The sequence below is a fragment of the Ipomoea nil genome, unplaced genomic scaffold, assembly GCF_001879475.1.
Source record: "Ipomoea nil cultivar Tokyo-kokei standard unplaced genomic scaffold, Asagao_1.1 scaffold3030, whole genome shotgun sequence".
NCBI classification, from domain to species: Eukaryota; Viridiplantae; Streptophyta; class Magnoliopsida; order Solanales; family Convolvulaceae; genus Ipomoea; species Ipomoea nil.
In genome coordinates, this window is record NW_017619458.1 from 648,093 (window position 1) to 720,181 (window position 72,089).

At 39.6% G+C, this 72,089-nt stretch overlaps 3 protein-coding genes and 1 pseudogene across 3 annotated transcripts; 1 reads left to right on the forward strand and 3 right to left on the reverse strand.

Annotated features, from left to right (window-relative positions):
* Positions 1-17,440: 17,440 nt before the first annotated feature.
* LOC109163602 (ethylene-responsive transcription factor ERF018-like) lies at positions 17,441-18,521 on the reverse strand. Its single transcript, XM_019312350.1, has one exon. It carries the CDS (start codon positions 18,227-18,229, stop codon positions 17,618-17,620), a length of 612 nt encoding a protein of 203 aa, XP_019167895.1. The 5' UTR covers positions 18,230-18,521; the 3' UTR covers positions 17,441-17,617.
* Positions 18,522-24,613: 6,092 nt separating this feature from the next.
* Positions 24,614-25,468, reverse strand: LOC109163508. The gene has a single exon (XM_019312259.1). It carries the CDS (start codon positions 25,466-25,468, stop codon positions 24,614-24,616), a length of 855 nt encoding a protein of 284 aa, XP_019167804.1.
* Positions 25,469-36,206: 10,738 nt separating this feature from the next.
* On the reverse strand, positions 36,207-36,678 carry LOC109163510 (annotated as a pseudogene).
* Positions 36,679-53,911: 17,233 nt separating this feature from the next.
* Positions 53,912-61,308, forward strand: LOC109163511. Its single transcript, XM_019312260.1, has 2 exons — positions 53,912-53,968; positions 60,433-61,308. The coding sequence occupies exons 1-2, from the start codon at positions 53,912-53,914 to the stop codon at positions 61,306-61,308; spliced, it is 933 nt and encodes a 310-aa protein (XP_019167805.1).
* Positions 61,309-72,089: the final 10,781 nt, after the last annotated feature.

Here is a 72,089-nt window from a genome sequence, read left to right on the forward strand (position 1 = left end):
ACAACCTAGGGTTCTAATTACTTTTATATCAACAAGAATACGATTCATCTTCTAATTGCAAGATTCGGTAAGAATAACACACAACATCAAGGATGCCAATTAATCATCAAGAACATCATAATCATCAAGAACAACACATAATCATCAAGGATCCCGAATTAATCATCAAGAATATCATCATTATCAAGAAACTCCCAATTATCAAGATTATCAAGATTCCCCATGGAATCATCAAATCAACATCAATAATAATCATCATAATTTCGCCATTCACAATAATATGGGGGAAAACCCTAAGGGGAAATCATAGCTATGAAAATAGGTTTTGTTGAGACATGGGTTACCTCTTAGCCTTAATTAATTCCTTGGCTATGAAGGGTCTTTCTTTAAGCTTTCTTGCTTTCTTGATTTCTTCTAAGGGGATTCTTGGAGCACTTTGGGGTGGTGGAACATTTATTATGGTGGGGGGTTCTAGGTGCCTCTTAAGTCCCCTATTTATATATTTAAGAGTCCTGGTTAGGAACTAATATTATAGGCTTGCTAATTCTATTCCTTTTGGAACTAAGGATTGGGTTTAGGGATAAGGGTCCATGGTCCATAGTGGACCATATTAATTAATTAAAGGGAATCCTAATCGTAGTCTGAATAGTAAAAGGCCTACTTCCTTTATTCCTAATAGGCTTAGGACTCTAATTTAGGCAAGGGTCCACGGTTCATGGTGGACCTTTATTAATTAATTAAAGGAAACCTAACCGAATTAAATCATATTTAATTATTATTAACGGGATTAATTTAATAATTAATCCGGGATTGAAGGCCGTAACACGGGGTGTTACAAGAAGTTTGGCCTTGATGGAAAATCATCGATCAAAATCCCAATGAGCACATCAATAAGGCTAGACAAAGATGAAGATGGAAAAGATGTCGATCAAACAAAATATAGAGGAATGATTGGTTCACTTCTATATCTTACTGCAAGCAGGCCAGACATTTCTTATGATGTGGGAGTGTGTGCAAGATTCCAAGCAAATCCAAAAGAAAGCCACCTCATCGCAACAAAGAAGATCATACGATATCTGAAAGGCACAATCAATGTTGGATTGTGGTATCCAAAAGGTACAGATTTTACTCTAACGGGTTTTTCAGATGCGGATTTTGCAGGTTGCAAAATAGACAGAAAAAGCACTTCCGGGACATGCCAGTTCTTGGGGGAAGGCTTGTTTCTTGGTTCAGCAAAAAGCAAAATTCTATCGCAACTAGTACCGCCGAGGCCGAATATATTGCTGCAGGAAGTTGTTGTGCGCAAATTTTGTGGATGAAGCAACAATTGAAGGATTATGGAGTTAATTATGATGACGTTAGTATTTATTGTGATAATACTAGTGCAATCGCTATCACTCACAATCCGGTGCTTCACTCAAGAACCAAACACATCGACATTCGACATCATTTTATAAGGGATCACGTTGAAAAGAAAAATCTGAAGATCGAATATATCCCTACGGAAAACCAAGTTGCTGATATTCTCACGAAGCCTTTATGCGAAACGAGATTTTCTACCTTAAGGCACGAGTTGGGAATGATCGAAATGAGCTAAGTATCACTGAACTTAAACTCTCTATTTAAATTGATACTTGTGCTCAAAATTAATTGTTTTACGTGGATAAATTGTTTTAAGTGTTTCTATGCATGTTTTTATTCGAAATATTTATGTGATAAAATTGCAATATGTGTTTGGAATTTATTTGTGTATTTGCATGTATTATTTAACGTGAGATCATATGCCATGCAAATTAATTTGATAAAATGTGCAATTCGTGATTTATTTGATAATTTGTATAAAATTGCATGTTTTAATGTGTTAATCAGGTTTTGAGTATGTGCTCATGTTTCTGTAAATTAACTAACTTGTTTGCATGAACAATTTGCTCTAAAAATGATTTACCATGTTTATTTGTTAATATATATGTGCTATGTGCAAAATGTGATTTAATATGTTATTTGTATGGTGTTTCGTATATATGCAGTATAGGTGATATAAATTGCCATAAAATGTTTTAGAAATCTAGAAATTAGTATTTTTGTTAGTTTCTAAAATATTTTGGAATCTGATTAATATGTTTTATATAAAGTTGTTTCTAATTATAAATTAGGAATATGTGTGTTAATTGTGTTAATTTCCAAATTATATGTATTTTAATTAGGAATGCCGTGTATATGTGTTTTGGTATGTGTGATTAATTATTTGTGGAATAATTTTTGCTACTAACGAGATGTTTGAGTGATATTATGTTTGTGGTACACGAATTTGAGAAGGAAATCAGGAGATAAAGGAGGAAATTTAGAGTTTAATTAGGCATCAAACCTCCCCCTATAAACTCCCACCCTTTCGAAACCTCCACTCAACCTAAACCTCCCCCCATAATCCTCTCCTAAATCAAATCTTTCCAAACAGATTTACCCTCTCTTTCTCAAATCGACACCCTCATCTCGCCTGTCAGAAATCTACTCTCTTAATCGATCCCCACAAACAAATCTCAAGAAGATCAGAACCCAAATCCTTCCTAAGTGTCTCTTCAAATCTCCACCCTCTACACCTTACGTGCATTGGGTATTTCTAAAGAGGTGTGAGCATTAAATGCTCTTGTCTGCTCATGATGACATTTTCTCTTTCCTCGTAACACTCTCTATCAGATGACTCATCTACCCTAAACTCACCCAATCGACACACCTCAACCAAAGGGTACAATTGAGAAGTCTCATCTCTTTCTCTTAAATTCGAAAAATCCCTTCGAGTCATCTTCCTCATATAAACCCCTCACTTTTATCTCAAAAACTCTTTCAAGACCTTCAGAATATCAGAAAACTCTCTCTCAAATTATCTCTCCTCGATCAATCGATCTGATCATCATGGCCCAATCTGGAAGAAAGCAAATTGATCCTATTTTTGCCCTCTCGCAACAAGTGACGAATGGGATGGTTCTCAATCCTGAGTTTTTCAGACTAGGTTCTACCAACAAGGACACGGCCGAGAAAATTCTTCAAGCTTTAAAAGACTGTGGACTGTTTGATTTCTTCACCTACAACTACTTTGGAACCTTTGAAGAAGATGTAGCCGAATTTTATCTACATGCAGCCGTTGAAAAGGACTCGATAAAATCTAAAGTTGGAGGATCAGAAGTTTCGATCACTGAAGATGACATACACAAGTGCTTCAACTTTCCTGAATCTCAGATAATGCCAGAATCTCACAGCTATGTTGTTCAAAATTTTTGGAATGAGATTCGCGGTCCTACGGCTCCAATTTTCTCTGATGTATCCGCTCATAAGAATGTATTGAAGTTTGAATATGAGATGTTGGTGGACATGATTTACAAGATTCTTGAACACAAACTGGGAAGTACTGAAGATTTGACCGCGTCAACAGTGTGCCTGATGGACGGAATCATGAAAGGAATAAAATTCAAATGGGCAAAATTTATCTACAGGAAGATGGTTATTTTTGTTCATGCTGCCAAACCAATGAAGAAACCCGTTGTAGTAGATCGATTCTATCAAAATGTTGGATATGGTCTCATCATTGGAGAACTGCTAAGGAAGAAGACAATTCCAATGAGAAAACACAAAAATATTGGAATTTACAGAGCTCTCTTCAGAAAATTCAGTCCTAATTTTGGAAAAAGGTCAAGCCAGAGAAGAGGACAAGAAGGTGGGAGTTCTACAAGTTCAAAAACACCTCAGAGTTCCAGACCGAGAAACAGCAAAGCAATCTCAACCTCAAGCAATCAAATGGGATCAAGCAATAGATCAGGAAGAGATCAAGAAGCCATCAGTACGGCTATGGCAGTTGTTCCGATCAAATATGTCGAACCAAACGTGTTGGCCGAAGGAGTTGATGATACTACAAGAATGGAATTTGCAGGAGTTGATGTGCAAATTTCGAATGATCTACAAAGAAGACTCTCAAGTCAATCTGCAGCCGAAGGAAGTGCAGGACCTTTAGTTTTTGACTCAGCGCTCATTCAAGATGATCCGGAGCTGTTGAAAGAATTGATAATGGTGCAAACTTGGAGAGAATGGAAACTTGAAAGATATCATTCTTTCATGTCAAAAATCACCCCAGATTTGATACGGAGTGAAGATTTTTCCTTGGAATGGTGTGGAACGAACGTGATGCTAGATGCACTCAACATGGATTTAAATCAAGTGTATCACATGAAGCTACACGAAAAGGCAGCCAGACAAAAAGGAAAAGCACCAATAAAAGGAGGCAATACGGCTCAAGGTCGTTTAGCCGAACAAGAGAGACAGAATGAAATATCACTTCAGTTAGCTCTACAAAGATCAGTGTATGACACACATCATTACCCAGGTAACACATCTCTTGTGGATAATGAAATTTTTGATGAAAGAACTGAAGGGACGGCACTCATTGATGTACCAATCATAAGCACTGAAAATCATATGGACATACCTGTGAAAGTCCATGATGCTTCTTTATTGATATCTGATTTGACCCCCACACCAATTAATGTGAATCTGGAGTGCAATGAACAACTTGTGGGAGCCAATGAAAAACAAGTGTCAGAAGAAAGAAGAAGAGATATACCAGTGGAAGTTGCAGTAGAAGTTGCTACTGAGAGTAGACTGCAAATCACAGAGGATTTATCCAGTGTACTGCCAGTACACAATACCGAGTCTACCATGCACATCATGAACCCTGTTCTAGAAAATGAAGATTTATTTACAGAGAACTACACGAGAACAGAGGTCTTAGAAGAAGAAATTGGTGATCTCAATCAAGAAGCCGAATCACCTGAAGAATAAGGGATGCAACTTATTGATACAGTTGTTCTTGCTGATCCGAATAGAAGTCCATTTGGATCCCCTCAAAACTTTGTGCAGATGAATGATCAAGATGATGGCATATTTTCATCCTTATGTGCCAAAGTGGCCGAATCCAGTGATGTTGTTTGTCAAACTATCGGAGAAAAATTGGTTGAACAAAACCAAATGCTAGAACAACAACACACGGATACCCGAGTCAATCTGAAAGAATTAATGGAGCATCAAAATTCTTTGAAGACTCAGATTGACAAAGTAGAAAGAATCTTGAAAGGAGAAGTGACGAAAGGCTTACTTGAAGTCATTCAGCTCATGAAGAAGGAGCGTGAAGCAGCTAAAAAGATTCACAATGAACGTCACTTGCGACAAATCAAGGCGATTCAAGATCAAGAAAGCCGAATCAACAAACTTGAAGCTGAACTCGCAGTTACAACAAATAAGCTTGACAACGTGCAAACCGTTTCCATTGAAACACACAATAGTGTTGAAACTGTGAAGGCAAATCAAGACCGAGATTTTAAGACCCTTGCATTTTTGGTTGATAACGCCAAAAGGGGGGAAGAAATTCTCAGTCACATGGCTTTGCAACAACAAGAATTTATTCTTGGAAGTCAACAACAGCCAGTAATGTCTACTCAAGGTAGAGGCCGAAGCCGCGGACAATCCTCACAAGGACCATCTCAGATTGGTTTTGCTCAGTTCGCGAATCCTAGTCTTGGTACGAGTACATCAAAGGTTGCTGAACAGCGTGGCTGGTTCGAATGCTCTAAGGGTACCGCCACTCAAACAACAATATGGACTAAGGAAAATCTACCAAGCATGATCAAGAAATGGCCTGCAGCCGATCAAGCCCAATGGATCTCGGAAAAGAATAAAGAAGAAGAAGGCAAAAGGAAAAGAACCGAGATGTGGTATGAACTAAGAGATTTCACCGGAAATATGGGCATGAATCTTGGAGAAGAAAGAAGCTTCGAAGAATGTGTCTTATGGTGGGAAAACGGAGTTCTTCCGGGCAACAATATCAAAGAAGCTTTTGGACATTACATGGCCGGACAGCTTACAAAGAAATTTCAGAATGCAAAGTTCAAAGATGATTTCTTCAAGCTCAGAGAACATGTCAAAGAAATTTTGAAGAAAGACTTTGGTGTGAAGAAACCCAGAAGGTAATCTGAAAATTCTCTTAAGCTGATATTCTCTATTTTCGAACCTCTGTTGCATTTTTTCTCTATAAATTCGAAATATATCAATAATAATTTCCCATGATCTATTTTGAGTCTTTAATTTTATTTGTTTAATGTAATTAGATTTTTGTGAATTAAAAGACAAGAAATATGTCAAACGCACGACAAAATTAAAATTGATGATGATCAAAATAAAAAGTAATTCAAGATGCGTTTAGGAGCTTGTCTAAAAATTAATTCACAATTTTTCTTTCGATTGTGTCTAGAAAACCATTTGTTAAACTCATCTTGGCTTTGTCAAATAAAATTGAGCAAAAAGATTATTTTTCAAAGACTTAAAGCCAATGACTGAGTATAGGTTTTGGCATTATCAAAAGGGGGGAAATTGTTAGGAATAAAGTGTAATGGTTTTGATATGCCAAATTTGTATTTGTAGATCCCCCAATTTTATTTCATAGGTCTAGTAGAGTCTTAGACCATGATCGGGAAATTATTTAATTATCAAAAGAGAAAAACAGAGGAAAATGGATGAAAATAGAAGAAGAAGATATAAAGCCGAAAATCAAGAATTTGTCTGGAGAAAATGACAAATTGAAGAAGAAGTTGAATGATATGAATTTACATCGCTACTACTCAAAGAAGATAACCCAGAAGAATTTTCGTGAAGAAAATTAATATTGGAAGAATGCATGAAGTTGACTTGGAGATCAAGCATCTATGGAAAGAAAGAAGTACATCAAATATGATTGGGGATTTAATCAAAAGTTGTACGGACGAAGTAGATGATGCTTGATATATTATCCGAAATGGCTTAAGTTCGAAACTCACCATCAATAATTTTACAAGGTAAAATTTGAGAAGTCAAATTAAATTAATCTGATGGAGTTGGGCGCTTAACCGATTACAAGTGGAAATTGGGAAGCAATTTCACTTGGGTGGCAATTGAGATGCAATTGCACTTGGGAGCCAATTCAAAGGAATTGGGAGCCGATTTCATAGAAATTGAAATTGGGAGCTAGTTTCGAAGCAATTGAAATTGGGAGCCAGTTTCAGAGAAATTGAGATTAATTGAAATTCCAATTCAAAGGAATTGGGAGCCGATTTCATAGAAATTGAAATTGGGAGCTAGTTTCGAAGCAATTGAAATTGGGAGCCAGTTTCAGAGAAATTGAGATTAATTGAAATTGGGAGCTAGTTCAGAGAAATTGAAATTGGGAGCAAGTTTCAAATGGAATCAATTCAAGTTGGGAGCCAATGTAGAATTGAAATTGGGAGCCAATTCAAGTTGTAGTATGGGATGCAATTCAGATTGGGGACAATTTAAAAGAAGACATTGAGGAGCAATTGAATTGAAAGCACCGAATTGAAAGCACCAGGAGCAGTTGGGAGCCAATTGCAAGTCAAAGTCAATTGGGAGCCAATTGCAAGTCAAAGTCAATTGGGAGCCAATTACAATGGAGAAATTCAAATTGGGTGCCAATTACAAGCCAATTGAAATTGGGTGTCAATTACAAAGGAGAAATTCAAATTGGGTGGAAGTTCAAAGCCAGTTTGAAGTCTGAGAACACCCAGACGTGAGAATGAAGAAGATGAAGCAGAACTCACAGTGAAAAATATTCTCACAAGGAAAATACTAGTCTAACTAGTATGGGATTAAAATAAAGATTATTTTTGAATCCCAGAGATACAAGGACCACTTCAGAGCTAATCAGAGAAGCCATTCTACACCAAAACTGAGACCCAGATATTTCCACTCAACGTAAAACCAGAGGAATATCAGATGAAGTTTGGGAGCTCATTTACATGGAGATGAAGATCTTTCAAACGGCTAGCTTATCTCTTTCTGACATTTTTGCAGAAGATAAGATAAGATCTCTGACATGGGAGCGTCTCTTTCCAACGGACGAATTCTCATCACCAGCTATAAAATGATGAAGATGTGAAGACTTGAAGAAGGACAAAGCAGTAAATAAGAGCAGAAGAGCATACAACAAACTCAAAAATAAGAGAGCAGAAAATTCGAATCCATCAAAGGATCGAATAGAGCAATTAAGCTTAAAAGAGCTAAAATCTTCAAGTGTGAGAAAAAGAACTCAGAGAGCTTCAAGAGAAAAATATTTAGAGAGTTCTTAAGCAGAGCAAAAATATCAAGTGCTTTACTTGATATATTCAAAGAGAGAAAACACTCAGAGCTGTCAAGAGAAATCATTCCAGAGTGTTTATCTTCATCAAAGAGACCTGCGCATCATTGAAGATCATCTACAGAGTCTCAGAAGTTGGAAGCAAGACAACACTTGTTTTGGAGCAAAACAAGATAAGGGAGGAAAGTAGCACGGAGCTGTGAAATCCTGGATTGTCACACGGAGCTGTGAGATCCGAAGCAGCAGTGTCGGAGGCACTGGGCGTGATTGGTGTGGGCTTGGTGATCAAAGCACCAGATCACGGGATACGTTTCTACCGGAGTGTGGAAGACGGGGGGAAAGTAACGCGGAGTCGTGAAATCCTGGGATAGTAGCGCGGCGACGTGAAACCCGAAGCAGCAGTGTGGTGTCACTGGCGTGATTAGTGCGGGCTTTGTGATCAAAGCACTATATCACGGAAATTCATTGTATCTTGGAACCAAGGAGTGGTAGATATAGTGAATTGGCTCTTGGAGAAAAGAGCAAGTGGAGTAGGAGGATTACACCACCTCGCGAACCACTATAATTGTCTTGTGTTCTTTACTGCTTTCTTTACATACCGCTCTTTACATATACGCTCTCACAAAGATATACTGCTCACACAATCTCACACACACTTTATGTTTATTTATTTCCACTGTGCACCATACTCTAACAATCTAGTTAAGAGTTTTGGTTTATCTCTGTCTTAGCAATTATTGTGCTGTGCGAAAAAGTTTGAAAGTCTATTCACCCCCCCCCCCCCTCTAGACTTTCACCCTACCTCTTTTGGGACCAACACTGCGGTACATCAAGGGGACTCAGGACTACGGGCTTTATCTATCTCCATCGCCTTCCGCTGATCTACATGTTTACACGAATTCGGATTGGGCCGGATGTCCAGTAGACCGCAAGTCCACTAGTGGTTACGCCGTGTTTCTCGGGGAAAATCTTGTTTCATGGGTCTCTCGCAAGCAACGCACCGTGGCTAGGTCCTCCATAGAGGCCGAGTACAAAGGGCTTGCCGATATTACAGCAGAGGTTACATGGGTTATCTCTTTACTGCGTGAGTTAGGGTTACACTCTGGCACCCCGGCCACGTTATGGTGTGATAATTTGGGTGCCACTTACCTAGCGGCAAATCCTATGTTTCATGCTCGCACAAAACATGTTGAAATCGATTACCACTTCATCCGGGACAAGGTCGCATCTGGAGATTTCATTGTTAACTTTGTCTCAACCAAAGATCAGCTGGCAGACATCTTCACCAAACCACTTTCGGCTCCGCGTTTTCAGACTCTACGAGACAAGCTCAATGTTGTCGCCCTCCAACCTTGTGCTTGAGGGGGTGTGTTAGTAATAATATATAATTATGTTATTATGTTATTATGTATAGTTTAGACATCTGTGTTTGTTATTTGATTGACTAGTCTAGTCTATTGTATAGGAGCGTTTAGTGGTAGCTTTCCTATAGGACTCTAGATTGTAATCTCTTTCTTGATTGAATGAAATTCAGTTTGTTTATCCGCTCATCATAAGTTTACTAGATTTTAAATTATTTATTTATTTTTATAAACTATAATATTATTTATTTATAAAGGCACTTATACAATTATTTATTATTTTGCATTAAGGAAAGCACCTAGAAATTTTTTCATGATTATTGTTGTGTATGTAAAATTGTTAAAAACTTGTTAATCTTATTTAAAGTTATTGATATTAATAATTTTTTTCTGTATTTAATTTAAATTTTAGACATGAAATATATATTAACCGGGGCCCATTTTTTTATCCTGCCCTGGACCTATAAAATGATAGGACCGGTCCTGTTTATGTATTTATATATATTCAAAGTTAAATAGGTATATATACATATTGCAACTTAAGATTTTTTTCTTTTTTTTTTTGAAAGTAAATTGCTGGATATATTAATCAATCAAAGCCGAAATAAAGGAAGGGGGAATACCCTCCCATAACATCGAGTTCGCCTGCGTAAAGGCTGACTGAGCTAATGAATGAGCTAAAATATTTAAAGTACGAGGAATACAAACAACTGAGCAGGAAATTAAATGATTCATCAAATCCCGACATGCTGAAACAGCTAAACCATCATAAGTGCGAAACTCAGTCGCTGAATTGCCAAGTGCATGGCATAGGTTCGAACAATCTTACCGTAGCTCGACCTCCATGACTCCACGATCCTTAAGCCAGGATAGGGCCTCCTTACATGCATATGCCTCTGCCATGAAGGGACCCTGACAATACGGCAAGGGTTCATTTTTGGCTGCCATGAAATCCCCATCCGCATCCCGTAATAATATGCCGTACGCCCCGTGATGCGTTGTGGCCGAGTAGGACGCATCAAAGTAGCAACACAGCTGCGTCCGTGACTGCTCGGCGTGGGCACCATTCTGCCGTGAGTGGGACTGCCCGGCAGCGGTAGTAGCAGCGCCAGGCTGCTGCCGTGAGCCCGTGCGTTCCGTCGCGGTGCACCATGCTGCCAACGTAGCCATTGCCCGTTCATACACAAGCCGTGGTCTACCCACCTTATACTCCCAAACCGCCGTATTCCGTTGCATCCAAATATTGTACATAATAGCCACCATAGAAATAAATTGTTTGTCATCAATATTTTGGAGCAGTAATTCAAGCCACACACCAAAGTCATCATCCACCGTACTCTGCACAATAAATCCCGAAATATTCCACACACATTTAGAAAATTCACATTGTACTAATGAGTGCAAAATATTTTCAGAGGTTAGAGCACACAAAGGGCATGCTAAAGGTACATCTACCCTCATATTATATAAGTTCATGGTGGTGGGTAATACTCCTCTTACAGCTCTCCATAAGAAAACTTTCCACTTGGGAGGTACTTTCAGGTTCCAAATTTTATTCCAAGATGTGAATCCGTTTTGGGGTGTAGTAATGGTCCCCATTAAACTTCGATAAGCCGCTTTTACCGTATAAACTCCTCTGGGGTCCTCATGCCAATACCACATATCTTCATATGCAGGACTAATTGGGATGGCCAAAATTTTGTCCACTTCCTCCGTACAAAATAATTCATTAAGCAAAGGTACATCCCAGGTACCCGTCGTCGGATCAATTAACCCTGAAACTGTTACTTCCCCCAGATGTGGAGGCTTCTCAGTAATAATTCTTGGCTCAGGATCATACGCCAACCATGGATCACCCCAAACCAATGTGGAATTTCCATTTCCTATTCTCCGCCTGATATTCCCTTTAATGAGTCCCTGGGCAGCCATTATACTTCTCCACGGAAAACTTGGATTATTCCCAACTGAGGCATTCAAAAAATCCGTATTTGGGTAGTACCTGGCCTTGTAAATTTTCGCCACTAGAGACTGGGGCTCTGTCAAAAATCTCCATCCCTGCTTACCCAACATAGCCATATTAAAAGCTCTCAAATCCTTGAAACCCAGGCCCCCAAATTTCTTTGGTACACTCATTTTATCCCAGGCTAGCCAGTGGATTCCTCCTCCATCCCTTCCGTTCCGCCACCAGAATCTATTCATCATACGCTCCAGGTTCGTACATAGTGAGTCAGGCAACAAAAAAACACTCATAGTAAACGTGGGCATTGCCTGCGCCACTGATTTGAGTAAAACTTCTTTACCTGCTCTGGACAAAAGTTTCTTATTCCAGGAGCCTATTCTCTGTCTCACCTTATCCTCCACATAAGCAAACACCGCCCGTTTATTTCTCCCTACAAACGCTGGCAGTCCCAAATACTTTCCAAAATTCTGTGCCTGGTGAACACCAAATTCTGCTGCCACTAAATTTATATCCGCTTGCTGGGTGTTCCTGCTAAAACAAATATTCGACTTATTATAATTAATCGTCTGGCCAGATAATTTCTCATAATCAGTTAGACACCGTTTTACTGCCTGGGCCTCATCAACATTTGCCTTAAAGAACAAGAGGCTATCGTCCGCAAACAAAAGATGTGAGAGGGCAGGTGCTCCTCTTGCCACCCTCAGACCGTGGACATCACCCCTATCTTGAGCCTGCTGTAACAACAATGATAACCCCTCCGCACAGATGAGGAACAGATATGGTGACAAAGGATCCCCCTGCCGGAGTCCGCGAGATGGGGTCAATTGTCCTCCAGACACCCCATTAATCATAATATTGTACGAAACAGTGGTGACACACTCCATAATGAGATTAGCCCAACTTCCCTGGAAACCCAGCGCCAGCAACATATTCCTCAGAAATGCCCACTCCATCTTATCATATGCTTTTGCCATATCTAACTTCAGAGCTCCCCACCCCACCTTCCCCAATTGCTTCCTATTCAGAAAATGTCCAACCTCGGCAGCTATTAGGATATTGTCTGTAATCAACCTGCCAGGAATAAATGCACTCTGCGATACTGAAATAATATCGCCTAACAGGGGCTTCATACGGTTAGCAACTACCTTGGCAATAATCTTATAGACAACATTACTCAAAGCAATCGGGCGCAAATCCGTGACCATCTCGGGAGATTGCGTTTTCGGGATAAGCACAATATTCGACTCATTAAGCCCGATAGGCAAGGACCCTGTATTCAAGCACTGCAGCACACAACTAGTCACATCCGGCCCACAATGTCCCAGAATTTCTGATAAAAACCCGGATTCATTCCATCCGGTCCTGGAGCTTTGTCTAGAAACATAGCAAACAACGCATCTTTGACCTCCCCCGGGTCATACGGCCGATTTAGCCATTCATTATGGGTTTGAGTAACACGAGTAGGGATAGAGGCGAAAAAGTCCACTCCATTACTCACATCAGGGTTAGCAGTAAAAATATCATCAAAATAATTCATTATAACTGCCTTCATAGCATCACCATCTACCCACCCTCCCAACTCATCCTTAAGGCGTAATATAGTATTTTTCCGTTTTCGGGCAGAAGCATACCTGTGATAGAAACGAGTGTTTGCATCCGCCCCACGAAGCCAATGCTGCTTCGCCCTCTGCCTCCAAAACACATCCTCTTGCTTCTCCAGTCGCACTAACTCAGTTTCCAGGCGGCGGAAATCTGCCAACGCCTCGGGACTCACACGACCACGACAGCTGAACTGCTGTTTCTTGAGACTAGCAATCCGTTTCCCAAATTTATGGAAACGGTCACCACCCCACCTCTGGAGCTTTATACCACACCTTTCTATCCTAGCCTGTAAATCGTCCACCCCATGTCCCCATGCCTCCTCCACCACCTCCCTACATCCCTCATCCAACAACCAGGCCATCTCAAAGCGGAAATGTCGCGGACCCACACGGAATCCCCCCCCCCCCCCCCCCCCGGCCGTATGTCCAGGAAGAGAGCCGAATGATCCGATCTCCTAGTCAGAACATTATAGACCCGGGCTCCTTCAACCACCCCTCGCCACTCATCTGTTGCTACCACTCTATCCAACTTCTCCTCAATCCAATCCTCCGTCCCCTCCCCCTTCTCCCAAGTAAACTGATAACCAATCATAGGGATCTGTATCAAACCACAATCATCTAGTGTTTCACCAAAACCCCTCAACAATGATTCCGGGTGTCTGCAACGTCCCCTTTTCTCATACTGGTAAAGCAGATCATTGAAATCCCCTAAGACCACCCGAGGCAGCGTAGACCGAGAACTCAAGTGTCTCAAAAGATTCCAAGACTCCACTCTATCACCTCGATCCGGGAAACCGTAAAAACCAGTCATTCTCCAGGGCGCATAACCGTCCATTCGTATCTCCACATCCACATGGTTACGAGAGTAACCTATTAGACTCACTGTATCATTCGTTTTCCATAACAGCGCCAACCCTCCACTACGTCCCCTATTATCCACATAGAATAACCCCTGAAACCCTAACTTCACTCGCAACCGCTCAGCATGATCTCTAGCCACTTTCGTTTCCATAAGAAAAATAAAATCAGGTTTCTTCCTGGATGCCATATCCAGCACTTCTCGAACTGTTCGTGGATCACCCAAGCCACGACAGTTCCAGCTCAAAGTACTCATTGGGATGGGCGGGTCTGGGAACCAGAACCCGCCGAGAACATGTTTTTTGAAATGTCTGCCATGGCCACATCCTCCCCAACTCTCTCCACCACTCCCTCACCCTCCCTCCCCATAAGATCCACGCTCACCCCCTCCTCCCTACGTCTTTTCGGTCCACACACTACCCCTTCCCCATCCCTCGGCCGCCCCTCCACCGTAGAACCCGCCCCAAACACCCCACCCGTAGGACCCCGCCCACTCCCCTCCTCGGCCACCTCCTCCCTCTTACCCCCAACCGGAACTAGCCACGAACTACCCACCGGCCTAGGACCGCGAGGTAATCCTGCCTTCATCTCCACCCCAAAAGGATACTGATCTAAGGTGAGAGTCGAATTCCGAGCCTGCAAACAGAACTTATATGAATGGCCAAGCAAGCCACAAAAGAAGCAAAAAGTGTGTAATCTTTCATACTTGAAAGTCACCCAACACCAAGACTTATCCCGTTTCGCAAACTTCATCCTTCGGCGCAAGGGTTTATCTACCGGAATACTAACACGGATTCGATAAAAAGTTTTCCACGGGCGATCATCAAATCTCTCATCACCCTTCAGGAAACCCCCCAAAAAATTACCAACCTGCTCCTGTATGGCCATGGATGTATAGCCCATCGGGAGCCCGTAGACCTGGACCCACATATCAACCGAATCAAGCAACACATCGTTCGGCATCATCCCATCTTCCACTGGCCGGCAGACCAATGTATGGTTATCAAACGACCATGGTCCCTCATTTATCACTCGCTGCAAATCCGTCTGGTGATAGAAAACAAACATAAACAAATTCAGTTGCAACTCAGAAATCTGCACACCACACACGGGCTGCCACACAGACGCCAACACCTCTCGCATAAACTCAAGCTTCACCATCTTACGCGTCAGGAACCTTCCAACCAAAACCCACGTGCGGCCCTGCATCTCCGTCACCGGCGCAACATTCTCCCCCACCGGTACCAACATCTCTTCCTCATCGAGCAAGGAGATACCCGCATACCCCTCCACCAATTCCTCCTCAATTCCCGACTGCATCTGGTGCCCCACAGCCCCATCCCGCCGAGCAACTCCCCCCTCCTCCACCGTCGCATATACACGACGCTCCAAGCTTCCCTCTCGCGCAGCAGTTCCGCACCCATGCATACCCGCATGAACCTGTCGTTCCATACTCCCCTCACATCGAACACTGCCCCGTACATCAGTTTCCGACCCCCGCTGCCGTTCCATAGCTTCCCACCGTCGGCGTTCGCTAGAGACGAGAACAAGATCGCCGGATAAATGCTGTTGTTTCCGAAAAAAAACCCTAGGCAAACCCTAGTAGGAAAAGAGAGAGAACTCTAGAATGAAACCCTAGAGAGAGATAGTTAAGTAGTGCAACTTAAGATTTTAAAATAACATTATTGCATAAAAGTGTGTTCTTGCAAATATATTTATACAATGCGGATGTAGCTATTAACATAACAGTGAGAAATTGTTTAAGAATGATCGGAGGGAAAATAAGAGCGTTAACTGTATATTACTCCCTAATTGTTTACCTGTATTATTATTATAGGGAAAATAAGAGTAACTGCAGAGATTTAGGAAAAAAAAAAAAAAGCCAAGGCCACTCACTTTGATTTATATGAAAACCATATATCATTAGTATTTTGAATATGAGTTTTAAGTGAAGCTAACCTTGTGACCTTAGTTAATAAAGAATCACAAGAAAGTACATTAACTTAAATTGCTTATAACTAATCGGCTCAAATCATGAAGATTAATGAGTAGTTATCACATAGAGTCGAACTTGGCATTGTTCTTCATCTCCCAAAAGGTTAAACCTCCGGGAAAATGACTATAATTGGACAAAAATTGCATGCAAGGACAAAAATATGATGTTTCTAAAAGTGGGACAAAATTAGAAAAAAAAGACAATTTTGAAAATGAGTTTTATGTCGGTCTCGGTCAAACACAATCGTATCTTGAGATACGCAAGCCCCACTTACATTTGATCGGTACTAACATAAAATGCATTTCCAAATGTCTAATATCTTTTTCTTAATTTTGTCTCACCTTTAGAAACGTCTTGTTTTTGTCATTGAATGCAATTTTTGTCCTATTACAGTCATTTATCCCAAGGGACCTCACACTGCGACATGATAGAACAATTGGGAGGATATAAATCATAGTGACTCATTAGCGCAGTAAGCAAGGCCAAATATTTATGCATACAAAAGATCTGTCCACTTTTGCTGCGGAGGTTCAACTTGGCACCGTTGGCAGTGCCCATACCTAATAAGGGCATTAACTGTATGTCGAAAATATGCAAGTTTTGTATTTAAAGAAAAACACCATTTTGTAGTGAATTTATTGACGGCCAACGTCACCGTTAGATATGGGAGTAAAGAACAATTTGGAGAACCCATTAGTTACAAGGTTGAAAACAGTATATATGTTCCAAAGTGCTGCAGACTGCAGTTCGCTTTTTAAAGAACAGCATATAATCCATATATATGCATGCAAAATTGGCGACAAAAAAGGCATCACATCACCATACACATAACTGTACTATATATATATATATATATATATATATATATATATATATATATACACCACGTGACACTAAAAAAGGCTCATTAGTTTCTCTCCAATTCTAATCACTTTTAATACTTAAATATAAAAAAATTTAAATAATAGTTGGAGGCAAAATCTGATCAATTTTAAATTCAAGACACAGAACAGTAAAAGCACAATAATTGAGATATCAAAATTAATATTAAACATGATAATATAAGCATATAACCAAACATGTTGTTTCATTATATAATATATATAAGAGCGAGGCTAGGTACCAACATAATGGAGAACATGCAGAGTTTTAAAAGAAATTTATAAAGAGAGAATGGATAATCTATCCCATAAAATTTCATATATTGATATATAAACCTTTCCAGGCAAAAACATAACTTTACTACAAAAAAGAAACCGAAAACATCAGCCGCGAACAGAATAGAATATCCTGCGGGCGTTGTACCATACAACTTAAAAAGTATATACGTGCAGACGCGCGCGCACACACACAAACACACACACACACACACATATATATATATATATATATATATATATATATATATATATATATATATATATATATATATATTTCTCTTCAAACTTTTTCCTCAGAGTGCCAATGAATTAGTTGACCTAGTGTAACTACTAGTGATATAATGTCACCTCAAAGAGGGAAGTTTTTAGGTAAAATACAGAAAATATTTATAGCATCACTTATATATATATATATATGTTTGTTTGTTTGTGTGTATGTGTTATTCGGCATTATATTATATTATATTGTTGATAGCAGCGAGGTGAGTGAGCTAGTATATATATATATATGACGCTAGAAGTTCCATAAGAAAGATGAGTGAGAAAAATGGGTTTCATTATCGTGATCAGTGGCTGGCGGTGGTGGCGGCGGCGGTGAAGGATGTGGTTGTGGTGGCATGTAGATATCACCTGAGAATAGACCAAAATCGTTACAAGTAGTAGCCCCATCCAGAGCGTCAAAAAACGACCAATCAATATCTCCCATTTGTATCGCACCTTCGGAGGTCGAGGAGGGTGACGTGTCATCCAAATCCATCACGTGCGTTATTTCTTCTTCGTTATTTCCCTGTTCCTGCCCGACAGCAGCAATATTCGCAGGTGGCGGTCGGGCGTAGTCGCTGCCGTACTGGGCGGCGACGTCTTGTATCTCCGGCGGGGTGAACGTCTGCCAGCCGGGAACGTCAGGGGGGTCGTCGGGAAAGTTGAGCTGAGCGGTGGGGCCGCGCAGGCAAAACTGGGCGACGTCGAAAGCCCTGGCCGCTTTCTCCGCCGTGTTGTAAGACCCCAACCATATCCTCTCCCGGCTGTTGGGTAGCCGTATCTCCGACACCCATTTCCCCCATTTCCTCTTCCTCACTCCCTTGTACTTCACCGCCGGCGCCGGCGCCTCCTCGTTGCGCTCCATCGGAGAATCAAGAAATAGTGTCGTGAGATTTCAATTTGGTGATTGTGAAAGTGGGTTAGTTGGCACTTTTTGGGGTTGCATGGAATATAATTGGGTATATATTTTCAATGAAATTAGGGCAAGTTGGAGTATATATATATACAAGTGAGAGTGGAGCAGAGGATGTCTGAGAATTCCAACGTCAACGGGGATGGTCGTCTAACGTTAAAGCGTGTTCCGATTTCACTTCAAATGAGCGTGGAGATAGCGTACACGTACAGGATAATTTTGGCCGGACGGATTATGGTGATATCATACAGTACGTAAGCAGTTTTTTTAATTTTTTTTTACTTTCTTTTTTTATTTATTTATTTTTTTTTTTTGGTTTTGGCTCTACGCGGTGTTTTTCTTTCCTTTTTTTTTTTAATGGTTTTAGTTGTGGATAAATTATAAACTATGTGCCAGTTCTGACTCTATTTTATTTGTTTTTTCGGATTATTTTATTTTTATTTTTTAAAAAAAATTAAAACTTTTTGTTGACTAATTGACAATGATAGTATGAATGTATATACATGATCGCTACTCATGTGATGCACAACGGTTACCATTTAATTAATCCAGCATTTGTACTTGAATCTTTTCTTTGGTCAATTCCATATAATTTCTAGAGGACACAGAATGAAGATTTCTTGATTGTTGAATTTTTGTTTTAGATGTGGCCGTTATTTTTCAAATGGATCACATTTAGCTCTAAATTATTGAAAATTAATTTGTCAAATTTAGTATTCCGATACCAGTTCTGTTTGTTGGTGGTATGTTAAATTCGAAGGCAAATTTGTAATTTCAATATGTTGAAACCATTGTCATTTAATCTAAAGTAATAGAAAATTATTCAAATTGAAAGTGTAGAGTATATATGTATATAATTTTGATTGTTTTCGATTAATTCGTGAAAGTTTCAAGTCACCAACATAAAAAAATTTCAACTTTATTTTTTAATTTGGTAATTAGCCAACTAATTGATTACAATTGGCTTAATCTTACAGATTCTCAATATAACCAAGGACTAAGCGTGACCAAATGTTAAAGAAACTCAATAGTCAAGCGACTTTTAATTTGGTGGAATGAACTCTTTCTATAATCATGACCATATATTGTTGGTCATTTGGTTCTAGACCATCATAGAACTAGGGCTGTGTTTGGTTCTCATATGGGAATCGAAATCGGAATGAAAATTAAATACTTAGAAATGATAATAGGTTTTGGTGAAAGTATTTTGTATGTGCCACTACAACATACAAAACTTCATCAGACATAGACGAGATGAGCATGGACAAAATAAAATAATCTTGATGGACCAAATTTTCGGCCGCAAAATCGGCTACAATGGAACACTCATCCGGAGCCTTAATAAATGAAGCCAAACACGGTAACATGTCATCAACGCATCCACTGAAATTTAGACCACGGAGAAATAAAACAAGTTGACTCTTCCAAAACAAATAGTTTGAAAAGGTAAGTTTAATGGATATAAAGTGATGGACAGTCTGTAGAGTATTTCCGGCGGCGGCACGGTGCAGCTTCCTTGGTGGCGGCGTTGGTGGTAGGGTTGGCAGGCATGGATTCGTTAGGTCTGCTAATACCATATTAGAATAATAATTCTGGGAAGACTTTTATCATTGAATAATCCATTATATTTAAAATACTGGAAGATATGTTTTTATAAGGATATAAAGAGTTCCACTAATGAAAGAAATGGTAAATAATATAATATATTCTCAATAAAACTGAGAGAAGGAAAAAGAATTTTAGTGTGCCCTTGACATGAAGTCCTAATAATACGAGCAATGTATGAAACCAAAGCGCTGGGTAGGAGTTGCATTGCACTACCCATCATGTCAAACACCGAAGTCCTTATCTGCAACATCATGAAAATTACCCCATCTATATATAGAAAAATATATGAAAGATAATATAATCTTGTGCTTTTATATACACACATACACAATCAATTACATTATATTTTTTTGGGAAAACAGGGGGGGTTACCCAGCTAACGCTAGTTGCTAATGTTAGCGGACACAACAGTCCCAGTGTTCGCACATAGAATGTCGCGAACTTCCTTCGGAGGGTGGTGGAAATCCATCAAGTCGCAGTGCCATCGAGGAGCTTCTCCGGCTAGCCAGTCCGCCGATGCATTTTCTTCCCGGGAGATCTGTTCCACGATAATTGACCAATCTTTCTTTATCCAATCCTTGCACCATTTGATTAAGGTACCGCAGTCACCAAGAATGACATGTTGCTCATTTAGCCATTCAACCGCCTGTTTTGAATAGCTTAAAATGTGGACCTTCCTGTTGCCTTGATTCCAAGCCCATTTTAGCCCCAAGTAGATCGCCCACAGTTCTGCCTCTGTTGCATTATCAGTCCTCATCATGCAACTAAAGCCCTTCATCTAGTTACCCCACAACCGTTCATACGGCTTGAAGGGGAGAAGGAAGCATCCGTATTCAAGATATTCCAGCCTGGCTCAATATTACGTTTCTGCGCATCCGTTCCTTTGGGTATCTTCTGCCGAGCAAAGGCGGTAGTTACGGCTTCCACTTGCTCCTTGATCCAGCTGAATCTCCTTTCTAAGCTCCAGCTAACATTATTGAAAGTTTTATTGCATCGCCACTTCCAGTTCCACCATGCAATTATCGCAAATTGCATTGGCCAATCACATTTTCTCCCGCCATTGGATTTACCTGTAACATTTCGTATAAGCCAAGAATCAAAATTCAAACAATAAAACCACTTTTTAGCCCCAGAGGGTAGAAAGACTTCCCATATATCCTTTGCAGCGTTGCAATCCCGTAGGCAGTGTAGGATATCCTCCTCTTGTGAGTGACAACTCCCACAACGTGCATCAGCCGTGAAACCCCTCCTTTTGCGCTCCACATTCGTCATTAATTTGTTGTGCTTTAGGAGCCAGACAAAGGTGTTGATTTTCCTGGGTAACTTTAGTTTCCAAATTTTTCCCCACACGAGGTCACTAGCTCCGGTATTTGACTTGAGAGCAACATTGTACGCAGTGGCGACCGAGCAACAACCACTCGGTTCTAGCCTCCAATATATATTGTTGCTATTGTGGTTCCTGTTTACTCCTTCGGAAAGAATAGGGTAGGCATCACAAACCCCTCTCCAAAGGTTTGAGCTTTCAGTTTTCTTTATAAAAATGTTATCCTATGATTTGTTATGCATGTATTTACCCAAAATGACTTTTACCCATAGATGTTGACTCTCCGTGCGAATTCTCCACCCCACTTTTGTTAGGAAAGCAAGATTCATTTCCTTTAGTCTTCTAAGGCCTATGCCTCCTTGGTCCTTTGGTTTCGTGACGGCGTCCCAGTTTACTAGATGCACGCCACCCCTCCAGATGAACTGACGTATTTTCTTCTCAATAGCATCACAAACCCCTTTAGGGAGAAGCATAGATTGCATCATATAGTAAGGTGTGGTGTTTAGGACACTTTGGGCCAGAGTAATACGACCTGCCAGCGTCAAGTTTTTCCCTTTCCAGCCCTCCAATCTCCCATCGATCTTTTCAAGAAAGGGTGCAAAAATGCTTCGTGTCACTCTTCTGTGGATCGAAGGTACACCCAGGTACCGCCCCAGGTCTTCTGTGGAGTAAAGCCTGCTTCATGCGTGATGGCTTGTGCCAGGCTAGGAGCAACATTTTTCCCAAAGTAAATTTGGGACTTCTGGACACTGACTTTTTGGCCCGAAACATCCTCAAACTTCTGGAGGCAATTTTTGATTACCTTCATTTACTCTAAGGAGGCTTCTGCAATTAAAATCATATCGTCAGCGAAAAAAAGATGAGTAAGCTCAGGACCATACCTTGAGAGTTTAATGCACTTCCAGTTTTTGTCCTTTACTTCTTGTTTTATCATCCGGCTCAGACGTTCCATACAAAGCACAAACAGGTAGGGGGAGATTGGATCTCCTTGTCTGATGCCTCATGTGGGTGTGTCCAATCCAGTTGTGAGCCCTTCCAGAGGATAGCGAGCTTTGGAGTCCGAACACACTCCATGACAATGTCAATCCAATGTTTCTCTAATCCTAAACCTTGGAGCGTGTCCTGCAAGAAGTCCCAAGAGAGCCTATCATAAGCTTTCTCTAGATCAATCTTAAGGGCCATCGCCTTTGTTCCCCCTCTTTTTATCCTCATGGTATGGAGGAGTTCCTGGTACACCACAATATTATATGTGATCTGGCGATGTGGTACAAAGCTGTTTTGCTCCTCTCCCACTACTTGATTCATAATATCCTTCATTCTATTCGTGATAATCTTGGTAACAATTTTGTACTTGACATTACAGAGACTAATAGGTCTGAACTGGTGACAAACTCAGGGTATTGCACTTTTGGAATCAAAGCTAAAAGAGTGTCGTTCCAATCTCTTGGCAGCTTCGCCGTATGGAATATTTCCAAGACAGTATCGGTTAAATCTCCTTCAATCTCCTTCCAAGTTTTTTGGTAGAAGCCAGCATGGAATCCGTCTGGACCTGGTGCTTTGTAAGGGGCCATTTCGAAAACAGCTGCTTTTATTTCCTCCTTCGTGACATTCCTGCACAAAATAGAGACATCAGTATGTTCAATCATTGTTAAGTTTGGGCATTCATACCTTGCATTTGCCGTTGATGATTCCCTCATGAAAAGGGCCCGAAAGTGTTCCTGTAACATTTTCATAATGTGCTCCTCGTCGGATGTCCAGTTTCCACTGCTATCCTTTAAGCTTGACACAAGGTTTTTTGCTTTTTTGACCTTCGTTATAGCATGATAGTATTTAGTGTTGCGGTCCCCGGATGCAATCCACTCTTCTCGTGATCTTTGAAACCATATAAGCTCCTCTTTATAAAGGATGTCATCCAACTCCGTCTTCAACTTGGCTTCTAGTTTTATTAAGCCTCCTTTCTTACCATAGTTTCTGGCTCTTTGGATACCATCAATCCTGGCAATGGTCTGTTTCCTTTTTTTTCTCTAAGTGTCCAATCGCCACCTTACTCCACGTCTTTAAGTTTTCTTTCATAAGGTTTAGTTTTGAATCAAAATCAAGTCCAGTGTTGGTTGAACTCCTCCAAGTATTAGTAACAATCTTACCAAAATCTTCATGCAAACCCCAAGCTGCTTGATACTAGAATCTCTTCGGCCTATTATTATTGGCCCGATTTTCCAGGTTTAGGAGGACAGAGTTGTGATCCGAGGTTAAGTTCGGTAAATGCGATATGGCCGCGTTCAGGAACTTGTCAATCCAGGCTTCCGTACACAGGCATCTATCCAGACGAGAAGCTTTAAAAGTTCCGATGGTGGTTCCATGTCTCCAGGTGAACTACGAACCGCTGAAGCCTAGATCAATGAGATTCTCTCCGCTTATCCATTCTATAAACTCTCTACTTCGTCTTTCATTGAAACTCTCAGGGCAATTGACTTCTTCAGAGTTTGTAATTGAGTTGAAGTCTCCAATAGCAATCCAAGCTTCATCCAAACCACGCTGATTTCTTCCTAAATCCGCCCATAAGTGGCGTCGTAGATTATGGAAGGGGCTTGCATACACAACCGCAATGGACCACACCATATTCCTACTGTTCGTGATTTCAAAAGTAACGAACTGGGGGTTGGTGCTTAGAACATCCAGCTTAAGAGAGTTGTTCTAGAGGATCCATATGCCTCCAGTCTTCCCCACAGCTTCTACGCAAAGCCATTGATCAAAGCCAAGTTTAATACACGTCTCGTCCGCCCCTATACCTGATGACTTGGGTTCAAGGACACAAAAACAATTAGGCTTGTATTGCCTAACGATTGTTAGGGCAACTCTAATAAATCTCTTAGAAGCTGCACCTTGACAATTCCAAGTTATAATCTTCCTAGGAAGACACAACAAGGGCAACAAACACACAAAAACTCAAAACAAACAAACAAGCACGAGACAAAAAGACCTAGGCAGCGACCTCTTCCGAGGTGCCACCACGGCCATTGTCCTCTGCACACTCATGCAATGGTTTTTCCTCCATTAGCTCATCATTGAGGTCGGGAGGATCACCATGGTGTTCCAGAATATCCTCCTCCATACTTGTCAGTTGAGGGGGGATATCGGCATTGTTTAAGTAAGTGGTACTAACCGACGTTTTCTCCAATAAGTTACCCCTTGCTACTGTATGTCTGTCTCCCGCAGCTGCTTGGTTGGTCTTGCTAGGCCTCTTGGAAGTACTAGCTTTAGTTGAAGCAGCTGCATGGTTTTTGCGCGTAACTTGCATGGCCCATGGACGCACATTTTTTCGCTTGTTATTTGTTTTTCAGAGATTTGCACATTGGGTCTTCTCGCTTTTTCCTTATTTTTCCCTACTGATTTCCCGACTTTCCTTACTTGATTTTCGACTTGATTCCCCTCATTAGATTCCTCAGTCGTTCAATTGTTTCTTCCACATTATCCTCACTCAAAGCCGTAAACATAGATGTTATACCAATTCCTTGATCTACTGCTTCTTTCCCTTTATTCTTTCCATATTGCGACCCCTTCTCTCCACTCATAGAGCCGTTACGACCTTTAGCTCCATCCCAATCCTTTCCTTTCTGATCTTTATTCTTTCCATTATTTGCGCGATTTTGCCTGTAAGTTTTTTTGGGCGCAATCATCCACGTACCATATCTCTCCACGATTTCCAGTCTAATGCTCACCGGTTGATCGCTTTCCTTATTTGGTTGTCGTCTGTCGTTTCCCTGAGCACCACCTGTTTCCGCCGTCGTGTGTCCTTCCTCCGCCGATTTCCAGGGACAGGCTTCTGCCGCATGGCCATAGACACCACAGTGGAAGCAAATTTGATACATTCCTTCATATTCTATCCTTTGAACCTTCATCTTGGCTGTGAACTTGGAGAGGAGCGGTTTAGTGAGGTCAACTTCCACACACATTCTCGCGAAACGCCCCTTTGATCCTACACTTGTGGCTTCATCAACATATTTCGGTTCACCGATTTTCCTTCCCAGTTTCATAAGGTAAGGGTAGTCATAGTACTCCATCGGGGGATCGGGAAACCTCACCCAAACTAGAACACGTTCCGTCTTGGCCGACTTAGGGTCGAAATTTGGCTTCCAATCCTGGACGTTTAAGTAGTGTTCCATTACCGACCATGGCCCTCCGTATTTAGCAAATTCATAGTCATCAGCAGACCAGAATCGAACCACATAGTAGATATGGTCCAGTGCCACCACCTCCATCCTCGATTTTGGCTTCCATATTGCATTGAGTCTTCTGGTTAGGTAGGTGTAGCCCACTTTTCTACCTAAAACCTTGACTATTAAGGATTGGCGCTAATGTTTTCTCATTCTGATCTTGTCTTCTCTCGTTAGGGGAATCTCTGGGCATTCCGGATCTTCATCTAGGTCGACTTCATCATCATCTGAGTCCAGATATTCTGGTTCCTTCTCAATGGGTGTACCTCCTGCCAGCATGTCTCTGAAGGATACGGCCTTTGGTTTCTGCATGGATGGATCTGCCTGGTTGTTTTCCGAATCAAGACCTGCAGTTGGATCTCTTCTTTCATTTGTCTCAGTCCCAGGGACTTGATGCATCTCCGCTTCATTGAGTCCTGGTGTTGCATTCAAATGGTGGCTTTCGGGAGATGGCACTTGATCGTTTCCACCACTTGATTGCTCGATCCCTTCCATCACGACTTGTTCCTCTTCTGGCGTCCGGGATTTACCGTTAGTTTTTGGTTTCTTTGTGCTTCTTTCCAGGAGATCCTGGACCTCCGCCGATCATGTTGCCGTCGACACGGCTCTTCCTCGATTTTCCGGCGAGTTCAAACTAGAGAGCATTTTCTAACTTTTTAGTATTTAAACCATGAACCATTCATTTTAAGAAATAATACTAAAAGGATGGGCGTGTCGTCTTTTATCCGTATCAATTACATTATATTTAAAATTATTATACATTGGTTTGCTCTCTCTCTCTCTCTCTCTCTCTATATATATATATATATATATATATATATATATATATATATATATATATATTGAAACGGACAAAAGTTATTGGCACAAAAGAAAGATAATCATTGTCACAACATGCGAGTACCTTTTTTTTTTTTTTTTTGAAAACAACATGCGAGTACTTAATTACGCATTGTTAGAACTTGAATCTAAGCCTAAAGATTTATTTATTTTTAAAAGGAAACCTAAGCCCTAAGCTATTATTTGAATATTTGTTGACTGTAGGCCGGCCAGGACATAAGAGAATTAATTAATTATTGAATTTCAAATAATAAAACTTGTAAAGTGCATGATCCACGTCTTAATTGAAAGTTGACCTATGATTTTCCTAGTCAACAAAATGCTTTTGCTAGACCAAACCATAATGAATGATAAATAAGTAAATAAATAAATAAAATAAGAAACTATAGGAAACGCTAACTAATAAATTCATTATGAATAATCATGACCTATTTTGATATCAATTACCATAATTAAATATTTATTACTATACCAAAAATTATATCTAGTAACAAATGCACAAATTTATTTCTTATATTTTTATAGTTGTTAGCGTTACATTTTGATAACAACAGGATGCTAGATTTGATCTTCTAAATTCTATCCAACAAAGATTTTGTTGTGGTGGAGTTTGAAATTCTACATATTTAATTATATTTATATATAATTAGTCACACTATCTCATGTAGTCATGTTCCAAAAAAAAAAAAAAAAAAAAAAAAGTCACAGTATCTCACTCACATAAACTTTTAGGGGGTGTATTCAATAATGACTTTCATAGACTTTTAACGACTTTTATGAACTTTAAAAGTTTGGAGGTATTCAATTTAAACTTTTAGGGAGTCTTTAAAAGTCAGGCGGTATTCAATCAAGATTTTAAAATAGTCTTTAAAAGTCGAGTGGTATTCGATTAAGACTTTTAAAGAGTTTTTAAAAGTCATGCGGTATTTAAAAAGTTATAAACTTTTGTAGACTTTTTAATTTTAGGACTTTTCTAGACTTTTCCTTCTCAAATATAAATAGTTGAAATCCAACCATCAACTCCAATATTTCAAAATTTTCTTTCTACCAACTCTGAATGTTTTCTCTCTATTTCAACTCTATTTTCTGTTGTCAAACTTTATAAACCTTATGCTTAAATTCAATAAATTATTTTTTCTTCATTATCCTATATATTCTTCATACCTAAACTATACCCATTTTGTCTCTCTCTCCTAAACTTTACAATCTTCCTCTAAAAATTTGAAATAATTTTTAATCTTACTTCATTATTGCTTGTTTATTTTGTTTTTTTTTTTTTGTTTTTTTTTTTTTACGATTTTTTAATCCCTAACTTCTAAACTTTCTCTACGAATTTTTCTCCATAACTTCTAAACTTTCTCTAATTCTCCCTAAATATATTAACAAAACAAATTTTTCATCTATTACCGTCAACTTTTACTATATGTTTTATAATATTCATATAAATACTTATATATTTTGATTTTTATAGTTATATTCGTAATATTTTTTTAACAACAGGTTACTACGAATAGCGAACTACTGTTCGCAACAAATATAAATTTTAGTTTTCAACATTGTTATGAATTTATTATGAAATAATATTTTCTTTTTTTGTTGATGCTTATTAATAATATATAAGTAATTAGCATATAATAAGTCTCACCATACTATGGATAAAAATAATATTGTTGAGAATGTTGATGTGGGTGAAGAACTATATAATAAAAATAATTTTATGATATATATATTATAACATGTTTTGTAAGAAAATTATAAATGATAAGAATCAAATCATTGAATGTTTGTAAGGATTTATGTAATTTACAATTTCAATGACTTTTGTAGACTTTTTAAAATAAAAAAGTTGATAAAACTTTATGAATGTTTTTTATAGACTTTTTAGAGTCTTACAAAGTTTAATTTTAAATGGTTTTGAATGATTCTATGAAAGTCAATCAAAGTTTATTAAAATCTATTATTTTAAAAGTCTTTAAAAGTTGATCTACAAAAGTCATGATTAGATACACCCCTTAAAGAGTTATAGGCAATTAATATATTATAATTATCAATTCACTATTCATATATAAGCATTAATAAATAAAGATATTAGTTAAAGTTTGTCAAAAACTTATATTAACTAATTTCTAGTTTAAATTCCTTTTTGGTAGCTTTCCCTTCCCATGGGATTGTTTTCAGTTTTCTCCAACCTTTCATTGAAAACTCGTCCAAAATGTTTCAGAATAAATTTTTAATTTAAAATAAAAAAATAAAAAATAAAAAAAAATGGTTTCTTGTTTGAAGGGTTCAAATTATTAAAAAAATTCACTTTTAAAATTTTAGACTTTTGTTAATCTACATTGATGATTTGAAGGGTTGTGAGTTTTAGAGAACTTAAGGTCTCTTTTCTATTTTGGATTTTTTGAGTTTTTTTTTTTTTTTTTTAATTGGACGTATTAATATAGGTGTTTTATTTGTGCTTATGAATTTGGGTTAAATTATTGAATTTTTTTTAATTGGACGTATTAATATAGGTGTTTTATTTGTGCTTATGAATTTGGGTTAAATTATTGAATTATATTACTAACAGAACTCTTTTATACAATTTTGAGAGAGCCAAATCAATATTTTTTAATCTATATAATAATATTGTGTGTAGGTTTAGGATTAGATGAGAACAGTACCTCCTGTACAAATTGGTAACTAATAATCTTGGATGATCAATGTCTCTAAAGTAAAGGAAAATTACGGTGATAATTTGAGAAATATTACAACTTTTTCCACAATAAGTGTAGCATGCAAAAATTATATTGCAAAATGCACCGGATTAAACTATAAGTAGTGCATTTAATGACACGTAGATGTGCACTCCACGTCAGTGACTCTACAAGTATATTCAACAATATGTAAAAATAACCCAACAGGGTAGCTCAAGTGGCAAATGAGTTCTCTTTGTGGGGGAAAATTTTGGGATAATCCGGGTTCGATTCCCACAAGTGACGATTCCCTTTGGGCCAGCTTCTGTGCCTTCCGAAGTGAACCGGGTGGACTTGGACCGTTAAACGAACAGAGAAAGACCCGGACCACAATGTGTGGCTATCACCAAAAAACAATATGTAAAAATACACTCAAAATAATTACACTTTTATATATTATATTATTGGGTGCCCATTATAGTAATACTAGATACACTTTGTCGTCAGCACTTTTACCTTTGAAAAAAAAAAGTTTAAAATATTAACCAAAATACATACTACTATATTTTTTTTTTCTTTAGAGTCGTTAATAATTTCAAATCAACGATTAACATTAGTCCGCATTTTTCATAAGAGGCATTGTTCTCATGTGAACTCAGCCCTATATACACACACACACACACAAATTAGATAAAAATAAACAATAAAACTCTACCAAAAGAGAAAACTAAGAACCACTCAGAGTCGTTAATCTAGGTAGATTTAACTGCTCTAAAGCAAGACGGAAAAATAATGTGGTTAAATTTTAGTAAATAACTTAAACTTTAAAGTGTAATTAATAAATAATAAATAAATAAAACTATAGAGTGCAACCCGAATATGTATAAGTGCATTGAATAGATCCATAATGTAGTTTTACTTAGTTGCATTCTACAATGTTGAAAGTTGCACTTTATGGTGTAATTAGTTACACTTTAAAGTTTAAGTTATCTTTTAGGTTGTTCTCAAGGTTTCCACTATCGGACACAATGACTAATCCAATAGTTGAATTGTCTGCACCTCTAAAGAAAGGTTGAGTTATTTATAAAAATATCATTGCATTATTCTTTAATAGATGCATTTTGTAGCTTTTTTTGTTGCACTTTAAAATTTGAGTTACTTACAAAAATGTCATTGCATTGTTTTCTCTAACTAATCGCTTCAGATCTGTTAGATCTTTCTAGATTGACAACTTTGATTGATGCATAATTCTCTCCAGTGAGTGGCTTATACAGAAGTGTGCCCACACACACACATACACACATATAGGGGGGTTAAAATGAGATCAACCCCGTCATGTAAAAAGTGAGGACTGACCTAAGCCACTCATAACGGTTTATGAATAGTTGATGGTTTTAGTCAAAAATCACAAGGGTCGATCAATTTTATGATTATAACAAACTTTTCAAATCTGTTCTCACTTGAATCCTCCCATCCCCCCAAGGATGGGTTCAAATAAAATCAACCCCTTAGGTAAAAAAGTGATAACTGATCTAAGCCGCTCATCACGGATCATCAATGGTTGAAGTTTTTAGTAAAAAAAAAAAAAAAACATGAGATCAATTTTATAATTATGATAAACTTTGAAATGGATGTATAAGATCAATTTTCACTTTTCACGTAGAAGTTTGTTCTCACTTGAAATAAATAAATAAATAAATAAATAAATAAATAAATAAATATATATATATATATATATATATATATATATATATATATATATATATAGTAGGTTTTAGGTTAGAACCTTTTGTTTGGGTGTGAATTTATAAACTATTATCTATCGTTTAGATGAGAGATCAGACAACTTAGATGTTTGGAGTGGTGTAGTGGTGCATTCGATGCATTGGCCCAGTGATGTAGATTTACTGGGTCAAATACATTACAAACCACAAGATCAACGGTGGACAATGTTACACAAGTTCACATGTTAACAAGGTTCTCATTTGAATCTAAACATACATATACATACATATATATATATATATATATATATATATATATATATATATATATATATATATATATATATATATATATATATATATACACATAGACAACATCTTCCATGAGACTATAAGACTACATGAATGCACACAGTCTACTTTACGAATACAGACACACTAAACTATGTGCACTCATGTAAGTCATGTTGGGCTAAGTGCACACATTCTATACTATGTGCATTCAGGTAGTAGACTGTGTGCATTCACGTTGTGTCTCACAGTCTCACGGAAAGATGTTGTCTCATTTTATTGTATCGCAACTACTACAAGATTGCTCTTTACTGGATACGATTGCATTGCAAGGGTCCTCGATCCAGATATGTCTGGGAGTCGTTGGATGCAATCATGTAGTAGTTGCGATGCAATCCTTCAATAGTTCACTGGTTTGTAGGTTAAGGTTAGTTTGCACCTGATTATATATATGTGATGGTATGATCAAATGAGAACATAGTCCCGGTAAAAAGTGAGGGTTCATCTCAATAAGCCATCAAGATTAATCAATGGTTGAGATTTTACTTTTAAAAAAAAAACATTTGGTTAATTTTATAATTATTGTAAATTTTGAAGTTTACAATAATTAAAAAATTAACCACACCCTCTTTTTCTTATCTTCCAACAACTATCAATCGTTGATCTACCAAACTTGATGGATGAAATCAATTTTCACTATTTACTAGGAACCAATTTTTAGTTCCCATGTATACATGTGTGTATGTGTATTAGTGTGTGTGTTTGTACATTATATCAGCAATGGTTGTGAATTTTATTAAAAAAAAATTGATACGTTTTATAATTACTATAAACCTTTAAATTTCTAATATTTATAAAATTGAGACCGTCTCTTTTTCCCTTATTATTTAACAACATTTAATTGTTGATCAATCAAAATAAATGGATTATATTAATCCTTAGTCCTTACTCTTTACCCGTGAGGCTGTGAGCCTGTTTTTTCACTTAAATTCTCCAATATATAAAAGAAAAAATTGTGAGGCCAGGTCTAGGCTTCTACGGGCTAACATTTCTAGCTCTGTCATTTTAAATATGTTTGTTCAATTTCATTTGATTTAATTATAAAAAATGGATTAATTTATGAATAATATAATGAATATAAAACAATTGTAAAATCATATAATATGTGTGAACAACGAAGTTGTGTATTACTTTATCCAACATATATATTTGATTCAAACAGTAATATTTATTCACGTACATTATGTAAAATTGATATCAAATGTCACAAGTTTGACCATTAAAGTCAAATGCGAATTAAACGTGAATATACCTTTTCTTGATAAACAATTAATAAACTTAGTTGTAGTTGAATAGAATATAATATACCTTCATTACACGTGGAGATGACAGAAATCATGTGTTGTACTTTGGCTGGATGTAGGGGGGCGGAAGTAAATATTATATATATTTTTAAGGGAAAATGACAATTTTTCCCCCCTTGAGTTATATACCTATAGTATTTTTTCCCCCTAAATTATTGAAGTGGCTGTTTTTCCCCCTGAAATGTTAAATGGACATATTTACCCTTAAACTAAATATTTAATTTATTTTTTTTTCCAACAAATTATGACCATAGTTTAGTTCAAACTAAACAAACACTATAGCAACCAAACCGAAATATTCCAATTACAATTTAGAATCGAAATTTGATATTTAGAGTTTATTAAAATCGTGAACCGGAACGGACGGTTCATGTTCTGAACTGAAAAAATAAAATACATTTATTGTTGAATTTAGACTATTTTAAAATAAACAATAAAATTTTAAAATAAAGACGGTTCAAAATCGCGAATCAGATCCGGAACCGCCGGTTCACGGTTCAAGATTCAATTTTTTTGATACATAATTTTAATAAATTGACATTTAAATATTGGGTTCTAGATCTGAATTATAACCGTAAACTATTAATTCGATTGCTTTAGTATCCGGTTCAATTCAAACCGAACCGTGGTCATCCCTACGTATACGTAATAATTTGTTGGAGTAATAAAATAAATAAAATGTTTACTTTAAGGGTATAAATGTCAATTTAATATATCAGGGGAAAAGGCACCACTTTTAGAATAATTGAGGGGGCTAATGTGCTTACCTAAATAATTGAGGGGGAAAAAGTGCTATAAGTATATAACTCAGGGGTAAAAAGTGCCATTTTTCCTATTTTTAAATGTTACGGAGTATTTAGTTTTTATTTTATTTTTTATTTTATTTCTTTCTTTCTTTATTTATTTTTTGAGAATCGGAGTATTTAGTTTTAAAATTAAAGAGATGAATTTTATTAAATAGAAGGCATGAGTAAGAAGTTTTATATACTAAATATATATAATATAATCTACATCTACATACCATACATATACAAACATAATAAGAGCCAATAAAGTTAGACCCTGACGGGAACTAAAAAATTTTATTGTAATTGTTTGTTGAAATGAATGATTCATATTATTTTGATTTTAATATATTTTTTAATTACTTTTCCTACTTTACCCTCTATTTTATCATTTATTTTTCTTAAATACCCCTGCATTCTGTCAACGTAAACGTTAGTAACGGAATATTTCGTTAACTATTTATTATTTTTAACTTACTCATTGATTTTACAATACAATACAAACCTAATAAGTGCTCATAAAGTTAGCCCCTAACGGGAACTTAAAAATGTTGATTTACTTGTTTATTAAAATGAATGATTCATATTATTTTCATTTTAGTATTTTTTTTTCTACTTTACCCTCTATTATATCATTTATCTTAAATACCCCTACATTCCATTCCATCAGTGTAAACTTTAGTAGCGAAATATTCCGTTAACTATTTATTATTCTTAACTTACTCATTGATTTTCAAAAGGAAGGTCTTAGGTTCGAATCTCATCCTAATTAAAATTGACATAATTCTTAAACATATTATATTAATATGTTAGACTGTATTAGAAAAATATAATATAAAATTCTACATGAACTTTGATCAATTAATTAGAATCACGCATTGGCATTGATGAAACGGTACGGTACACCTAATTTACATTATATATTCAAGACAGTTGAGAAACTATCATTGTCTTTTGGGGGAAGGAGGATTTGGTTATGTTTTTGAAGGTGCACTGCTCCAAGGCACTAAAATGGCAGTGAAGTACACCAGCGAACTAGATTAAATCAAGAATTCTTTTTTTTTTTTTTTTTTTTTTTTTTTTTTTTTTTTTTTTTTTTTTTTTGCGTAAATGACAACAAGAGGAAGCATTGATCATGCCAATTAATAGGGTTTTGTGTTGGAAAAATTATGCTTTGGTACTATCCAGTTAGAGTGTTTCCCTCTAAAATTGTTATTGCACCAATTAATTTTATGAAAAATTATGCCACAAGTCATAGTTATGTATTCTTGAAATATTAACTTTTATGAAAAATTTGATAATCTTACATTGATATACGCAAGGATACTGAATGATACTTTGATAAATTCTGAAACACTAATTTTAAAATACATACAAATTGGGCATTGAAATATTCGCGCAATGTCCCTGTGGTAACTAGTATAATAAATATAAATATAAATATAATAAGAGTTTTTTCCCCAAATGGTCCCTCGACTAACACTAACACTAACACTTATTTTTTCATCACTAACACTTATTTTTTCAATTTTTTTTTAGATAAACGCTACAAGTTTAATTTCAAGTGATTTTTAGACCTTATATTTAAATATTTTAAAATACATTTGGTTTAAATAAAATAAAGCTAAGACCTTGTGGTCTAGTGGCACCAAGATTGCATCCCCATATGGGAGATCATGGATTCAAGCCTCAGTAGAGGCGGCATTGACTCTTTGTGCTCCAGTAGGTTGAGTCAGTAGCTTTCAAAAATAGAATAAATATAGTTTTTACTTTTAAGCCCAATATATGTACGGTTTTTACATTTGATATCCGAACCAAATTTATATTTGTATATAACTTAACTAAAAATATTGAACCAATAACCTATTAAATTAACTAAAAATTTATTTTAGATAATATTAATATTTTTTGAGCTAATATGTAAAATATTTTTGAGCTAATATATAAAATATTTTTTGATATATTCATTTGAATGACATGTATATAAGTATATAATTTTTACTTTGAATTCTAATATAGTAATATATGTGAAATTTTAATATCCGATATTCGGACGAAACTTGTATTACGATATAACATAACTAAAAATAACCAAACCAATAATCAATTGAATTCAATCAAAATATAAAACTTGTTATGGAGTTCATTTTATAAAGAGGTAATAACTGATTTGGTCCTCCGACTATCGCGAAACTACCGATTTAATCATCTACTATATTCCTTACCAAATTAAATCCTCAACTTTTCAATTTTTACTCAATTTCGTCCTCCGTCCAATTGACCTTGCCTAATTCTAATTTCCAGCTGCTAGCACTATTAAGTAAAGGGAAAGAGTAAACCTTCCCCAAGGACACTTATGTAAATACACACACTGTCGCGTCATTCCCATTTCAGACAATAAAATGAATAAACGAACCAAAGAAATCCACAAATCGCTAACACTAATTACGCAAATATTTTAAGAAAAACCTCGCTCGATTTGTGGTGTATGTTCGATCATTGACAATGAGAACGCAGGTGGGTGGGAGTCGCGCATACGCTTCAACAATTAAGTGTCCATTACAATTTAATTCTTTGTTATGCTAGGGTTTGTATTGTATAATACTTGTGGGTGCGCAGAAACACTCTACTCACCCACAAGTATTATACAACACAAACCCTAGAAAATCTCTCTCACTTTTTAAATGGAAGATTACTTTTATATTATATTATAAATATAATAATAAAATAATAATAAAAGAAATAAAAAAAAGTGTAAGTTGCGGCAGTTTGTGCTACCATTTTGACAAGTGTAAATACCCAAAATGGTCCCTCGACTATAGCTAAATTCACAAATTGGTCATCGACTTTTAATTTTAACTAATTAAGTCTTTAATTTTGCAATTTTAACACGATTTGGTCCTCCGTCTATTTGACCGTTTGTTGATTGTGAGTTTTGAGGATATATATGTAATTTCATGGTCTATCGTCAATTTTTTAAGGTTTCGATTGCATTTCCAGACCGCACTGTTACATTTGAATCCATTGCTGAAAGCAATCTGCCAAATCTTGTCGCCTTTCTTCATCCTCCCTTTGGATTCAATGTAGTTGAGTTCGTACCAGAGTGAAGAAGACGACGTGTTTCCGAACCGGTACAACGTCATCCTAGAGGCCTCCACGTGCTCCGACGAGAGTTGCAGGTTTGCTGGAGATCATCGATGACGGCGCGGCCGCCGACGTTGATGCAGAAGTGTTCGAAGGCCTGTTTGAAGTCGGGAATGTAAGGTTTCCATTTGGGATTGAAGATTTTCCAGACGATTAGGGTGAAGAGGAAGAGGAGCTGCTCCGACGGCGGGTGAACGAGCGGGGCGATTGTGGTTATGTTGGATTTGAGGGCTCCGCTGGCGATCACCATAGGTCTTTTGGGAGGTTGATTCCGACTTTTCCTTGCAGATTTTCCTGCTCGTAAACGCAGAGATAGGCTTTATCGTCGACGCCCTTGTGCATGCAGACAATGTGCATGAGCCGATACTTGGCTCGACCCGAATCGAGCTTCTCGTTGGACACGAGAATCGTGGCGTCGCCCAGTCGACTCATACACGGTTGTTTGTGGCGTTAGACCTGATGAAGATTGCAAATTGGGTTGTAGCGCCGACAATGATGAATTATGCGAAGGTGTTTGGGAGGTGGATTGTGTCGTGGCAGTAGGTGAAGGCTAGGCGGTAGAGTGTGTCATGGCAGTAGATGAGGGCAGCTGGGCAGTGGCTTGTGGCTGGGCGATAGACTGTGTCACGGCAGTGGATAAGGGCGGGCGGCGATGAAATTACATATATATCCTCAGAGATCACGGTCAACAAACAGTGAAATAGACGGAGGACCAAATCGTATTAAAATTGCAAAGTTAAGAACTTAATTGGTTAAAATTGAAAGTCGATGACCAATTTGTGAATTTAGCTATAGTCGAGGGACCATTTTGAGTATTTACTCTTTTAACAACAAAAGCTAGCTAAACTGGGAAGCAAATTTGCTAGCCACAACATCAACACAATTCAATAAACAATAATTTTTTATTGTGATACATCATCTTGCAAATGGTCAATTTACTGGGATAATCACAGTATTCTTTGACATACTAAAATAAGAGGCGCCGAAATTTTATTCCGGTATATGTTTTAATATAACTACATTCATTCAATTCAAAGAAAGGTACCACAACATTTAATGCAATCAATTAATTTGGACCTCTTTGGACCAATGTCAGTTACTGGTCGCTATTGCTATACACTTCTTCTTCCATGGAGGACCACTAGTCATATCATCAGTACGTTCCGTCATTATTAATGAAGCCAGTGGCCTCACGCTCCGGTGGCGATGGCGGTTTTCCAGCATTCTGCGTCTGGTCAATATTTACTTCCGACATCACACTGCTTTCTGGCGCATCAATATCACAGCCACAAACTCCACACAGTTCCGTTCTGCTTTCCGTCCATCATGGCGGAGCCGATCTGTTAATAGATTCTTTGTTTGTTTGTTTGTTTTTTTTTCCTTACTTTCAAATATCATTTCATTTTCATTCAAAATATCAATGAGATCTGTAAATTATAGGAGTACTATTTTGTTGAATTTAATTAATTAATGAGTTAATACTCAAAATCGTTCTCGACTATAGTGGTTTTTCTCAATTTCGTCCTAAACAACTTTGGTGACCTAATATCGTCTCAGACTTTTGTGTTTCGCGCAATTTAGTCCCAGAGTTTTGTGTTTTTGCTCAATTTAGTCCTTCATTTGTTATTCTGTCCATTTGGTGTTAAATAAATACACAATTAAGTAATTTTAATATTAGCATCTCTTTACTCATAGACATGTGAACTGCGAAATTCATTTTTTTTTTTACGAATTACTCCCAGAATTACTCATAAAACTGCGAATATAAAATTTGATTTGCAGACCCGAGAGTAATTCTGGGTGTAATTCATACAAGAAAGAGGAATTTCGCACTTCACAAGTTGAAAATAAAGAGAGATCAATATTGACATTACTGAATTGTCCCTTTATTTAACACCAATTTGACGGAATAACAAATGGAGGACTAAATTGAGCGAAACACAAAAGTCTGGGACGATATTAGGTCACCAAAGTCGTTTAGGACGAAATTGAGAAAAATCACTATAGTCAAGGACGATTTTGAGTATTAACTCATTAATTAATTAATTTAAGATTCAATTCCGTCTTTAATTTGCATTGAAAGGACAAAAATTAAAGGTAATACCAATGTGGTCAATTGTTAATTACATTGGTGTGAAAATGATTTAAAAGTTTATATGACAATATTATATTGTCTTTTAAATAATATATATAAATATATAGGATTCCGTTCAGGTGCGAATTGTGCTTGAGTGCTTTACAGGTGAAAGGTGAAATGTGAACTGTGAACTGAAGAAATGCACTACCAATTATTACACGAATGCACCACAACTACTCTAACCCCGCAATTACTACACGAATGCACTTAGGGATAGCAATGAGACGGGGTGGGTGCGGGGGATATATCCCCCGCCCCTACACCTGCATTCCCAATCCACTCTTCGCACCCGCACACTCGCGGGTAATGAAATTCTTATCCTTTATTCGCTCCCGCAGAGATTTTGTGGGTGCGGGTAATACCTAACCCGTAACTCTAATTATTAATATTACACTTAAATTTAATAAAAATTTTATATTACAATTCTAATTATCACATAGTTTTTTTTTTTTTTTTTTTAAATAAGTTTGAACGTAACTCTATAATAAGAGCCAATGAAGTTAATCCTTAATTGGAACGAAAATTGTGGTGGTAGTATAAATTGTATTACGTGTTTACTCATTATGTTATTTGTGTCGTTCCTATTCAATTTTCATTAACAAAAAACTAATAAATTTAATTCATTATGCATTTTTAATTATAAAATATACATAAACTTATATAATAAATGAATACTAATAACAATATAAATAAGTGCGGGTGCGAGGCGGGGATACCTCCCCCGCAACCGCCCCCATACCCATGCGGGTTTACAAAATTTCCCCGCACCAATTGCCCATATTGTGCGGGTATTTTAAAATCCGTAGGGGCGGAAATGCGGGTAGAATTGCCATCCCTAAATGCACCACAACTACCACATGAATGCGCCGCAATCACTACATGAATGCACAATAGCTACTAAATGAATGCACCACAACTACTACACGAATGTACCACACAAATCCACACGTGTTCTCCTGCATGCATAGTAGTAGTAGATGTGCATTCGTTAGTTGCAGTGTACTCCTTTAGAAATTCGCAGGCTCGCATGGCAAGGCTGGTTCGCACATGAAAGCAAATATGCACACACACACACACACACACACACACACACACACACACACACACACACACACACACACACACACACACACACACATATATATATATATATATATATATATATATATATATATATATATATATATATATAGGGTTGGATCTTGTGAGATCATCCTGGTAGATGAAATCATGAGATCTCATCTCAATCATCCAATTAATTTTAATTAATGGTAAGGATTGAATTTAAACACCCATTTATATTAGGATATATTTAATACATAGGGGTGACATATTAATTTCAATTTCTTCTTCGAATTGGATTATAATTGAAATACAATATTATCCTTATTTAGAGGGATTCTATCAATGGTAGGAAACAAAACTAAAAAAAAAAAAAAATTAAACGCATGAATAATATCGTTAGTAAAAGTGTGTGTTTACCCCCTAATTATGTACGTTTTTTAGTATGCATATGACCTATTCTAAACGTGTGCAAACACGCTAATTGATGTGTGCATTTTACTGAGCTTGCAATTGACAACTAGACAAGACTGAAAAAGGCTTGATTCAAGCCCGAGCTCGTGTGCGCCGGCACCTGCGGGCACGAATGTCGTTCGGAAACTGGCTGGCCTTGCGGGCATAAGTTATGCCAACTTTCGGTAACTAGACAAGACTGAAAAAGGCTTGATTCAAGCCCGAGCTCGTGTGCGCCGGCACTTGCGGGCACAAATGTCGTTCGGAAACTGGCTGGCCTTGCGGGCATAAGTTATGCCAACTTTCGGTATCCGTTTTTCCAACGCACTAGCCACTTGGGTTCGGCCAAGACCGAGAAGTAGAAGTTTCGGCCCCGAGACTTGGCTTGTAGTTTCGGCCTCGACCAGGCCGAAACTGAAGCAGTATGGTTTCGGCCTAGGGCCGAAACTTAGCCAGTCTGGGGTGGCTGAATACCAACAGACAAATGTGGGATTAAATTCTTCAGTTACAGATTTAATTTTTTAATTAACTCCAATTTCAATTCTGAATTTAAATCCTGGGTAATGGCATGTTGTTTCAGATGTTACAAAGCCAAGTTTAAATGGCCTTGTTTAATGCTATTAAGGACCTACATCCCTATATAAGAAGGGGTAGAGTGCAGCAGATTTTCCAAGCACATAGTGACAAGAACACACAACACAGAAAGTGGTTTCTCGCCTCAAAACTCTGCTTCTACTCCTTTCTTTTCCTAAACTGTGTTCATAGCTTTGCTCTAGTTCGCCGGGTTCGCTCGTTTGGGTGTTCAAACGTAGAACCGTACCGCGTTTTATCGTGGGAAACCTAGGCCACGACGCTCCTAGCACTTGTGGGAGGTGGCAAATAAGGTTTTAAGGAAAGAGTGGTCTCTTGACTCACGCTAAAAACCCTTACCTAAACACGAGCCATCTTTTCCTTCTTTCGGTTTTGGATTATGGTTCTAAGCAAAATCCGTTCTCCATATTTGTTTTTCCGTTGGATTGGACTCATAATCTGAGGATTATTTGTTCCAATTTTTGGTTGATATATATTGGTATATCTTTTTCGTAGATATACATACATACATACATATATATATATATATATATATATATATATATATATATATATATATATATATATATATATATATATATATATATATAACCGTTGGATCCGTTTTATATATATTTGTGTGTATATATATATTTTGGATAAATATCAAATAATATTTTATATACTTGCGTGTGTATATATAAATATTATTTTACGATATTAAATTGATTTTGGTTCATTATCACCAACAATCTTAAAACCTTATTATTTTGATAATGAACAAGTCGATGGATTCCAAGAGTATTGGATCTGTGAATGTTGCTCGTGGTGCACATTCAAGTGGTTGGAACGGCAATGATGTTGCACATTCCGTGATGCCAGTTGATGGCAGCAACGTTGGAAATGATATTTCCATAGGAGTTGCAAAAACACACGATGGTGCTCCGGAGAACGTTGGTTCACGAACCGGTAGACCTGTGGCTCGTGGCACACAATTGGTACCTATTGTGTTGCCTAGTGGATCGGCTAAAAACCACGAAGGATCCTATGATGCTGTGATCACTACATGGTCTGAGGACTATTGTAGTGTGACCAATGACTTCAACTGTAATCAAAGGAAACTTAAGCGGAAGCTTAGCTTTCAAGAAGATTATGAGAAGAAGGAGAAATGCCACTACAAAGTGAACCGTCATCCTGGTGAAAAGGTTGAGGACAATTTCGCTATGTTCAAAACATGTGGATGGTTGGACGAGTGAGGTCACAATCGAGGTACCCCCGATGTGCGCTATGGACCACCCTTCGTGGAGTGGACGGTTGGAAAATGGAACAAGGCACACGGGTTGAAGGACTACTACGAGATAGGAATAAGGAAATGTGTTTCCAATGTAATTTTCCTATTTATTTATTTTTGAATAAATGTTGTAGTATCCTTGTGATACATTTTATTGTTGAATAAAATGAATTGTTCCATTTGTGTGTATTGAACTTTGTATATTTTAAAATATTCTTGTGTGATATTTTTAATATATAAAAGATTCAACATGGGTGCGTAGTGCATCGCGTAGCATTATGTGGAAAATGCTAAAAGGGCTTAACGCCCGGAACAAAATGTAACAAGCGTGTTACATGTTGAAATCCCGTAGAGAACTTCGGTTCTGGTTCATGTAGAACCATAAGGATTTCAATGATCAATTTGTCAAAAATTGGGATAGCTATATAATCGTGAGCGTCACAGCTCAATTGTTGAATATTTTAATTAATATTCTGAGAACGATTATATAAGCTTGGTTCAACTAGTTTTGGAAATTTGGTTGTTTCGTTCTCGTTAATTCTGTTATAATTAACTTGATCAAAAATTCTAAATTATACTAGTATATTTAATTTGAGACAAATTGTATTTTGGTGAATATTGCTTTTGTAGCACTAATGGAAAGTGAAATTTGGTACTTTGAAGTGCAAATAAAAACACTGTAACAGTGCTATTAAGCACTAGGTAGAGTGCTTAATTAGGCACTTTCGGCCACTTGGTGGCTGCACCTTTAGGTGTTGAAAACTTAAGCATTTGGTGCTTTGGTAATAGCAATAAATGTGCTAGATTATGATTGGTCTTAATGCTAATCTACTTAGCTTAAACCTTTCGTATGTGGCTAATTAAATTTAGCGTTGTAAAAAGTGCTATGTGATTAGCACGAAAGGAGGTTTGGTTAATTATGTAATTAACTAATAATCCTAGTGCTAAGTAGCACTGGAATTATAAATTAAGCAACCGAATGTTGCTGTGAGTTTATAATTTAAAGCAATAGAGATTGCTTTGGAATCGGTGCGTTAGTTTAGAAGCAATGATTCGTGCTTGTTATAGCATGTTTCGTGCTTCATTACTAAGCACTGATTCGTGCTTCAATTTTGGAAGCACTAGTTCGGGTGGCCATTCGGTCAAATCCCGAATGGATTTGTAAAGGCTAATCTGTTAGCTTCTACGAGATGTGCTAACGTGTAGCACATGTTTATTCTTTATAAGAATAAAAGAGAAAAATCATATTAATCGTGGATTAATACGGTTACGAACGATCGATGTAGTGAATATGAAACACCTATTGGTGATTTCTGCGAAAGCGTTGGTATCGTACTCGAGCGTACGACACGGTATTCACCTCAATCAAACGTTGTTGCCGAACGAACATAAATATCAAGACGTTGATAAGTTCGGGTTTACCTCAAAGTATGTGGGGTGAGGCAATACTTTGGACAAGTAAGTACCTTTTAAATAAGGTTACCCGCATGAAATTCTTACGAATTATGGGTACGTAGGAGGTTTTCCTACTAGTGCCTGAAATGTGGGGGTGTCTTGCCAAAGGTGTGTATTGGTTCTTAGTACACGAGTCCAAGAGTTTGGATGTACATAAGAACACGAAAGATTGATTCAAGAAATTCATCGTTCATGGAAGATGTTTTTGTGAAGGATCAATAAAGGACCTAGCACGTTGAAAGGAATTTTCGGCGTAGTTATGGTTGAAGGGTGTGAAAGAGAACCCGAGCTCAAAGCTAGACGTAGCAAGAGAGCTAGGATTGAAAAATCCTTTGGTCCATATTTTCTGACGTACATGCTAGAATGTGACGCACATATTCTAACTTGTTTACTAGAAAATAAATTTAATTTTCTGACATGGTTGTTAGAAAATGAGTCTCGAATGTATGTAGAAGTGGTGACTTCTACAGATGGACCAACCCGAGAGAGGCTACTGAGAGTGAAGTAGATTCTATCTTAGAGAATCATACTTGGAACTGGTCGTTCTTCCTCCGGGTTGTAAAACCTTTGGATCCTAAGTGGATCACTAGTCAGAAGATAAAACCGGTTGGTTATATTGAAGTAAAATGGCCTGGCTTGCAATTGTAGATTATATGCAACACGAGTGCCACGGTTACTTCGATATGTATTCTCTGGTGATGAGAATGAAATCCATTAGGATGACACTTGCCATAGCCGTTTAGCGAGACTTGGAAGTTCATCAAAATGGATGTATCCCTTTCTTAGTAGACATGGAACGACCCGAGGGTCTGTGGTTCCACGATGTGAAAAGAAAGCGTGTAATTGGTGAGATCATTGTATTGTTCGAAACAATTGCCTTTGAGATTTGGCATGTAAGGTTTTGATCATGAAGTGATGACCAACGATTTTAGTATAAACGGAAGTGAAAGTGTGTCTACGTATTGCGTACGATAGACGATGATATCACTGTTTGTTTATACACGATAAACTCATTGTGGGTAGTAACGATCAAATGATCAATTCTACCAGAAACATGTTAAATTCGAAGATTTGACACGAGAGGTGTGAGTTTGGCAGATTTAATCTTCGAGATAAAAATCGTGAGAAGACCGTATGGTCTCGTGTTAGGCCAATCTCAGTGAGTTGATTGAATCCTTGCGAGGATGATAATCAAGTAGCTTGGACACCGTTAGATACTAACGTATAACTAGCTGATAATCACGGAGATTGTATTGCTCACGGAGAATACATTCAGATTATTGGTAGTTTAATTGTATCAAATGGGTTGTACTAGGCCAGATATTGCCTTTGCGGTTAATGAACTTGGTAGACATCCGAGTAACCCTAGTGATGCGCACTAAAAGGCAATAGTGAGAGTTATGAGATACTTGAGGTATGCTCGTGACTTTGGACTGCACCACGTGTAGATATCTAGCTGTACTTGGAAAGTATAGCACGTTAACGAGATATCAAAGGATGTTAAATCCATCAAAGGCTACGTCTTTGCGTAGGCCAGTGCAGTCGGTTGGATGGAAATTCTCAAAACGATTTGTGATAGCTAAGATCCGACGGGATCTAAGCTGAGAGCCTTACACTTGTGTCGCGAACGAGTAGGCCGAATGGCTATGCCATTTTTTTGGGAATGTTCCTTGAAGTAAACTCGTACCTCCAATTTGTGTGCGTTGCTATAGTCAAGCCAAAATTGGTTAAGTACAGAGTTAGATGTGGAATGGTAAGGCTAGACTTATAAGTCGTAGACATAATACCATTAAACAATTTCTCACAACGAGGGTTATCTCTATTGACTACGTGATGTCAAAAGATAACGTAGCGGCCGCTAACTCGCTAACCCGAGGGTAAGCAAATGGTTGTGGAGAAATTGGAACGAGAAATGGGTCTAAAGCCCTTGGACTAAAAGTTCTATAGTGGATACCCAACCTAGCTAGCACCTAGGTTCAATGGGACAACTAAATTATGGAACGGAGCGTGTCACTGTGGGGGTCTCGGACTCCCTACCACTTCTCGTTAGAAACAGTGACTCCCGCACGAGGCTAGCATGTTGATGCTTTAATGATTCTTGAGTATGCGGGATACTCGAGAAAGAATCACCTATGTAAGAGAGAAGTGAGGGTCGCTTCAAAGGAGAATTGTTGGGCACAATTCTTTAGAAACTCTCGACAGAACCAGGAACGGTGACCCACGACCAAAATGGGCACACTCATGAGAACAGAGCATGGTTGGGAGGTTCCTGTGTGAGATATGTCATCGTCTACACAAACGGCAGTCGGTTCAAAGACATCGCGTTCTACCGTACAGCCAGTAGAGTAAATATATCTTCACAAGGAAAGGTTCAAAAGGTATAGTGACTCCCTACCTATCCTATGCAGGGATCGACCGTTTGAACACAGTTGTTTCTGTTTTCAAAATACCCCGAAAATCAATTTTCATTCATGTGGCGGATTGTTGGAAAAATAGCATTAAAATGGCATTTTAAGTGGTTATTTTATGGTACAATCATCAGTGGGGTCCACTTCTGATTTGGGTCGGGTCAAAGTGGATTTGGGTTCTTCATAGTGAGACGAAGAGATTGATATATTGTACGCTCAAAACGGATAATGGGTGAATGAGATATTGATTCTCAAAGTAGACCCATTGAGTTGGAAAAATGAAGGGAAAAAGTGAGCTTTTGTCCCACATTAGTCTGGAAAGAGGATTTGACCCCCCTTTTATACAAGTGCGTTTTTAGAGCTTGTAGAATTGTATAGCATAGAGGCTCTCTCGCGCGGGAGGGGGGGGGGGGGGGGTGCAAATCAAATTCCAACTAGACGAGACTGAAAAAGGCTTGATTCAAGCCCGAGCTTGTGTGCGCCGGCACCTGCGGGCACGAATGTTGTCCGGAAACTGGCTGGCCTTGTGATCTCATGATGTTCTTGGTAATCTTGGGGTAATTGGGTACATGTTATCGTGTCTATGCGTATTTAGAGCTTGCATTTAGGATTTGTATCATGGCTTCTTCGTGTCTATGCGTATTTAGAGCTTGCATTTAGGATTTGTATCATGGCTTCTTGATAGTCTTGATGTTCTTGAGAATCTTGGGGTAATTATACGCATGATCTTGTGTTTAAGCATGTTTATAGCTTGTGTTTAGGGTCCCATAATGTTGTTCGTCGAGTCATTCTATGTGTTCAAGTCCCTATTATTGTTGATATGTGTTTTGGGTGAGTTTAGACTTGAACTTGGGTAAAATTGATGAATTCCCGAATGGGGAAAAATGCTAAGAAGGGACGTTCCAGTGCGTAGTCGGTGGGGGGACGAACCCCCACTCGACCACCCGCCGGAACGGCGAGTGGGTTCCAGCGGGCAGCTGGTGGGTAGTCGTCCACCGGCTGGAACGTTGAGGTTCAGCCGGCGGGACATCGGCGGGTGGTTGTCCACCCGCCATACCACCCGCTGGTACGGGCTGGTGTGGGGTCGTTCAGTCTCCGGTTGGTCGAACCCCGTGCCCTGAGGTGCTTTCTTTGATGTTTATGAGTTTAGAATAATGTCTTAGGTACCGTAAACGGAAATTGTGAGTCGTGTCTATACATGAGGGCTATACTTGTATTGTGTGGGCCCAAAGTATGGTTTATGCTATTCCCCGTAGGTCGTATGTTTAGATTGACGTCCCATGTCGCTATTAGTCTATTCGTATGCCCTTCCCTTCCCCTGGTTATCCCTCGATGAAGTTGTCGTTGAGTCTTAAATGTGGTGTTGATGTCCATGGATGATGAAAAGATATGAGATTGGTGGAAAAGATATGTTGGCGGTATATTGCACTGCGTGTGCTTAGATTATCGTGCTGCGGTACGATCAGGTTTGCACTGCGTGTGCTGATGATATTGCGCTGCGGTGCATTTATCTTATGTTATGGTGCTGCGGTACCTGTAATACCCCAAAATTTTTAAAACTTTTCAATCTTATAATATGAAAGCAATTCTATTAATTAATTCCAAATAGAGCATTTTTAACATAGGGGTCTGGGGTGTTATGCATAGGTGGGTGATCACATAACCAGTATTGGCACTTATATGCAGGTTGCTTGTAATTAATAATATTGTATATATGCATAGTGGGATGCCTTATAACATTTTTGTCTATCATGCTTTGTATATATACATGAATGCGTGTAAGTGTGTGTTTTGACATAAACATGCGAGCTATGTGCATTACATATGAAAATATAAATTTCCACCTATAATTGGAACATGCAATTCGCATACAAATATTCTTTAATAATTATGAGTAAAATAGCATAGGTTCTCAAATACTAAAAGGTTTATCTTGAGAAATCTTGACAGAATTTGATCACACAAGTACTTAGGAAAATTAATTTTATCTCGGTGGTAAATAAAGTTTAGGTAGGCATAAATCTTACCCCTAGAAGCCTAGAATACCTAAACAATTTAGAATTGAAGACCCCTGATTGCTAATTCCTAAATCAATTGGTGACCTGATGATGAGGCTAAATTTTTTAAATTACTTAGGGAAGGTAGGGGTGGTAACAGGGAGGTCATGCGAGGGGGAAATGTAGAATTAGGGCTATCTCAAGATATGTGTATATAAGAGTGATGTAATTTGTACGGAGTGATATTTCAGGGTTAGGACATGCTAAGTGCAAACTTATAGATGCATATAAGATTATCATAGCTAGGGTACATGTGTATGGCTTGGGGCTATGGACATTATTGTAAATAACTAGTTTTTTACGCGCATTGCGCGATTGGGATAATGCCCAATGCTTTTTTGTTAAATAAGTACTTTAAAGTATATTAAGGCAGGATTATATTGAAATTGTTCATGCATAGATAATTGAAGGTTGAATTTGCGTATTTAAATAGGTAATTCTTCTCCCAAAGGTTGAGTCCCCAACCCCAAGGGCCCCCCACACTCCGACCCGACAGAGCATTGTGGGAAGTTGTAAATCACAGTGACTCAATGGTTCAGCAGACAGGGCCAAATGCTGATACGCACAAGGAATCTGCCCATTTTGGACATAATTCCTACACTGCCGCCGCCAAGGTTCAAACCTTGGTCTCTTCTCCCAAATACTACCCACTAAACCATTGAGCTAAGCCCATGCGAGTTAAATAGGTAATTCTAAGTTTACAAATGCAAGATAATATAGTCAAGATTGATTATAATTTTCAATAAAATAATTGTATAGGTATAGTTGAAACCAAATACGGGACATAAGGGAGAACAAATAAAAATTAGGGCATAAAATATTAAATATATACTAATATTGTTTGAGGAGATTCTGACATTAGGATTTGTGGTTAAGTTCTATTAAGACTTTAATATTAGAATTAGATTAATGGTGTAGTTATAATTCTATATTAGACTTTAATATTAGAATTAGACTAACGGTGAATTAACAGAAAAGTTAAATGGATAATAATCATATAATTAAGGATAAATTAGAAAATCTTAAAAGAAAAAAAATTAAAACCTGAACAATATGAACCATTCATTTGATTTAATAATTTGGCGGTCATTTTTTCTACCCAATGTTAATAATTAAATAAATTCACTGGTCAAATCCGCTAGTATAATCCGCTAACGCTAACCGCTAACTGCTGATTATCAAACAAGGACATTGCGAGGTAGTTCTCACTTCAATTTGTTGTGTGATTTGAATACTCTCTTTGTCACAAAATCTCTCAAGTAGTTAATATGGTTGGCTTTATTAATTATATTTTTTTAATTTTTTCATGGTATTAATAAAATACTTGGTAAATAAATATATAGCATTATTTTGTATTATAACTTTGATATTTAATTAGAAAAATAGTGCACAAAAAAGATAATAGATAATGTAGTGAATATAATCAATTGATGAATTTGAATGTAAAAATTTGTACATTTGAGAAAAATAAAGACACTATAACTAACGAAAATATTTATTTTAATTAATTTATTGATAATTAATAATTTTTTTTTTTCACTGAATAAAGACATTGTAAGGACAATGTATCGAATATAATCAATTAATAAATTTGAATATAAAGAATTTTTATATTGAAGAAAAATAAAGACAATATAACTAATAAAATTATTTCTCTTATTTAATTTATTGATAATGAATAATTTTTTTTTTAATAAAGGCATTGAGGACACATAATTCTAAATTAAAGAAATGCATATGTATTATTTTTTGTTGTAACTACTAAATTATTATTTATATAATTTAATAAGAGTAAAATAGAGTACTAATTATGCCAACTTTGATTGGGATGAGGTTCGAACCTAAGACTTTTATTTTTATTGAAATCAATGAGTAAGTTAATGGTGAACTAACGGCTATTCTTAAAATTTTAACGGAATTAGTAACGATGTGTGGGTATTTTAGGAAATTTTAGTGTAAAATTTAAATCTGATCAATCTTTTAATCAACCTGAGCCATTCATTTGATTAAAATCTATGACCGCCATTTTTTCTACCCATTATAGGCCTAACTCTCTTGGGCTCTTATTAGTATAGTAGATATGACTGTAATAATTTTATATGAATACGTATGAGTAAGGGAGGATGTTCTATAGGCTCACAAGTTTTTATATATATATATATATATATATATATATATATATATATATATATATATATATATATATATATATATATATATATATATATATAAAAAGCATATAGGGATGTACCGTATATGACGCAACCATGGAAGATTTAGGTTTAGACAAGGTGATTAGGTTTAGGGTGTAATAATAATGAAAATAATAATAATAATAATAATAACAATAATAATAATAGTTTGCGTGTAAGTGTAGCATACAAATGTAATTGGGATTTACTACATACTTTAGGAACGTGTATATATATATATATATATATATATATATATATATATATGAGTTAATACTCAAAATCGTCCTCGACTATAATGGTTTTTCTTAATTTCGTCCTAAACGACTTTGGTGACCTAATATTGTCCCAAACTTTTGTGTTTCGCTCAATTTAGTCCTCCATTTGTTATTCTGTCAAATTGGTGTTAAATAAAGGGACAATTCAATAATGTCAATATTGATCTCTCTTTAGTTTCAACTTGTGATGTGCGAAATTCCTCTTTATTGTACGTGATGGTTTTAGGGTTTTCGGGCCCAAGGAGGTCCAACACAACCTTTGGTCGGAGGATACACCTCTCAATAAAATGTACGTCTAACTCAGAGGTAATGCTAGTGCTCGGAATTTCTTTGTTATTTTTCCCCTCTCCCGAGTGTCCGAAAATGTCTACCTTTTACAAGAATGGAGGAGCCTTTATATAGTGGCTCCTCCTCTGCCGACTTGAAGGCCCTTAATGGCCGACTTCAAGGCTAATCAAGATATGGAGCCGTTGGACGCCATTACTCGGTCGACCAACGGCTCTCCCAGGCTTGTAACAGCCCGACCAGGTCCTGCCTTTAATGCTTCAACGACCCTCTTTTAAAGGAACCCCTTTAATGCCCTCAACGGCTCCTCGAGCCGAGTCTTTTCCTGGGCTTGGGCCTCGGCCGACTCCTGGACTCGGCCCGATTGCTCTTTGGGCTCCTCTCGATGCTGGCCCACTTCTATTTTCTTTGGGCCCCTATCTCTTGGGCCGGGGTCCTTACCCCATCAACTAGTCCCTCACTTTTCCATACCCGGTCCTCCAACCTAGGTTTGGAAAAGTAGCAACCGCTCGTCTTCTTTAATTACCGTATCCGTGCCCTGAATACCCCTTGTAACGTCCGGATCGTCAGCCATTCTCCCCGGATCTCGCGGAGCCGTTGGGATTCTTCCGTCTAGGCTTGGTACCTATAAATGGCCTCTTCCCTTCTCTCTTATCTTCACAAGTTCATCATGGGTCGCTCTCCTTTGAAAGGAAAGCGAATTGACTTCGGGTCTCCTTGGCGTCCGCTGCCTTCTAAGCGGACCCGGCCTGAAAGGGAACATAAAAAGAAGGCTCCTCGCCCGGCTTCCCAGAGGTCCCCAGTTGGCGCTGCTTCTTCGGCTTCTCGGCCGCCGACCCCTTCTCAACGAGAGGTCGCTCCACCTTCACGCCATACGTCTACGCCTACAACTGCCCGAGTGACTTCCCAAGACGGGTCCTTCGTTGAGGTGGCGGTTCCAGAACAACTTACTTTTAAGATGACTTTCTCCATCCCGCTGGACGACCTGGACGGGCCAGTCACGGGCCTTATGGATGACGAGGATTACGCCCGCTACCTGGAGGCGTATCCGGATGATGAGGAACCCATGACGACAATTTCTTTTTTCAATGTCTCAGAGAGGCCGACTCCAATTCGGACCCGTCGGTCCGGTTGCGTAGAGTCGATCTCGACTTCCTCCAACTGGACAGCAGGCTCTGGGCGAGGTAGTATCGTCTTCTTCGGGGGCCTCTCAGTGATCTCATGGATCTACATCTCGCGTTTGCCCATCCCTCTGCATGCCTGCAGATAGCAGTCGCGGGCGACCTTTCGGTCACAGCGCACCGTACCTACTCCATTTGGTGTGCGGAATTTCAGGCAGAGATGCTCAATTGAGATCAAAGCCCCTAAATCCTCAAGACCCGGTCGGCCGAGTATAGCGTTATGCGAGCAGGCCATGTTTACCACAATAAATTTCATGTTGAGTCTCTGTACGTCCGGGTACGTGCCAATCTCAACTGGAAGTGTGATTGACCCCTCCGCCTCCACCGAGTCCCCTGTGAAGCCGGCGAGGGGAGTTTTGACGGGGTTCAGCTGTTCTCGGGTCAGCCCCATTTTGGTGAAGGTTTCTAGATATAGCACGTTGACGCTGCTCCAGGTGTCCACCAGGATTCGCCGAACGACGATGCCGTTGACGTCCATGGCTATAACCAACGCATCTCGATGCGGTATTTCTCCGGCTGGTAAGTCTCTGTCGGTGAACACGATGGGCTCTCGACACACCTTTTTAGAGTTCTCCTCACGCCCGTACACTGTCCCGACGTACAACTGCCGGGCCCAAGCTTTTCTGGTGTTCGCTGAATCACCACCTTCCGGCCCGCCGACTATCATGTTGATAACCGGTTTCTGGCGCCATTGAGCCTCCTCCTCTTCGGGAACCGGCTGCTTGCCTCGACTGCTTTCGGCAACGGCGACGGGTTCCTCATCCCCTCGACTGCCCGGCCTCCGCCTCCATTGGTTAGGAGGCGGGGTTCCTTGCTGGATGATACCCTCCATGATCTTCTTCAGGTAGAAGCACTCCTCCGTACTGTGAGTATAAGATTTATGATAACGACAATACTTAGAGTTCTTACCCATCTCTTCGTTTGTCGCGCGATCGTCGGTCGGCAGAGGCGGAGGCGGGGCAACCGCTTGTACCTCGTGGACCGGACGCTCGGGAATCGGCCGATAGGCGTGGACCACTGGTCGGTCGTACGGCCGTCTAACTTCGGGTCGCCGAGCCACGTCCGGTCGCCTTTCTTTGGCTTCTGCTCGCGTTCTCTTTCCGCTGGCGGATCCGCCGACTTCGCGCTGTCGCTTGTACTTCATAGCCTGCTCCGTATTGGCCCTCTTGTTGGCCATATGAATGGCTTCTGCGTAGGTGGCCGGATGATTGTCCCTCAAGTCTTGGTACAGCTGGCCGGACCGCAGCGACTCGATGAAGAAGGTGAGCGCCGTCTGGTCCTCGACCTCCTCTATGGACTGGATCTCTCTCTGCCAGCGGGCCAGATAGGTTTTCAAAGATTCGCCTTCGTCTTGACGGATGTCACCCAAGTGAGTTAGGTCATTTTGTGGCTTGATATTAGCGGCGTAATGGCTCATGAAGCGGTCTGCCAGCTCTTCAAAGTTGTGAATCGACCCCGAGGGCTGCGCCACCAGCCACCTTTGTGCCGACCCCTTCAACGTGGGTAAGAAGGCGCGACACATGACCGGATCTCGTACCCCCAAAACCTGCATCTTAGCCTGATAGCTCAACAAATGCTCATGGGGATCGCCGGTTCCATCGAACGTGGCTTGTTCTGGGAACTTGAAGTCACTCGGTATCTTAAAAGCCATAACCTCGTCTGAGAAGGGTAAGGCGGTCAGTAACGTACGTCCTGGGGATTTGGCTTTTCCCTCCATCCGTTCTTTAAGATTTCGCACCTCCTGTACTAAGTTTGCCACTTCGACCCTCTCCCGGGTGCGATTTCCCGTGGATTCCGTGCTCTCGCCGACTTTAGACTCAGCCGGTTGGACGGGGTTGCGGGGGGGTTGCTCCACGCGACGAATCTCAGTCCTGGCTCTTTTGGTTCGGCTCTTCTCTCGTGCAGCTTGTCGATCGCGGGCGGCTAGTGGGGCACGACTGGGCTCCTTTCGCCCTAATCGTTCTCTTGTCGACCGACGCCCAACGCTGGGACCCAGCCGGGAATGAACGGATTGTACCGGTTGGCTTTCAGCCCGTCGGCTCAATTGCCGGTTGTCGGGCCTCTGAGGCGGTTGCAACTCGCGTTGCGGCTGGCGGGTGACGGACTGTTCTCTCACTCCTAGGCTTGCTTCGGCGCAGGCGCGTCCGATTGCGCGTAACTGCTCCGGGGTGAGCAGCACCTGAGGCAATTGCCGGTTTATCTGCGGCGTCGGCGGCGGTGTCGTCTCGTTTTCTTGGCTTCGAGCGCTTCTCCGATTCAGCTGGCTTCTCAGGTCGGCCTCCCGTCCGTTGTCATGATGGCTCGACTGTTCCTCGCTTCCTGCCATGTCTGGAGTTTTCCTAATTCGACTGAGGTTCTAACTGTCGTTCCTCGGACTCGCCTCACTCAAGAGGATACGTGACTCTTGGGTTCGATCCCCACAGACGGCGCCAGTGATGGTTTTAGGGTTTTCGGGCCCAAGGAGGTCCAACACAACCTTTGGTCGGAGGATACACCTCTCAATAAAATGTACGTCTAACTCAGAGGTAATGCTAGTGCTTGGAATTTCTTTGTTATTTTTCCCCTCTCCCGAGTGTCCGAAAATGTCTACCTTTTACAAGAATGGAGGAGCCTTTATATAGTGGCTCCTCCTCTGCCGACTTGAAGGCCCTTAATGGCCGACTTCAAGGCTAATCAAGATATGGAGCCGTTGGACGCCATTACTCGGTCGACCAACGGCTCTCCCAGGCTTGTAACAGCCCGACCAGGTCCTGCCTTTAATGCTTCAACGGCCCTCTTTTAAAGGAACCCCTTTAATGCCCTCAACGGCTCCTCGAGCCGAGTCTTTTCCTGGGCTTGGGCCTCGGCCGACTCCTGGACTCGGCCCGATTGCTCTTTGGGCTCCTCTCGATGCTGGCCCACTTCTATTTTCTTTGGGCCCCTATCTCTTGGGCCGGGGTCCTTACCCCATTAGTACGAATTACACCCAAAATTACTCCCGGACCTGCAAATTAAATTTTATATTCGCAGTTTTAGGAGTAATTCTGGGAGTAATTCGTAAAAAAAAAAGGGATTTCGCACTTCACATGTCTATGAGTAAAGAGATGCCAATATTAAAATTACTGAATTGTCTATTTATTTAACACCAAATGGACAGAATAACAAATGTGGGACTAAATTGAGCGAAACACAAAAGTCTGGGACGATATATATATATATATATATATATATATATATATATATATATATATATATATATATAGATGTGTATTCAAATGAGGACAAGTATATTATAGAGGACTGTGAGGACAGATCTAGTGTGTGCCATTAGCAGGTATGTCGTGTGCATGACCGAATGTAGTCGTGTGCCACAGTTTCTATGTCGCGCGCTAGATTTGTTAATTTATAGAGCCTGGGTTCGAAACCTGATGTTTACATTTATTCTTGTGTGCCATTCTGTATTAAGTTGTGTGCCTAGTATAAATTTGTTGTGTGCCCATTATTTGTCCTCACAGTCCTCTATATATTGTTGTCATAATTTGAACTCCACCCTATATATATATATATATATATATATATATATATATATATATATATATATATATATATATATATATATATATATGTATATGTATATATATATGTATATATGTATATGTATATATGTATATGTGTATATATATATATATATACATATATATATACGTATACATATATATATACATATACATATATATATACATATATACATATATATATATATATATATACATATATATATATATATATACATATACATATATATACATATACATATATATATATATATATATACATATATACATGTATATATATATATATATATATATATATACATATATATATGTATATATATATATATATATATATGTATATATATATATATATATATGTATATATATATATATATATATATATATATATATATATAGAAGCTTAGGGGAATATATTCAGAAGTGATATACCTATTTATGTATAAATGTTTGTTTAGGGGGTCCTTATCTTAGTGGTCAAGGGTTCTAAATAAGGTATTGGAAGCTTGTGGTCTATTATGCAACATGGACCAAAGTCTAGAGGGATAGTTTTAAGATCGTTTGGGGACGCAATATATTTTTTCCAAGGATAATTTCTAGATGACCACTTGGTTTAGGCTCCTCGGATTTCTCCCGGTCTCACTCAGATTGCCTTTCGGGCCAAAACTTAATACGCAATGTACCCGAGGATTTAGATTTCTTGAAACAGAATTAGTCCCTATAATTTCTGTATAACTTATAAACAAATCAATTAGGAAGATAATTCGTCTTTCATGTTCAGGCATTAGATTGTTATTTACATGTTAAACACATAAGAAGTATCAAGGAAGACATACAAATGTACAATGGAGCAATAAAACGAGAAGTCAAGAAAACATACCGTACCAGTGGGCGCGAGGTGGGCGGTCGACCTCTTGCCAAGGCCCCACTGGAACGTGACGGTGAAGAAGGAGTCACTTCGGGAAAGTCCCGAGAATGCACAGATTTAAGTCCAAACAATTCCATACTCGTATGAACAATAAAAGGGACTTAAATGCATGGAAAATCTTAAGAAATCACATTACTATGACACTAACAAGGAACACGGGAGACATTCAATGAGATATCATAAGGATCACACACCCCATTCTCCGCCTTCTTAACTAAAGCTACGTTCCCACAATTTTCCTCCATGCAAACTTATGTAAGTACTTATCGAGCTATTAGTAAGTTAATTATCAAAGTAATTGGTCAATTATGATTACGAAAAGTGAGCTATTATATGCCGAATAAAATTACCAATTACAGGTTCCAAAATACTTTATCAAATAACAGATATCCAAATAACGCACATTTGATCAAATGGTTAAGCAACAATATGCAATTCCTGACTCAGTTTATAAACAAATCAATTAGGAACATAATCCAACTTTCATGTTCAGGCAAATAAACAAGTATGGTATTTAAACAAAATCGATAGTTTATTAAGTTTTAGTATGTCAAAGTAAATTGTTAGTAATCAAAGAGTGATATGCAACAAGGCAGGTAATAGTATGAGAGGATGTCACAACTTTCAGGGCAAGCATAAGGAATGAAGAACAAGTATGTGAGAAAAAGCGATAAACTCACAATCTCACCGCGTGTCCTAAGATCCCTATATCCTAAGTTCCTAAACACCTGAAGTTTAAGCTTAACGTTCTAAAGTTCAAGCCTAATGTCTTAAAGTCTTAGTCTAAAGGCATTGTTTTAGGGTCGAACTTAGGCTCTGATACCATCTGTAACACCCCGAAATTTTTAAAACTTTTCAATCTTATAATATGAAAGCAATTCTATTAATTAATTCCAAATAGAGCATTCTGAACATAGGGGTCTGGGGTGTTATGCCACATCTGAGCTGGAGAACTCAGATGAACAGGCTATATAAACTAATTATCCTCAAACATTGTCATTACATCATCAAGGCACGCAGGCCGGAAGGAAAGACTAATCTATCTATGTAACACCCCGTGTTACGACCCCTAAAATCAATTAATCATTTAACCAATTATCCAAAGAAAGAATTAAATTACAATAATTAACTAGGAAAAGGCCCACCATAGTCCATGGGCCCTCACCTCTAAACCCAACCTAGTCCTAAAAGGAATAGAGTTAGCAAGCCTATAGTATTTGGGCCCTAATTAGGACTCTTAGGTATATAAATAAGGGACATAGGAGGCACCTAGAACCCCCACCACAATAATCTCTCACCACACAAGGAGCTCCAAGAATTCCCCTAGGAGAAATCAAGAAAGAAGAAAGGCTTAGAGAAAGACCCTTCATAGCCAAGGAAATTAATTAAGGCTAAGAGGTAACCCATGTCTCAACAAAACCTATTTTCTTAGTTATGATCTCCATCTTAGGTATTCCCCCATATCCTTGTGTCTTGATGAATTGTTTATGATATTGATGGTGTGATCTTGATAATTGGTGATATGGTTTTATCTTGATGATCTTGATGATGATAAGGGTTTCTTGATGATTGTATTCTTGAGGAATTCGGATTCGTGATAATTATGTGGTATTCTTGATGAATTGTATTGGTTATTGATATTAAAGGATAAATTACGTTCTTGATGATTTAAATATGGTAAGAGCCCTAGGATGTAACGTGAAACTTGTGTGGTGTTATTCTTGATATGTTGGGCGGGAATTCGCATGTTTGGGCGTTAATTGTATTTAGGAAGCATGATAGAGTACGTGCCTTACGTTTCTCGCTTTTGATCCGTTAATTGTCTACGTGGTGTCATCGATTGCGTTTAAAAGTGTCTGAGCATGGTTCCGGGTTCCACAATGGATCCCGGGGCGTTTATCGTGAAAGAGAGTCAATGGGGGGTAGGGGACCCGCCACCTACCCGCGGCCAGAATCGACGTCGCCGGCGGGCAGCTGGCGGGTGACTCTTCACCCACCGGCTACCCGCTGGAATTTGCCCAACTTGGGTTTTCGGCTTCCCCGTTTGATGTTTTCCCGACCCTCGTGGTGTCCCAACGGACTCCGTTTATCGTGCCTAAGTCTAGTTTGATGTTTCGGGTACCGTTCGTAGGATAAATGAGTCTTATATATATCGCATGCTAGTTGAATTGGTATCCCGTTGGCCTAGGTGAAAGAAGTATGAACCCCTTAGGATTATTCCTAGTTTGTGGATGACCACGCATAGGTTTCATTATACGTTTTCTCCCCTTCCCAATGTGTTAATGTGGGTTGCATGTACTTGTTATGTGTTACGTGTGCATGATACCCCAATTTGGTTGCGATCAAATTGGTTATTCCTGAGCCGCGGTTCAAAAGCTGGCTGCGGTCAGATTTACACTCTCGGGCTACAGTCCACCGTTTGGTTGCGATCAAACATTTTACATGAGCTGCGGTTCATATTCCTGGCTGCGGTCAGATGACTACTCTTGGGCTGCGGTCCACTGTTTGGTTGCGATCAAACATTATGATGAGCTGCGATTCATCGGTCAGTAGCGATCGACCCCTTCGTGTTGCGATACGAGGCAGGGTGCTGCGGGGCCGTGTCAGAGCTGTATGCACTGACCCTCATGTATGGGCATGCGATTGGTCCTGTGGCGCCATCAAAGTGTGCTATGCGATGAGATATGGATGGTTTGATGTTATGAATGCGCGACCATAGGATACATGCTAGTAACCGCGATGACTTCCCACATTTCGTCATTTAAGGCAGATAAGTGCACCTGCATACGTATTTTCCAATCATCAAATTTATCAAGTGAGAAAAGCAAATTTTGAGCAAGAGCCATATCTCTCTTCATCTTGAAGATTTTGAGATCTATCTAGCAGTCAAAATTGACTCAAATAGACAACCGCTCTCATACCACTTGTTGGTCCCGAAATGGTGGCGAGAAGTCTAGAGGGGGGGGGGGGGGGTTGAATAGACTTCTCTAACTTTTCAACTTTCTTCGAAAACACACAAGGCAAATAACACTTTGGTAATTTCAACTCTAAGTAACAAGCATTAACAAGATAAACAACTTAGAGTGTGCAGCGGAATAGGTAGCGGTAAAGTGTTATGCTTATAAGTGCGGTGCTCAAAGAGATATTCTAATCATGTAACACGTTAGAAACACTTGATATGGTTCAAAGATGATGTACGTAAAGTTTGGCTTGCATGCATACGTGGGAACTATCAAACCCAGACAGATAAGGATATGCGATAAATCGTAATCGGGTTAGTTCGCAGTTAGAATAAGCATGCACAAAATATATGAGCAGTATGTAAATAGAGAGAGAGATTTATAGTGGTTCAGAGGTAGTGTAATCTTCCTAGTCCACTCTTCTCCTTTCACTTCAAGGAGGAAATTCACTATTCTTCGATCATCCAGATACAATAGTGAATAAGTGTCCACCGACACTTCTCCGAGTGCTTCGCACAAAGCTACACTCCTCCAAGGTTTTTCGCAAGCTCCTCTTGTTACTCCGCCTTCCCGAGTACTTCGCACCAAGCTGTACTCCTACACCACGAGAACTACGCACAAAGCTACGTCCTCACAGGGTTTTCACAAGCTCCTCTTGTTACTCTGCCCTTTACACCGAGTGCTACGCACAAACCTACACTCAACCAGGGTTTTTCACTCTCTCTAGTTACTCCGCCCTCTTTCTACACTCAGTAGAGAATATTACAAAGAAATAAAATTGCTCTCTCTCTCAGACTTGAATTTTATTCTATGAAGCTCTGTTTTCCCCCTTTTCGGCTAAAAAAACTTGTATCTTTTCTTTGTATGTCTTAGCCGTTGTTCAAGTTGTTGAACTGCTCTAATTAGGGTTGTTATCGCTTTTTCTTCGCTGTTTGTCTTCAAGTCTGCTTGGAAAATTTATAGCTGATGAAAGCTATTTGCCCGTTGATCAACTTTCGATCTCGATCGTCCATTTTGATTTTTAGTTGATCAAAAGATATTGTCAACTTGATCTGAAATATTAGGTAGATGTCATTTCTCCTTTTGTCAGATGATTTGAATAATTTGCCCGTTGCCGTGTCTTGAATTTTGTAGCCTCCAAAATTTGAATAAGTTCGGCGCGACAAGCTTGATATTTCTTGTCCTTCATAAATGCTCTGACATGTCAAGTTTATCAAATAATTTATCTGCTGATTCTTGCTTGAGTATAAAATAATTTCTCCGCGAATCAGCCTTCTTCGAGTGTCTCCGGTTCCACCGTGTGAGTAATAATGTTTATTATTATTATTATTATTATTATTATTATGGCCAAGGTTTACTTGGTTATGTGGATGGTTAGCTGCCTTGTCCTCCGGCCGTCCTCCCTTCAACTACCGCCGGCGATGAAGCCTCCGACGCCACGGTCTCCACCACCATCCCCAATCCGGCGTACGCGTTCTGGATCCAGCAAGATCAAGCGATCTTGTCGCTCCTCGTCTCTTCCCTTGCAGACGAGGTGATGTACCTGGCGGTGGGGCGCAACACGTCGCGTGAAGTGTGGCTCTCTGTCACAGCGGCACTGGGATCATCCACAAGTGCGCGGTGCCTGAATCTGATCGCTCAGTTCCAGAGCTTACGCCAAGGTGACAGTACGCCGGCCGAATACCTCGGGAGGGCACAGTTGATCGTCGAAGATCTAGCCCTGGCCGGTCGTCCGATGTCCTTAGACGAACAAAGCCTCTACGTCTTCAGAGGTTTACGCCCAGAATTCCGCGCCATGGCTGCCTTGTTGGCTGTCACTGGAACTCTGGTAACCATCCCTCAGTTATCGGATTTTCTGCACGCTCAGCAATTCATCTTCGCAGACGACTTTCCGGCGAGTGACGGTGCAGCTGTGGGTTCCCCGACGGCGATGGTGGCGTCCCGAGGTCGCAGACAGAACAACACTGGTGGCTCTGGCGGATGTCATCAGTCCAACAATGGCCAGAATCGTGGCCGGAACAACGGACGGGGGCGTGGCGGACAAGGTGGCGGACGTGGTGGCCGGACTCCACGTTGTCAGATATGCCGCAACTACGGCCACATCGCAGCCAACTGTTACCACCGGTACAGTGGACAGCCGCAGGCTAACATGGTTGTTGCCGGAGATGATGTGACCACCGCCGGCAGTGACGCTTGGTTCCCCGACACGGGAGCATCCTCGCATGCGACTCCAGATCCGAGCATGATCGCATAATCCGAGCCCTATTCCGAGCATGTTCAGATGAAAATATATCAGATATTTTCTCTTTCATGATCCTTGTAAAATAATATACTGGAACCTCTGTAAAAACTTCATAGTTGTTCATGGTGAGATGCTCTGTTTCGTTTTTAAGCTTGGTCCACCATACTTGGTGTGTTTCTCCATCTGGTGCATGGCTTTTGTGAGACTTGTGCATTTGCCTTAGTCTCCATATTGGCTAGTCTCTTAGCTAGTCTCCATTCCAAGCTAGTCTCCATTAGGTTTGGCTAGTCTCCCATACGGTGGAGGTTAGTCTCCCATACGGTCCAAGCTAGTCTCCCAACTCCTCTACCATAGTTCTTGGTAACTTATCCGCATCATAATTATGTTAAGCTATAATCCCGCTTAACATTTAAAAATCAATTTGTGATTTTCCTTACTTGTACATGGGTTGCATGATATGGGTGCACCATACTCCGTAGACTTAAACTGACTCAAATAGAATAAAAATGGGGACTACTTGATGTTTCAAGAATACATTCGGCTCATCAAAATATACAAAATATTCCTAACAATTTCCCCCTTTTTGATGATGCCGAAACTTATACCCAAGTCATTTTGGCTTTGTCAATTTTGAAAAATAACTTCTTGTAACACCCCGAAATTTCAAGATATTTAAAACTTATAAAATAAAGGCGAAATCTTCTTAAATCCCAAAACGTAATACAAGAGTACGGGGTGCTATGCCACACCTGAGCTAGAGAACTCAGGTGCACAGGCTGACTAACTAATATCCTTGATAATGTAAATGCATAAGCATGGCACGCAGGCCGAAAGGGAAACTATCTACTTCTACGCTCCAATTTCTAGCGCGCTCCAGTGACTTATTCTTCTGTGCCTGAAAACCAAATATATCTGTTCAGCGAGAGATGCTGGTAACCCACTCCAACGCGTTGAAATACAATACATATAGAGATATATATATATAGATATACGAAAACCATTTTGAGCATGAAGATATATTCTATGAACTCTAGCTTTTAAAACCAGGAATGACTCGACAGATAAGGCTAGACACAAGCGACATTTATAACAAGCGTATACAATCCACAACAGGCAAGCCAGATAAAGCTGAGCACAATTAATAAACATAACCCATCATAAACAATCCCCAGCATAAATCCCATAGTCACATCCCCCAAGATACTCATAACTACTCCATATCTCATCACATAGCACACTTTGTTGGCGCCACAGGACCAATCGCATGCCCATACATGAGGGTCAGCGCATATAGCTCTGACACGGCCCCGCAGCACCCTGCCCCGTATCGCAACACGGAGGGGTCGATTGCAACCGACCGATGAACCGCAGCTCATCATAGTTTGATCGCAACCAAACAGTGGACCGCAGCCCAAGAGTATGTCATCTGACCGCAGCCAGGAAAGTATGAACCGCAGTTCATGTAGAAACGTTTGATCGCAACCAAACGGTGGACCGCAGCCCAAGAGTGTAAATCTGACCGCAGCCAGCTTCTGAACCGCAGCTCAGGGATAACCAATCCGATCGCAACCGAATTGGGGTGTCATGCACACATAACACATAGCAAGCACATGCAACCCACATTAACACATTGGGAAGGGGAGAAAGCGTATAACAAAACCTATGCGTGATCCTTCACATACTAAGAATGGTCCTAAGGGGTTCATACTTCTTCCACCTAGGTCAACGGGATACCAATTCAACTAGCATGCAATATATAAGACTCATAACCTACGAACGGGACCCGGAACATCAAACTAGACACGGCACGATGAACGGAGTCCGTTGGGACACCACGGGGATCGGGGAAACATCAAACGGGGAAGCCGGGGTCCCGAATGGGGGAGATTTCCAGCCGGTAGCCGGTGGGTGGGGGGCCACCCGCCGGCAAGCACTGTTCCGGGCAGCGGGTCGCCGGCGGGCAGCTGCCCGCCCGCCGGCTGGCCGCGGGTAGGTGGCGGGGTCCCCTACCCCCCACTGACTCTTTATACACAAAACGCCCCGGGAACCATTGTGGAACCCGAAACCATGCTTAGACACATTACAACGCAATTAACGATCAACACGTAGATAGTTAACGGATCAAATACGAGAAATGTACGACACATAACCTATCATGCTTTTCTAAACATAATCGACACCTAAACATGCGATTTCCCCACCCGATACACCAAGAATAATATCATACGATACAACCTAGGGTTCTAATCACTTTTATGCCAAAAAGAATACGATTCGTCTTCTAATTACAAGATTCGGTATAAATAACACATAAGCATCAAGAATGCCATACAATTATCAAGAACGAAATATAAACATCAAGAACTCCACATGATCATCAAGAACACCATAATTATCAAGAATCTCCCAATATCAAGATCACCCATGGAATTATCCCATCAATCATCAATAATAATATCACAAATCATCAATACACGATAATATGGGGAAATCCTACGGGGGAAATCATAGCTATAAAAATAGGTTTTGTTGAGACATGGGTTACCTCTTAGCCTTAATTAATTCCTTGGCTACGAAGGATCTTTCTTTTAGCTTTCTTGCTTTCTTGATTTCTTCTAAGGGGATTCTTGGAGCTCTTTTGGGGTGGTGGGGCGTTATTCTTGTGGTGGGGATTCTAAGTGCCTCCTTGTGTTCCCTATTTATATATTTAGGAGTCCTAATTAGGAACTAATATTATAGGCTTGCTAATTCTATTCATTTTGGAACTAAGGATTGGGTTTAGGGATAAGGGTCCATGGTCCATAGTGGGCCATATTAATTAATTAAAGAGAATCCTAATCATAATCTGAATAGTAAAAGGCCTACATCCTTTATTCCTAATAGGCCTAAGACTCTCATTCAGGCAAGGGTCCACGGTTCATGGTGGACCTCATTAATTAATTAAAGGGAAACCTAACCGAATTAAATCATATTTAATTATTATTAACGGGATTAATTAAATAATTAATCCGGGATTGAAGGCCGTAACACGGGGTGTTACACTCTCCCCCCCTTACGAGAAGCTTCGTCCTCGAAGCTTAGAAATCATTGCGGGGGTAACGAGTTAAAGGTAGTACGGTGGTCCTATAGAGAGAGTATTTTGCGGGGAAATTGTATAATTGTATGTCTATGTGTGCTGGGTTTTTGGGAACGATTAGGTTTAAAGGGCTAAGAGAGTGGGTTTCAAACCTAAGGACAAAGTGAATTTAGGAATTAGGATCAAAGTTTTCAAGGTTGCAACTTAGGGCGTGAGGTTGCCACCTTGTTTGGAATCGTTAAAATAGGGAATCAAGAATGTGGTTTGAAGGGTAGAAAGGTTTTTTAAATAAGGAGGGGGCCGATTTCCCGATGGAGGGAAAGGAATTCGGCTAGGATGGGTTAAGGGTTCTCGATTTTAAGTGACTATTCTGGTTTGGTGCTTTGATCCTGACGTATTGACGGACTGATGATCCTTCTTCCTTGGTGTTGGCACTTGCTTGACTTTAAGATCCTTGTTAGACCTTGCTTCCCAGGATAAAGTTTCACCCTTCTCTCCTATCTTGAGGGAATCTCCCGTGATGATTTAACACTTACTTCGTTAATGCGTCCAAGGCCTTGACCAAGTTTGGTCAACCAAGCCGATCTCTTAGGGCGCACTTCCCAAATTCTTCCCAAAGTCTCTTGGGAGTCGATAAGCTTTGGGTTGACTTTTTCTTATTGAATTTCATCTCTTCTTTAGTGAGTGAAATTCTTAGTGAGACTTCATGTCTTCTCCGAGGTTCGGCTTGTTGTGCCCTTTTGTGTTACTTTTAATGATGAAGGTGTCCTTGCATGCTCTTTTTCTTCTTGAAGCGCAGTTGGTTACCTAATCTCGTTGTGGAATGACTCGGTGAGTTTACGAGTCATCTCATTTCCTTGTGGGTCCTTAATGACCCTTGAGATCTTGGCACAAATGTGGTCTTTACTTTTTGCCTAGCACCACGGGCTACGTCATTCTTGATTCCATACAACTTGTAAGGAGTCTTCTGATTTGCTTGAACGATATCCATGGTTTGGAGGAGTCCCGATCCATCCTTAGCATTTTGACTTTTAAGGCCTTTGTGAGTCTTTAGCACGAGTTCCCAACTCGTCTCCTTGGTCTGCACAATCCTTTATGCCAATCATCCCTAGTCGGTTGCATTGTAGAATCCAACTTCAACTCCACGTGTAATGCAATTGGTTGTGCTTTTCCGACGGTGTCTTGCGTGTCAAGGTCTTTTACCGATGACACCATGTTTGGGCGACCCATGGTTCCTTACCCAAGACTCGCGTTCATCAATCGAGGCACACAAGTGTGCCACGAATCAATAAAACGAGGGGTTAAGAAATCAGCACATTGTACCAGTAGGCGCGAGGTGGGTGGTCGTCCGCCTGCCAAGCTCCTGTCAGGGACCCGTCAAGGTCCCGTCCAGGACCCGTTAGGGTCCCATCAAGGTCCCGTTGGGGACCCGCAGGAAGGTGACTAGGAAGAGTGAATTTCTTCGGGAAAAATCCCAAGAATGCACCGATTCAAGTCCCGACAAGCCCCATGCCCATGTGCACAATAAAAAGGTACTTGAATACATAGGATGACCCATCGTATAGTTTTATTTCTCCTTAAGTACGAGTTATAGATGAGTCAAGACTCTCGCATGTTCTTTCCATTCAGTAGGTCGAGTCCGATTTCCAATTAGCAACCTCGTCACCTTCACCGAGAAGTTGGTTATAAGTCAACTTTGTCTTTTCCTTGCTTGATTGATGACAAGCCTTCTTGGTTTTCCTTGGAGTTCGGCTTGTTGCTCGTTCTTTGTTCAATCCTTTGGTGACCAAGTGCTTGGTGATGCGTTTCTCTTCCTTGGAATGCATTTGATTGACTGCCCTTTGACGTCGCATGGTGTTTTGGCGATTTTGTGTGTTACATGTACTTCTTACAGTGCCTTAAAACCATCAAGGTCCTTGTTCCAAGGTAAGGCCCTTATTGCCGGGAGGCTCTAGTTGTATGATACTTTCTATGCGTCTGTGTAAATCTTGCATTGCACTCCGTATAGGTAATGCCTCTAAATTTTCAGTGCGAATACGATGGCGTCTAGCTCGAGGTCGTGGGTGGGGTATTTTCTTCGTGAGTTTTGAGTTGCCTAGATGCGTATGCTATTACTTTGCATTAGCACGCACCCCAACCCCTTTTTAGACGCGTCACTGAAGACCTCGAACCCTCCCACCCCGGAGGGGATGGCTAGTACGGGTGCCGTGGTTAACTTATCCTTCAATTCCTGAAAGGCTGCGACGCAGTTGTCGTCCCATCGGAAAGGGGTCTCCTTTTTCATGAGTTTAATGAGAGGTCTTGGTAAAGTCGGGTACAAACCTTCTGTAGTAGCCAGTCAAGCCCAGGAAGTTTCGGACCTCTGAAAGTGAGTTCGGTGTGGACCATTCCTTAACGGCCTGGGCTTTGGTGGGGTCCACCTTAATTCCTTCTTTAGTTATTACATGGCCCAGGATGGTCACGCTGTTTTTCCAGAATTCGCATTTGGAGAACTTAGCGTAAAGCTGGTGCTCTCTTAGAGTTTGTAAGGTTATGCGGAGGTGCCTTTCATGTCCTTCTTTGTTTCGGGAGTAGCCTAGGATGTCGTCAATGAATACAATGACGAAGTCATCCAGGTGGGGTTGGAATACTCGGTTCATGAGGTCCATGAGTATGGCGGGTGCGGGGTGGAGTCGTCCTTGAAGCGGTGCCCCTAGGTACTCTTAGTTGAACCCCCGGTTGTTGCCCATAAGTTCTTTGTGGACCTATCAAAGATCAACCTCGTGTCTCGAAGTAGAACGAGACTATCTCTGCGTGGCGTTCCTCTTGGCATTCTCCTAACCCGAGGATTTTGTTGAAGGTTCGGATTCATTCTTCGAGGAGTGTGGGATCCTTGACGGTCTTCTTATTGGCGCCATGCTGCTGGTTTTCAGGGTCAATATTTATTGTAATGACGAGTCAGTGTGCTGCACCCTTACCATGGTGTGGTAAGCGTAGGGGGAGTTCTTTTAGAGAGGGATAAAGTGAGGGGAGGTTATGTGTAGGTTTCACAATCTCACCGCGCGTCCTAAGATTCCTGAATCCTATGTTCCTTAATACCTAGAGTTCAAGCCTAATGTCCTAAAGTCCGGTCTTAAGAGTCTTATCCTAGGGTCAAACTTAGGCTCTGATACCAACTGTAACACCCCGAAATTTCAAGATATTTAAAACTTATAAAATAAAGGCGAAATCTTCTTAAATCCCAAAACGTAATACAAGAGTACGGGGTGCTATGCTACACCTGAGCTAGAGAACTCAGGTGCACAGGCTGACTAACTAATATCCTTGATAATGTAAATGCATAAGCATGGCACGCAGGCCGAAAGGGAAACTATCTACTTCTACGCTCCAATTTCTAGCGCGCTCCAGTGACTTATTCTTCTGTGCCTGAAAGCCAAATATATCTGTTCAGCGAGAGATGCTAGTAACCCACTCCAACGCGTTGAAATACAATACATATAGAGATATATATATATATATAGATATACGAAAACCATTTTGAGCATGAAGATATATTCTACGAACTCTAGCTTTTAAAATCGGGAATGACTCGACAGATAAGGCTAGACACAAGCGACAGTTATAACAAGCGTATACAATCCACAACAGGCAAGCCAGATAAAGCTGAGCACAATTAATAAACATAACCCAACATAAACAATCCCCAGCATAAATCCTATAGTCACATCCCCCAAGATACTCATAACTCATCCATATCTCATCACATAGCACACTTTGTTGGCGCCACAGGACCAATCGCATGCCCATACATGAGGGTCAGCGCATATAGCTCTGACACGGCCCCGCAGCACCCTGCCCCGTATCGCAACACGGAGGGGTCGATCGCAACCGACCGATGAACCGCAGCTCATCATAGTTTGATCGCAATCAAACAGTGGACCGCAGCCCAAGAGTATGTCATCTGACCGCAGCCAGGAAAGTATGAATCGCAGCTCATGTAGAAACATTTGATCGCAACCAAACGGTGGACCGCAGCCCAAGAGTGTAAATCTGACCGCAGCCAGCTTCTGAACCGCAGCTCAGGGATAACCAATCCGATCGCAACCGAATTGGGGTGTCATGCACACATAACACATAGCAAGCACATGCAACCCACATTAACACATTGGGAAGGGGAGAAAGCGTATAACAAAACCTATGCGTGATCCTTCACATACTAAGAATGGTCCTAAGGGGTTCATACTTCTTCCACCTAGGTCAACGGGATACCAATTCAACTAGCATGCAATATATAAGACTCATAACCTACGAACGGTACCCGAAACATCAAACTAGACACGGCACGATGAACAGAGTCCGTTGGGACACCACGGGGATCGGGGAAACATCAAATGGGGGAGATTTCCAGCGGGTAGCCGGTGGGTGGGGGGCCACCGGCCGACAAGCACTGTTCCGGGCAGCGGGTCGCCGGCGGGCAGCTGCCCGCCCGCCGGCTGCACGCTGCCGGAGACGTCCCTTCTGGCCGCGGGTAGGTGGCGGTGTCCCCTACCCCCCACCTACCCCCACTGACTCTTTATACACAAAACGCCCCGGGAACCATTGTGGAACCCGAAACCATGCTTAGACACTTTACAACGCAATTAACGATCATCACGTAGACAGTTAACGGATCAAATACGAGAAACGTACGACACATAACCTATCATGCTTTTCTAAACATAATCGACACCCAAACATGCGATTTCCCCACTCGATACACCAAGAATAATATCATACGATACAACCTAGGGTTCTAATCACTTTTATGCCAAAAAGAATATGATTCGTCTTCTAATTACAAGATTCGGTATAAATAACACATAAGCATCAAGAATGCCATACAATTATCAAGAACGACATATAAACATCAAGAACTCCACATGATCATCAAGAACACCATAATTATCAAGAATCTCCCAATATCAAGATCACCCATGGAATTATCCCATCAATCATCAATAATAATATCACAAATCATCAATACACGATAATATGGGGAAATCCTACGGGGGAAATCATAGCTATAAAAATAGGTTTTGTTGAGACATGGGTTACCTCTTAGCCTTAATTAATTCCTTGGCTACGAAGGATCTTTCTTTAAGCTTTCTTGCTTTCTTGATTTCTTCTAAGGGGATTCTTGGAGCTCTTTTGGGGTGGTGGGGCGTTATTCTTGTGGTGGGGATTCTAAGTGCCTCCTTGTGTTCCCTATTTATATATTTAGGAGTCCTAATTAGGAACTAATATTATAGGCTTGCTAATTCTATTCATTTTGGAACTAAGGATTGGGTTTAGGGATAAGGGTCCATGGTCCATAGTGGGCCATATTAATTAATTAAAGAGAATCCTAATCATAATCTGAATAGTAAAAGGCCTACTTCCTTTATTCCTAATAGGCCTAAGACTCTCATTCAGGCAAGGGTCCACGGTTCATGGTGGACCTCATTAATTAATTAAAGGGAAACCTAACCGAATTAAATCATATTTAATTATTATTAACGGGATTAATTAAATAATTAATCCGGGATTGAAGGCCATAACACGGGGTGTTACACTTCTTTTATTCGATTTTATTTCGACTAGCCAATTGACGGGTTTAACAAAAATTGTGACTTAGAGATTTTAAAAATTGGACAACCTAACCGTATAAATGAGACTTTGATCGTGGGGTGTTCAATTTTATTTTGGCTTGAATTTTTCTTCCCCCTAAATTTTATATCCTCATTTTATACGTGTTACAATATTAATTCTAAGTCCAAATTAAAATCTTGTGACATAAGAACACAAAATAAATAAATTAACTAAGACACATACTAGTATGGTACGAAATTTTGTCACCATGCAATTTCAACCCATTTTAGCTTAGCATAGATATGATATCAAAGAGTAATGTGCTAGCTAAAATATATTATACATCAAAAATTGAATTTGTCAAACAAATTTGTTACCTCCCTTTCAACTTGGCATTGATGAATTCTCTCAATTTCTTGAAATCCTTCTCGAGGCCCTTGTGTTGATACGGTGCGTTCACTTGTCCGGTGATGTAGTTGACATAAGCTTCTCTTATGTTGTCTCCTTTCAACACTCCAACTTCATGCCAAAAGATGCACTCATCAAGTGTTCGGCCATCGCTCATTTGCTCACTTCGGTGTCCGAACTCCGTTTGAAGCTCTTGCAATTTTTGTATCCTTGTAGCAATTGGCTTCGGTATTGGAGGCATTGGAGCAATCGGCATAGTTGGCAACACACCATGAGAAGTTGAACTCGAGCTAGGACAAGTACCTCTAAGATAGTCTATCATGCTCCCTCGGCGCCTTCTTGGTGATGACGTCGGTCGAACAAGTTCCACAAGTGGTCCTCTTGGTCGTGGAGCTCTCGGTTGGGACGACGCATAAGCATAGGCTTGTGGTACAAAATGACTTGCCAATCCTTCCCCCTTTTCGGCAGCATTAATGAACCTTTGAAAGCTGTCGGTGGAAGAATTTTGCTTGTCACGAACTCCTTCAAGTAGATCCAAGTTGATACGGGATTGTTGTAGTAACCCTTGCACTTGTTGTTCCAAGAGTTTGAGCCTTGAAGTTGTCTCGGACCCAAACTTTCCCATTTCAACAAATAATTTGATCACATTTTTCAAATCTCCCTTGGCCGAATCAATTTCATTTTTCAATAGGCCTTGCCTATTGAACAATTGCACAACACGGTCCACCATATCCTTGTGGTAACCATCAAGTTTGTTGTCCATTGCATCCACCTTGGTGTTTAATCCTCCCGTAGACTCTTGAAGAATTGCCTTGACATCCTTAACAATTTCTTCCCGTAAGGATTGAGCATTGAACATCGGTTCACTTTGCACGGGTGGTGTTGGAATCGGCAATGGGTGTGCAAAATCATCTTGCAGTGTAGTGATCATGGTTTTGGCAAGATTGGGTTCGGCTTCCTCGGTATTATAGCAAATCATCAATGTATTTCAGTTCCTTGGGTGGTCTTGATCATAGAATTCACAAGTGATTGGCAATGTAGGCAAATTCCGTGCTTCATCCAAATTTAAAGAAATTCCTTGACTTGGTGCATTTTCATCCTCACGAATGGACTCCGTAACCTCCGTTTCGGGATGTGGAAAGTAAGACTCAAAACTCAAATTTTCATCCCCAACATTTGCAGGATACGGATCAATCTCCGGGAGCCCTATATCATCATTCCTCACAAAAGATCCCTCTCCGTGTCCTCTTCGGCTATCCTCCAAAGACAAAACGGTTGCCCGGCGAATATCGTTTGGGTCAAATTCACCTATAGGCACTTCGGATGTGGCTTCAACTAGGACATTTTTCTCGGTCCTCTTTTTCCTTGCAAGCTTAGTCACAAAGCATGAATTAATCACCGAAAGACGGGTAGCTCTAGCAAGGTCACGTGAGCCTAACCAACTGAACACCAATTCTTCTCTTTCCAATGTATTTGGCCCTATTGTTTCGGCCAACAAGTTGTGATCTCCTAATCTCCATGCTCTCCATTCTAGTGCTCTTTTATACTCCTCCAAAAGTGCACTATCCGCCCCAATTGTTGATATCTCATCATCACTTCCAACTTCAACTAAGTCACTCACAACAACATTCACTTCTACTCTATTTTCCTTAACAAACCCGTGGCTCTCAAGGATAATTGGGTTCGGGTTTTGAGTGGTTAAGGGTCTTGAGATTGGGTGGCT

Excerpts from the sequence above, each read along its gene's own strand:
- LOC109163508 (XM_019312259.1), bottom strand. The coding sequence starts at position 25,468 with ATGGAGGTGGTGGCACTGGACCATATCTACTATGTGGTTCGATTCTGG.
- LOC109163511 (XM_019312260.1), top strand. The coding sequence starts at position 53,912 with ATGGCTCGACTGTTCCTCGCTTCCTGCCATGTCTGGAGTTTTCCTAAT. Across the intron at positions 53,969-60,432 it reads GTTTTCCTAATTCGACTGAG|CTGCCTTGTCCTCCGGCCGT; the intron begins GTTCTAACTGTC and ends GTGGATGGTTAG.
- LOC109163602 (XM_019312350.1), bottom strand. The coding sequence starts at position 18,229 with ATGGAGCGCAACGAGGAGGCGCCGGCGCCGGCGGTGAAGTACAAGGGA.